Source organism: Coregonus clupeaformis, chromosome 20, assembly GCF_020615455.1.
Source record: "Coregonus clupeaformis isolate EN_2021a chromosome 20, ASM2061545v1, whole genome shotgun sequence".
NCBI lineage: Eukaryota > Metazoa > Chordata > Actinopteri > Salmoniformes > Salmonidae > Coregonus > Coregonus clupeaformis.
Window position 1 is genome coordinate 62,512,142 of NC_059211.1, and position 60,000 is coordinate 62,572,141.

The 60,000-nt window shown below is 44.6% G+C and overlaps 3 protein-coding genes across 8 annotated transcripts; all 3 read right to left on the bottom strand.

The window, feature by feature from the left end:
* Window positions 1–4,896: 4,896 nt before the first annotated feature.
* Window positions 4,897–20,548, bottom strand: LOC121543142 (threonine--tRNA ligase 1, cytoplasmic). 3 transcript variants are annotated; one of them, XM_045205670.1, is made up of 18 exons: window positions 20,351–20,548; window positions 19,642–19,817; window positions 18,905–19,019; window positions 18,630–18,751; window positions 14,363–14,471; window positions 13,977–14,041; window positions 13,756–13,834; window positions 10,619–10,765; window positions 10,240–10,338; window positions 8,834–9,000; window positions 8,585–8,747; window positions 7,901–8,038; window positions 7,400–7,477; window positions 7,200–7,300; window positions 6,402–6,503; window positions 6,187–6,259; window positions 5,243–5,357; window positions 4,897–5,113 (listed from the first exon to the last, which is right to left on the bottom strand). In XM_045205670.1, exons 1-18 carry the CDS (start codon window positions 20,432–20,434, stop codon window positions 4,971–4,973), a joined length of 2,076 nt encoding a protein of 691 aa, XP_045061605.1. In that variant the 5' UTR covers window positions 20,435–20,548; the 3' UTR covers window positions 4,897–4,970. The 3 variants fall into 3 exon arrangements, with proteins under 3 accessions (XP_045061605.1, XP_041708781.2, XP_045061606.1); XM_041852847.2 differs by having other exon boundaries at window positions 19,642–19,823; XM_045205671.1 differs by having other exon boundaries at window positions 20,501–20,530.
* A 2,739-nt stretch (window positions 20,549–23,287) lies between these two features.
* LOC121543158 (regulation of nuclear pre-mRNA domain-containing protein 2) lies at window positions 23,288–49,624 on the bottom strand. 3 transcript variants are annotated; one of them, XR_006657133.1, is made up of 11 exons: window positions 49,425–49,624; window positions 41,475–41,604; window positions 41,098–41,261; window positions 40,863–40,915; window positions 40,238–40,364; window positions 28,883–29,058; window positions 28,488–28,791; window positions 28,109–28,387; window positions 27,794–27,973; window positions 25,359–27,521; window positions 23,288–25,167 (listed from the first exon to the last, which is right to left on the bottom strand). XR_006657133.1 is itself a non-coding variant. In XM_045205668.1 (10 exons), exons 1-10 carry the CDS (start codon window positions 49,609–49,611, stop codon window positions 25,444–25,446), a joined length of 3,675 nt encoding a protein of 1,224 aa, XP_045061603.1. In that variant the 5' UTR covers window positions 49,612–49,624; the 3' UTR covers window positions 23,288–25,443. The 3 variants fall into 3 exon arrangements, 2 of the variants coding, with proteins under 2 accessions (XP_045061603.1, XP_041708797.2); XM_045205668.1 differs by having other exon boundaries at window positions 23,288–27,521; window positions 27,794–27,970; XM_041852863.2 differs by having other exon boundaries at window positions 23,288–27,521.
* Window positions 49,625–49,925: 301 nt separating this feature from the next.
* Window positions 49,926–57,836, bottom strand: LOC121543141 (U4/U6 small nuclear ribonucleoprotein Prp3). 2 transcript variants are annotated; one of them, XM_041852846.2, is made up of 17 exons: window positions 57,749–57,836; window positions 57,091–57,238; window positions 56,762–56,892; window positions 55,379–55,546; window positions 55,157–55,240; window positions 54,715–54,998; window positions 54,479–54,600; window positions 54,194–54,381; window positions 53,892–54,058; window positions 53,657–53,739; window positions 53,031–53,177; window positions 52,762–52,861; window positions 52,421–52,534; window positions 52,146–52,264; window positions 51,835–51,912; window positions 51,304–51,359; window positions 49,926–51,065 (listed from the first exon to the last, which is right to left on the bottom strand). In XM_041852846.2, exons 1-17 carry the CDS (start codon window positions 57,812–57,814, stop codon window positions 50,916–50,918), a joined length of 2,205 nt encoding a protein of 734 aa, XP_041708780.2. In that variant the 5' UTR covers window positions 57,815–57,836; the 3' UTR covers window positions 49,926–50,915. The 2 variants fall into 2 exon arrangements, with proteins under 2 accessions (XP_041708780.2, XP_045061604.1); XM_045205669.1 differs by having other exon boundaries at window positions 57,631–57,790.
* Window positions 57,837–60,000: the final 2,164 nt, after the last annotated feature.

Below are 60,000 nucleotides of genomic sequence, written 5' to 3' on the forward strand. Positions count from 1 at the left end.
TGTCTGCTCCACATTAACTCTCACACACACCAAGTTGAGTTTCATGGGAAGACTCAGAACACAGCTACAGGTGTAGGATCTTAATTTGACCTATATTGTCACAGCAAAATAATCCTGCAGCAACAGGATTTGAATGTTTAGTGCATAATGTTGCTTGATCGGTGGTTAGGCTATTAGCTGGCCAAAAGTTGACTACATGAAAAGTGCAATACTGATAAATAACCGTGTGTTAGTGTGGGTTTTCAGTGAATTTATGTAAATCACAAAGCTCATCTGCATTTTACTGCGGTGCAGGAAAATTCTCAGCAACAAAAGAGTGATCAAATTAAACTCATATTGCTGTATCATCTTGGCCTAATGGTCAAGTGATAAACATGATGCACCAACACTTTCTTTGACACTTTACTGTACCGAGTCATCCCAACCTCAACAATAAAGCTTTTCAGTACAGTTTGTGAAAATGCAATGTGGTCTCAAACAATTCATATTGTTCTGTATGTAAGCCTGTGACACTTAATTTAGTATGATATGTTACATTATGTTAGGTTACATTATGAATGGAATTGCGGTTGTTCATTATCATAACATTTTGAGGACATATAGTATCATACGTTTTAACCAGTCATACAATAGCATACGAAGCATAGAAGGACATTCTGTTGTGGTTTGGTTGGGCTAGGACATTCTGTTGTGGTTTGGTTGGCTAGAAGGACATAGTGGGAAGTTCACTGGGAAGCTTTGACAGACCACTAGTCAGAACAGTCTCCAAAACTGTTTCCCACTTTCTCTCTTTCTCTGCTCTGTCACCCTCCCTCCCGCCCCTTCTCAAAAATGTCCCCCTTTTGGTCGATGTCACACATTTCCATCTAATATTTTCTGTAGCATTCATACAAGCGTTTGCACACACACTGATCACTTTCTCCTGTTTTGAAAAAAAAAAGTAGTTATGTCATGTCAAAGGTTAAATATGCAGGTGCAAGTGTGTGCAGGTGTGTGATTTGTGCAGGTCTGTGTTATTTTGTCTTCTCTCAATATTCTGTCCCTCTAATCGCCACATAAATCTCCAGTGTCTCCATTCATGAGTGTGATTTGGATAGCGACATGAGAAATATCGGATGTCAGAACACGAGGGCTTTCCACACAGGTTGGCACCAGCTCACACAGCCAAATTCAAAACCGATGGTCTCTCTTTTCTCTCATTCTCCACTCTCCATCTCTCATTCTCTCGCTCTATAACCCTCCACTTCCATCTTTCTGTCTCTTTCATTAAGCTGAAATTGATCTCCAGCTAGTTGCTGGGAGAGGAGTCATACAGTAAATATTTATAAAGAGGCAGAAAGCAGGTTTATTCTCCATGTCTCCTAACCTAGTCCAAGCCTCCTCGCCTCCTCACCTCCCTGTGAACTGAGAAGAGAACTCGCTCTCCCTCCTGGCATCATCTCACCACGCTGGGGAGAGAAAATAAACCAAATGCCTCTCTCACAGGGTGGTTAGAAAGAAGAGTCAGACGGGCTGACGGACACACACGCACGCACACACTCTCTCTTTATGACTTCGATCCTTGCTCCTGTCAAATCACTATTTCTTTCCATCTCTCTCTCTCTGCTGAGAAGAGGATATGAAATCAGGTCAGCTGTGTGTTGTTGAACATAGCAGACATATTTGAGAGCAAAGTGAAGCCAGAGCTAGAACTGTACCTCACTGTACCGAGGTGTGTGTGTGTTTTGCCTCTCCAGACCTGGCACTTTCATTGGGTGAGTGTGTGTGCAAGTGTAAATATGTGTGTGTGTGTATGCATGTGTGTGTGTGTGTGTCTGTGTATGTGTATGCTTCCACGGGTATGAAACCTTCACAGGCCATGTGTGTGTGTGTGTTTGTGTGTGAGAGTGAGAGTGAGAGTGTGTGAGGGTGCATCCATTACTGGCTATATGCAGGGCCAGATGTAAAGCAAACAGCTCCAGGGAAAGGTGTTTAGTACACACTGGAGGATTAGAGGCCCGACCGGCTGACTGGGAGAGAAGGACAGATCAAATAAAGACTTTAGAGAAAACCTCCTCGGCAACTAGATCAGGACAGAAGTTGGGAAATATTTATTGGAGTTGGAGAAAGAGAGAGAAAGATAACTTTTGGAACTGAATGTAATATTTACAGTTCATCCATTTCACTTGCTTTGGCAATGTAAACATATGTTTCCCATGCCAATAAAGCCCCTTGAATTGAATTGAGAGAGAGAGAGAGCGAGAGGTGTGTGTGGAGGGGAGTGGGCTTCTATGTATGTGTGTGTGTGGATGTGTGTGTGTGGGGGCCCATGGTTTGGCATGTCTCCAGTAGAATCCTTACAGCTGATTTATTCCCCCAGTCTGTTTCTCAATAAGGAATTCATTTCATGGGACTGAAGATGGGCAACTGGAGCGTGTAACAGTGAGCTATACCTCTCCAACTAAGTGTGTGTGTGTGTGTGTGTGTGTGTGTGTGTGTGTGTGTGTGTGTGTGTGTGTGTGTGTGTGTGTGTGTGTGTGTGTCTTCCCTACACCACACACACCCATCAGAAATAATAATAACATTCCCTTCACTAATTGGCTTGCCCCTATCCAAACATTCCCAGCAAACCTACATGCCCACCCACACGAGAGAGAGAAGAGAGCGAGAGAGAGAGGTCTCTTGACTGCTAGGTCATTGTCACTGTTTGCTGCAGAGGCCAACAGACCTCCTGTTGTTGTTTTCAGGCCACTTGGCAGCAAACCCTCTCTCTCCCGCTCTCTCTCACACACACACACTTTTGTATTGCTATCCTTGTGGGGACCAAAGTATTGATTCCCATCCAAGTTCCTATTTTCCCTAATTCTTAACCTTAAATCTAACCCAAACCTTAATTCTAACCCTAATTGTATCCCTAAACCTAACCCCTAAGCCTAAAATAGTATTTGTCCTTGTGGGGACCAGCAAAATGGGGACCGGCAAATTGTCCCCACCGAATGTTCCTTGTTTTACTATCGTTGTGAGGACTTCTGGTGCTCACAAAGATAGTTAAACAAACACACACACACACACACACACACAGGGAGGTTATTTTTACAGAGGTGGACGGGAAAGGGAGTCCAAGCACAGGGGTCTATTTCAGAAGGTCAGCGTCCCACCAATCATTGTCTGACAGGTTCTCAGTGATACCAGCAGAAGAGAACAAGAGGACGTCACACCACCATTCTGTTTTTATCTTCCTCTGGTCACGGTCACCCTGCCACCCTGCCTGCCTCCCACAGAAATGATATGAATGACCTGAAACTGGATTGTGTCCCAAATGGGACCCTATTCCCTTTATAGTGTACTACTTTTGACCAGAACTCATAGGGCTCTGGTCAAAAGTAGTGAACTACATAGGGAATATGGTGCCATTTGGGACGCATGTCATTTATGTACCTCCACGACTTGTAGGCTACCAACTATATTTATAAACAACCCCCTAAGCAAATTCATATTTCATTTCATCCTCCTATAGCCCTATTGACATTTTACATTATAGCCTATAGGCGGTCCTTTGACTGGAGACAGTGATCTTTACCTCCCTCAGCGGGTCCCTTTGTTATGGTCTTTCTTTAACGTCACCCACCCACCTCTCTCTCAACCCCCTGGCTAAAAATAATTTCAGAATGAACTCAGTGCGACTCGAACTGTAAAATGAAGGATTGCTTTGTGTGTTCAGAGAAAGCAACTAGAGAGAGTACAGTGAGATAGAGAGAGTAGGGAGGATGCGAGAGAGTAGGGAGGATGCGAGAGAGTAGGGAGAAGAGAGGGAGAAAGAGAGAGTAGAGCGAGAGAGAGAGGGGGAAGGAACGCTGTAAGGAGAGGAGTGTGACTGACTGTTAGGCTTGTAGTTATCAGTAACTAATGGTTTTGGGAGTGTTCACTGATACTAATGGTCTATGTCACCACTGTGGAACACTTATCGCACCAAACAACTCCCCAACTTTAAACATTTCAGAGAAAGAAAGTCAATCAAGAGAGTGGGTACAAGGAATTTGAGGCGTTTATCCTGCGTACTGGAAATAAGCTTCATTCTTTGGTCTATTTTAATCGAGTGACCGGTAATCTGTGTGATTGGAACGTGGGGCCAAGTCCAGCCTCTCTTCCTCTGGGAATGCTCACGGTCTGGTCACCCACTTACAGTGTCTGGCTCTGGGGACCGATACACACCAAAAGCCCCCTGGCCTGAACCCAATTCACCTCCTCTCGGCCTCCCTCTCTTTCTGTCTCGGCAGTGAAGTGCTCGCGTAGAACTAAGCACACAAAACCGCCGCCTTTGGCCAATAGCCGTTTTGTTGAAGAGGTTCTTTGTCCAGTCTAGTCCGTGTTTGATCTGTGACCCCCCCCCCACCCACTCACTCTCCGGGTTATAATGACCCCCCTCCTCCCCGTCTCCCCTAGCTGTTCTGTCACTGTTGTGACTCATGTCCTTTCCGTTCCGTCGCTCCCCCTCTCAATTAAAAAAGAGGGAAAACTTCAAACCTTCCGACCTTCGTTCTGCCTTTCCTGTTTCCACTAAACACACACAGCTCCCTCTCCTATTTTAGTCAAATCCCCCCACGCTCCCTGCGTATCCTGCCTGTCTTCTTCCAGTCTTTTAAAGGTATGGAGGGGTTTCTATTCTGATAGTGATAACACAGTCTTACATAACAGGGGTGCGTTGATTTAAGGAGTATTAACAACCAATCACAACTGTTGCCTGAAAACCCTGATAAGACTCCTAAAATGGATGTCTCTCCAACCAGTGCTACACAATGAAACACTTACATACACAACAGCCCCATTAATATGACCATGTCCATAATGATAGTTACACACACACGCATGCAAGCACAGAGAAAGAGTGTGTTCAAAAGACATCCAGAAGAGTTTTATAAATTAAGATATTATATTTTATTACAAAAGTACAGTGAGCAATTCTTCATCCACAACAGGTGTGTGTGTGTGTGTTAGAAGTCATACAGGTTGCTCCGTGTGTCTCGTAGGTGTGTGAGTGATGCCAGGACCTCTTCTGTCGGTCTCCTCCCTAGCTGCTTCCCCCCTCTGGTCCTCACACTTACTGTCCCACTCACACACTCCTTCTCTCCTACCACTGGACACACACACAGAACACACACAGAAAGAGAGAAATAAACAATTCTTGAATTAACATGTTTACAAGCTGTGTGAGTTAATTTAGAATCTACAGTAATCTCATCCGTGATCACCCACGCACTCTTACCAAATATGTAGTTGTATTGGGCCAGCTGTGCAGAGCGGATCTTCTTATTTAAGGTGGCACCTGGGTCATCATCCACGTCAGCCATGAAGCCGGCCTCGCGGAACTGTCTGACCACCTTAACAAGAGCAAAACACACATCACTCGCAGTGGTGGTAGAGTAGATAGGAACCAGGCTACGGTAGAATTACAGTAAGGACGGCACCTTTTAAATTCCACCCTGAGGGCCGAGACTCTGGTGGCTGTATTACCTGTCTATGTATCATCATGACAAACCCCAGATCACCAGTGTTGATAGACTCTCCTCCCCTGGGGCTACATATACATTACATACAGGAGGATGTATTGTCAATGTTGTGACTGCCAGGCTATTTACAAGACAAGTCTAGAGAGAAACAGGATCCGTGTCCTGATAAAGGCCTCTGAGGCCTTGTCTATATGACATGTCATCTGCTGGGTCTGGTCTTAGCTGCTGCTGGCTCATTAATCATGGGACAGATGTAACTTGCAGAAAATATTGATATGTGAGTAGTGGCATGTACGTACCTAGCTGTGTTTCATTGTTGGTTCCTATGTGTTAAATAAACTAAAACCTGGTTACAAAATTACCCTCAAATCAAGTCCTTCACAGAGTCTTGATGAATGGTGTGTGGGTACAGTGTTTGGATTATCCTTTGATCTTTGGAGTCACTGAGGGGTACAGCTTTTGATGTGTGCTGAGTGATGTTGTGTTTGGTCGCGTGTATGGGGGTTTGATTTCAGCCTGCAGTACAGGGGCCATGTGTATCATGTGTCTGAGAGCAGGAGTGCTGATCTAGGACCAGGTTCCTCCTGTCCATGTAATCTTAAGTATTAAGATCCAAAAGGCAAAACTGACCCTAGATCAGCACTCCTACTCTGAGATGCTTGATACATACGGCCCCAGATCTGATATGATGAGTACTGACCTGTTGCGCATACGACTCACTACCTCCCCCTACAGGAATAATCATGACCTGCGCTGGAGACAACCACAGAGGCCTGAGAGAGACAGAAGGGAAAGAGAAACTGAGTGAGTAAGAGGAAGAGAAATGTGGGTAACCAAAACATTGAAACTGTATCATTTTAGATGAATGGGTCATATCAAATCACAGATGTACAAATGGACAGACACTCTTCTCACCATTTCCCCCCAAAATTCTCGGCCAATATAGCGATCATGCGTTCCAGTGATCCCAGAACAGCTCTGTGGACCATCACTGGTCTGTGGGTCTCTCCATCCCCCCTGAGAGAGAGAGCGAGAGAAGGTGAAAGAGAGCGAGGGAGAGGGAAGAGAGAGAGAGAGAGAGAGAGAGAGAGAGAGAGAGAGAGAGAGAGAGAGAGAGAGAGAGAGAGAGAGAGAGAGAGAGAGAGAGAGAGAGAGAGAGAGAGAGAGAGGGGATGGAGAGGAGGGATTTGCATGAAGAAAATAAACTGGTGCAGCATGTGCTTAATAATGAGGCTCACTTCAATCTTTTAAAGCTACAATCTGCAGTTGAAACAATAACAAAGTGGACACCCCGCCTCTGTTTCGGTCAAAAGCTAAGGGATGGAACAGGAGAAATGTAACCACTCTGAAATTCAGAGCTATGGATGCAAGGACCATGATATAAACATTTGTTTTAACCATGTTGTGGCTGTACAGTGTGTTTACTTTTATGTTGTTTACAAACATTGGCGTAAAACAAGCTTCTATTTGGGGTTCTGATGGGGTACGACAGTTGAACTAAGAACATGAGGCATAACATATTCTTCAAGAATCAAATTAGTCCAAAAATTGAAGTAGCAACTAAGGATTCTAGCTTTAAATTCCCCTCAGTCTAATAACAATGTTTCCAACCACATGCAATCCAATTACATGTATCAGTTTGATAAGAGCAGAAGCTGCATCAGGGAACATCCCAGAACACACAGGTTAAACTGACACAGATGACTGACTCACCCCACATACTGAAGGTCAAATCTGATTGGCAGCTGGAAGTCCAATTGGATGGTGGCACACTGGTGCTGTCGACCAATGGCGTCCTTGATCTGGATGTCAATCTAGGACAACAGGAAGATGTGGGAGTGTGTGAGTGTTAATAACAGGGCTCTGTTCAGGGGGGGTGCAGCGTTCAGACAGAAGGGTCTTGTGTAACTGACCTTTGGCCCGTAGAACGCTCCATCTCCTGGGTTGAGCTGCCAGCGCTCTCCAAACTGCTGCAGACTCCTCTCCAACTGCTGCTCAGAGAGAAAGAGACAGAGAGAGGTAGAGAGAGGAGAGCGGGGGGACAAGAGGGAGGGGTGGGGAGTGAAAGAGGGAAGAGGGGAAGAAAGTGGGAAAGAGAAAAAGGATCTTATTTCTTCATTGAGCTTCTCTTCTCTTTGTTCATTTCCTGAGCTTTTCTCCACACAGGGAGAGGCAGGGAGCATAGACAGCAGCCACAGAACAGACAGGGCTTTGACTTTCTGTCACATCCACATGGCCATATATCAACACTGATTGGATAAGTGTCTCTCATTACGTGATGTCATTATGCTTACAGTAGAGGAGGCTATGTACTGTGATTTATAGACCTCACTTGTGGGCCAGTAAACACCCATTTACACAGCTGGCTCTGTGTACATCTGTCTGTATGGTGTGTGTGTGGTGTCTGTGTGTACCTGCTCAGCGTGGTCCCACAGTGCAGGCTCCCCCAGGCAGGGTGTAGGTCGGGTGGAGAGGAGACAGTGGAAGGAGAATCCAAACACTCGATAAACACTCCTCACAAACTCCAAACACGCTACGATCTCCTCCTCCAACTGACAGAGAGAGAGAGAGAGAGAGAGTGGGGGGGTGGGGGGTAGGGAGAAAGAGAGGCAGAGGAAGGGATTGGGGGGCAGGAGTACAGCCAGATAAGGAGAACAGAGTGGTGGAGACAGAAGAATAGAGAATGTAAATACAATATTGTAAAATACATTATAAATAGACAGATGTGAAACTGGAGAGTCCAGGGGTTAAGGGTTAACTCAGAGATGAGTCCAGGGCTTTAGGGGTTAAGGGTTAACTCCGAGATGAGTGAGGAGGAACAGTTGATTTATTGACTGTTCCAGTGAAGTGTTCCAGTGATTGGATTAGCCAGAGTGGAAAACAAACCTCACAATATCATGTGAATCAGTGTGTGTATAAGCACAAGTGTGTGTGTGTGTATGTGGTTTAATGGGATAAGGGGGATCATTGGGGGAGTCAGGGATACAATCCCACTTTCTCCCACTGTCTGCTGTCCTAGGACTTTCCGGGGTGGAAAATGTGAGACAAATATCCAAAAAGGTTAAAATGACAGGAATTGTCTTTGTGTGTGTGTGTACCTGTTCAGGAGTGCAGAAGATGTGTGCGTCGTCCTGGCAGAACCTGCGGACCCGGGTGAGACCACCCAGAGCGCCGGACAGTTCGTTCCGATGCAGAGCCCCGAAATCGGCCCAACGCAACGGGAGCTCCCTCCATGACCTTACACGCTGCTCAAACATCAGACTGAAACAGAGAGAGGTGTTCGTGAGACGTCCTGACCAACGTGTGGGGCTGAGAATGAGAGAGAACGTAAGTGTGTGTGTTCTCACCAGTGTGCAGGGCAGTTCATGGGTTTGAGTGCGTAGGTCTGTGTGTCACCGGTCACAGTGAACATGTTTTCACTGTAGTGTTCCCAGTGACCCGAACGCTCCCACAATGCAGTGCTGTATAGAGTAGGGGTCACGACCTCATTGAAGCCACGCCTCCTGTACTCAGTCTGGGTGGGGGCGTGGGGTCATGGAGAAGGGGGGAGAGAAAGGGAGGAAGAGAGAGATGTAACAACTTAATTATTACAGACAGATTTATTCTATGTGTGTGTGTGCTTGTGTGTCATCCATGGTTATTTGGAGAACAGACAGTCACAGTGTAGTAATTGGGGTGATTTCCTGACTACTGACCACAACAGGAGTGTCCTGAGGTTACTGTCAGGGTAAAGATGTCTGAATGAGCGGCTGTGTGTGTGTGTACGCGCAAGCGTACTTTGCTGATTGTCGTGGCCATTCTATTCTAAAATCATAAAAAAATACTAAGGGTTTGTTTGTAAATTCACTTGAGTGCCAGAGCGCGCTCTGGGCGTTCGTAAATTCAGAGCGTTGTCAGATTGTCCGTTCGTAAATTCAGAGCATCTCGCTCTTGGAGCGTTCAGAGCGCACAATGGACGCTCTGGCCGAGGAGTAGGGTTGATCCGAGCGTTCTGACCACACAACGGCAGTCAAGCACCCAAGCTAACTGGCTAACGTTGGCTAGCTTGCTAGCTACTTCCAGACACAAATGAGAGAACACTCACTCTGACCATTTCACTCACCCTAGCAGAGCTGGTTAGGTTGTTTTCATGTTATCAAGAGCGTTGGTGACTGTAACTGTGCTGCTGGCAACAATTTACTTACGCTTTTTTTGCCGACGCTTACTGACACAGATCATATTCGACGGGTGTTGAGCGTTCGTAAATTTATCAGTTATTCTGTGCTCTGGCACACTCAGACGAGTGCTCTGAAATCGGAGTAGATAGCCAGAGTGAATTTACGAACTAAGGGTCAACCAAAGCGAAGTTGGTAGAATGTTTGAATTTAGAATGTTTGGTTGATAAGAGTAACGGGACTCCTAATTCAAGTGAATGATTTCACCGTTCTATTCACTATTTCTATGCATTTAACACTATCCGATAGGCAAAATACAGATAGATAACCTTTGAAAACTGGGCCCAGGAGACCAGTGGCTTTTTTCTGATGAAGAGATGGGAAAAACTACAAGCCATTCCGGGGGTGTTGGAGTTGGCTGCAGAGATGGGCTTCCTGTGAATCTCGGATGTATTTTGTAGAAGTAGTAGCTAGTAAGGATTGGTAAGTATAGTACGTTTGTGTGTATGTTCCTGTCCATTTTATATTTTATAGCAATAAAAATAAATAATAATTCCAGCATAAAAATTGTGATGCGTCTTTGTGTGTGCGTGTGTTACCTTGATAAAGTCAGTGAGTGTGTTGTAGATGTGAGCTCCTTTAGGCAGGAAGAAGCAGCTTCCAGGACTGACGTCATTAAAGAAGAACAGCTCCTGGTCCTGGAGGCAACACACACACACACACACACACGTTACCATATCAGTATACGCTCCATTTTGGAGACACTGTAGCACATGCCTCACAGTTAGCCAAGATGCTTAGCTAGCCTCCTAAAATAGTTTAGTTCGCTAGTTAGCAATAGCTTCTACACTATTCTGCTAGCTACAGTAGCGCTGCCGTGCCAATAATAACCAGTCTCCAAAAAGGACGGGTGTCTCTAGTTGTTTATATTTCTATGCGTATTGGACCTAGATCTTTTTTCTTCCCTCTCCACCTCACCTTGCCGATGCGTCTGTGGTCTCTCTTCCGTGCCTCCTCCTGTTCCCTCTCCCACTCCTCCCTCTCCCTCTCTCCTGGGAAGGCCACACCCATCACACGCATCACACCTGACGAGCCAACAGGATTGGTCAACGTTACGGGAGACACCTGAACAGCGAGAGGGGGGGGGACAGAGAAGAAAGAGTGAGTAGCAGAAAAGAGAAATATACTGAACAAAAATATAAACGCAACATGTAAAGTGTTGGTCCCATGTTTCACGAGCTGAAATAAAAGATCCCAGAAATGTTCCGTACGCACAAAAAGCTTATTTCTCTCAAATTTTGTGCACAAATTTGTTTACACCCGTTAGTGAGCATTTCTCCTTTGCCAAGATCATCCATCCACCTGACAGGTGCAGCATACCACAAAGCTGATTAAACAGAATGATCATTACACAGGTGCACCTTGTGCTTGGGACAATAAAAGGCCACCCTCAAATGTGCAGTTGTGTCACAACGCCACAGACGTATCAAGTTTTATAGGGAGCGTGCAATTGGCATGCTGACTGCAGGAATGTCCACCAGAGCTGTTGCCAGAGGATTGAATGTTCATTTCTCTACCATAAGCAGTCTTTTTAGAGAATATGGCAGTACGTTCACCCAGTCTCACAACCGCAGATCACGTGTATGGTGTTGATTGGGTGAGTGGTTTGCTGATGTCAACATTGTGAACAGAGTGCCCCATGGGGGCGGTAGGGTTATGGTACGGGCAGGCATAAGCTAAGGATGGACAACGAACACAACTGCATTTTATCGATGGCAATTATAATGCACAGAGATACCGTGATGAGATCAACTCTATGCGAAGGAGATGTGTCGTGCTGCATGAGGCAAATGGTGGTCACACCAGATACTGACTGGTTTTCTGATCCACGGCCCTACCTTTTTTTTTTAAGGTATCTGTGACCAACAGATGAATATCTGTATTCCCAGTCATGTGAAATCCATACATTTGGGCCTAATGAATGTATTTCAATTGACTGACTTCCTTATATGAACTGTAACTTTGAAATTGTTACATGCTGCATTTATATTTTTGTTCAGTACATATACGGTATGTCCCGGCCATCTTTGTTCCATAGCCGCCATTTTGGAACCACTGCTCTACAGATAATGGGTAGGGGCTGCGTTTCCCCTTGGGACAATAGAGATCGACAGGATTTAACTTGGCGGGGGCAGGAAACTGGCCACTACAATCACAACATCCTGCTTCTGGTATTGTTTCAATGGCTATTGCTCTCCCAGCATGGAGAGTGGAAATTCCATTCTGACCAGTACAACACCAGTATGGAAATTCCACTTTCCCCAGCACAACACAACAGCATGAAAGCAAATAGTAGTGCTGAGCGATTAACCAAACAGCTAATTGACCAACGTCGGTTCAATTATTTGAATTTCATTTAGTTCATAATTTATTCTGTGAGCTCAATGCAGTTTCTCTAGAGATAAATCAGATCATGCCTGAACTGTGCGATGTAGTAGGGAGATGTAGTTTCCAACAGGCCAATATTCTACATAGTTTAGTGCAGAAAACATGGTAATTAACTAAAATGACCATAATCCATTGCACACCCGCCTACTTGTCCGGTTTGTGTGGAGCAGACATATAGAAAAGAGAGAACGGGCGATCGAGAGTGATAGAAAGCAGTTGCTTCGCCAGGTATCTCTACCTGAAAATACATGATCTAAGTGATTGATAGTTGGTATTCAGCAGTCATAAAAGCACACCTTATTTACTTTGAAGAACTACTAAAATAGTGATTTAGTCACACAGCATAGGCAGCAGCTCTATAGAGATGAGATGATGACTTGGAATGAAATAATAAAGTCATCAAATAAAACAAATATTTTATTAAAGTAATGTGAATAAATGATGGTTAATAGGTGATAAGCAGTAATGGGCATTCACTACCATCATAGGAATTGTATTGTGTGTTGTTACAGCATTCAACCCACATAATGCAGTGCATTTAATATCAAAAAAATAATAATGAAACCGAAAAGCGCAATTATTTTTGTAGAATCAAACTGAAACCGAACAGACCTCAAGCACTAATTGCTCAGCGCTAGCAAATAGGTCATGGTTGGCATCACGGGTTAGCACGCTACAGCTCTAATGCTTCTAGGAAAAAAACAAGCAGCGTTTTGTTCCGCTTGTCTTCAGTGTGTCATGTTGTTCTGACTTGTTAGTCTCCAGTGCATCATTTAACTGGCCAGTGACTGCCAAGTGACTGTCAATTACCAGTAAGGAATTTCCAGTGTGACCAGCGCAGTCCCACTATACATTAATATCAGGAAGAGGTCAGAGTTAATGGCTATATTGCATGGTAATGTCACAGCCCATGTTACGAGTTAAACAGTAACCAGGTTTCCATTCAACCTTTTTATGCGAGTAAAGTACATATTGGATAATAAATGTCATGACAGGCCAGACAGAAACAGCACATTTCTCTGTAAACTTTCCAAATGTAGACAAAACAAAATACACTAGACAAGGTGGGATCTTTTTGTGTCTGTAAAATGAATTATGCGATAAAATTAAATGGCGGTGGAAATGCTTTTATGCGCAAATATTTATATAACAACCATCATATCGAAGTAAACTTGGAGTCACGTGATGACAAGTCTGTGTGGTCCTCCCACTACGACACGTCGGGAAAGCATGCAGTTTATTAGAGTACAGATGAAATAAGTTCTAATGAACTTCAGATGGTGGTGAATGCAAGGTGATGAGCTTGATGCTCCTTTCAAATTGTATCAAGGGTCTGATGCTTGGCTGCCGTTTACAAATAAAAATAACCTCGCTCTTTTGTTCATAATAATCTCATCATGTAAGCTATACCCGCACTGTATCTGCCAGCTGTTGGCTACAGCACACGTGCCAATACCAGAGAGGGCACATTCGCTACATTGTTTGTGACAAAACCATCAGTAGAGATGAAAATGCGATGGAAACCCATTTAACTTGTGCTTTCTTTAACCCTGTACATTCAGTTTTACGTCCAGCGTAGTTTAGATGTCATGAGGAGAAGACAAGAACTGTATATTCCTCACTGAACTGATATACAGGCAGGGAGGCTGACACACACACACACGTACCTGCAGCATCTTGAAGACCTTGAGGAGACCAGTGTGAGGGAGGAGAGGACCATTGCAGACTCCTATGCTGTCGCCACACCTGACCCACACACGGAACAGGAAGAGATGGATATGTCATCCTAGCGTACAGTAATTTCTCTTTAAAAACACAGACCATGACTGTAGCGTTACCATGTGGTGAGTATGTGTTGTATCAGGCTGTGAAATGTTGAGCAACAAACCTGTACACTGTGACAGTAGGACCACTCATCTGTTCTTCAATCAACTGGAGTCTCAGAGCTCTGTCCTAGATGACAGAACACACTCAGTTAGTACACACACACACACACACACACTATTGTATCACGGCCACACCCCTTGAATTAGAGACATTCCTAGATGATGACCATTACAGGCAGTGGTTAAAGACAACACATGTAAACAGTCAATTCCAGAAGCTGCTATAGGTAGGAGCCGAGCAACACACCTACATTCTAGAATACTGTGGGCCATAACTGTAATGCCAGCTAATGTCTCATCTAAATGGCACCCTATTCCCTATATAGGGAAACAGGATGCCATTTCAGATGCAGCCAATGACAGACAAACAGAGCCAGTGACCTCTGACCTGGAAGAGCTCTGTAACTTCCTGTGTGTTCAGCTCCAGTCTGGAGAGAGGAAGCTTCTGGCCAGCGGCCTCCTTGCATCTCTCCTCCAGCTCAGCTAGGGACAGGGCACTGGGAGAGAGACCAGGGGTTAGTACTGCTTCTCTCTGTGTGTGTGTGTGTGTGTGTGTATCCATTTAAATTACAGGTTGTAATGCAACAAAATAGGAAAAACACCAAGGGGGATGAATACTTTTGCAAGGCACTAATATTTTTTTTACATAAAAAAAAAAAAAATAAATATATATATATATATATATATTTTATATATTAATATATATATATATAATATATATATATTAGTGCCTTGCAAAAGTATTCACCCCCCTTGGCGTTATATACATATATATACACACACAGTTGAAGTCGGAAGTTTACATAAACCTTAGCCAAATACATTTAAACTCAGTTTTTCACAATTCCTGACATTTAATCCCAGTAAAAATTCCCTATTTTAGGTCAGTTAGGATCACCACTTTATTTTAAGAATGTGAAATGTCAGAATAATAGTAGAGAGAACGATTTATTTAATCACATTCCCAGTGGGTCAGAAGTTTACATACACTCAATTAGTATTTGGTAGCATCGCCTTTAAATTGTTTAACTTGGGTTCCCACAATATGTTGGGTGAATTTTGGCCCATTCCTCCTGACAGAGCTGGTGTAACTGAGTCAAGTTTGTAGGCCTCCTTGCTCGCACACGCCTTTTCAGTTCTGCTCACACATTTTCTATAGGATTGAGGTCAGGGCTTTGTGATGGCCACTCCAATACCTTGACTTTGTTGTCCTTAAGCCATTTTGCCACAACTTTGGAAGTATGCTTGGGGCCATTGTCCATTTGGAAGACCCATTTGCGACCAAGCTTTAACTTCCTGACTGATATCTTGAGATGTTGCTTCAATATATCCACATAATTTTCCTTCCTCATGATGCCATCTATTTTGTGAAGTGCACCAGTCCCTCCTGCAGCAAAGCACCCCCACAGCATGATGCTGCCACCCCCGTGCTTCACGGTTGGGATGGTGTTCTTCGGCTTGCAAGCACCCCCTTTTTCCTCCAAACATAACAATGGCCAAACAGTTCTATTTTTGTTTCATCAGACCAGAGGACATTTCTCCAAAAAGTACGATCTTTGTCCCCATGTGCAGTTGCAAACCGTAGTCTGGCTTTTTTATGGCGGTTTTGGAGCAGTGGCTTCTTCCTTGCTGAGCGGCCTTTCAGGTTATGTCGATATAGGACTAGTTTTACTGTGGATATAGATACTTTTGTACCTGTTTCCTCCAGCATCTTCACAAGGTGCTTTGCTGTGGTTCTGGGATTGATTTGCACTTTTCGCACCAAAGTTCATTCATCTCTAGGAGACAGAACGAGTCTCCTTCCTGAGCGGTATGACCACTGCGTGGTCCCATGGTGTTTATACTTGCGTACTATTGTTTGTACAGATGAACATGGTACCTTCAGGCGTTTGGAAATTGCGCCCAAGGAGGAACCAGACTTGTGGAGGTCTACCATTTTTTTTCTGAGGTCTTGGCTGATTTCTTTTGATTTTCCCATGATGTCAAGCAAAGAGGCACTGAGTTTGAAGGTAGGCCTTGAAATATATCCACAGGTACACCTCCAATTGACTCAAATTATGTCAATTAGCCTATCAGAAGCTTCTAATGCCATGACATCATTTTCTGGAATTTTCCAAGCTGTTTAAAGGCACAGTGAACTTAGTGTATGTAAACTCCTGACCCACTGGAATTGTGATACAGTGAATTATAAGTGAAATAATCTGTCTGTAAACAATTGTTGGAAAAATTACTTGTGTCATGCACAAAGTAGATGTCCTAACCGACTTGCCAAAACTATAGTTTGTTAACAACACATTTCTGGAGTGGTTGAAAAACGAGTTTTAATGACTCCAACCTAAGTGTATGTAAACTTCAGACTTCAACTGTATGTACAGTTAACACCTGTTAATTGAAATGCATTCCAGGTGACTACCTCATGAAGCTAGTTGAGAGAATGCCAAGAGTGTGCAAAGCTGTCATCAAGGCAAAGGGTGGCTTCTTTGAAGAATCTCAAATATAAAATATAATTAGATTTGTTTAACACTTTTTTGGTTACTACTTTATTGCATATGAGTTATTTCATAGTTTTGATGTCTTCACTATTATTCTACAATGTAGAAAATAGTAAAAATAACGAAAAACCCTGGAATGAGTAGGTGTGTCCAAACTTTTGACTGGTACTGTATGTATGTACAGTGGGGGAAAAAAGTATTTAGTCAGCCACCAATTGTGCAAGTTCTCCCACTTAAAAAGATGAGAGAGGCCTGTAATTTTCATCATAGGTACACGTCAACTATGACAGACAAATTGAGGAAAAAATTCCAGAAAATCACATTGTAGGATTTTTAATGAATTTATTTGCAAATTATGGTGGAAAATAAGTATTTGGTCACCTACAAACAAGCAAGATTTCTGGCTCTCACAGACCTGCAACTTCTTCTTTAAGAGGCTCCTCTGTCCTCCACTCGTTACCTGTATTAATGGCACCTGTTTGAACTTGTTATCAGTATAAAAGACACCTGTCCACAACCTCAAACAGTCACACTCCAAACTCCACTATGGCCAAGACCAAAGAGCTGTCAAAGGACACCAGAAACAAAATTGTAGACCTGCACCAGGCTGGGAAGACTGAATCTGCAATAGGTAAGCAGCTTGGTTTGAATAAATCAACTGTGGGAGCAAATATTAGGAAATGGAAGACATACAAGACCACTGATAATCTCCCTCGATCTGGGGCTCCACGCAAGATCTCACCCCGTGGGGTCAAAATGATCACAAGAACGGTGAGCAAAAATCCCAGAACCACACGGGGGGACCTAGTGATTGACCTGCAGAGAGCTGGGACCAAAGTAACAAAGCCTACCATCAGTAACACACTACGGCGCCAGGGACTCAAATCCTGCAGTGCCAGACGTGTCCCCCTGCTTAAGCCAGTACATGTCCAGGCCCGTCTGAAGTTTGCTAGAGTGCATTTGGATGATCCAGAAGAGGATTGGGAGAATGTCATATGGTCAGATGAAACCAAAATAAAACTTTTTGGTAAAAACTCAACTCGTCGTGTTTGGAGGACAAAGAATGCTGAGTTGCATCCAGAGAACACCATACCTACTGTGAAGCATGGGGGTGGAAACATCATGCTTTGGGGCTGTTTTTCTGCAAAGGGACCAGGACGACTGATCCGTGTAAAGGAAAGAATGAATGGGGCCATGTATCGTGAGATTTTGAGTGAAAACCTCCTTCCATCAGCAAGGGCATTGAAGATGAAACGTGGCTGGGTCTTTCAGCATGACAATGATCCCAAACACACCGCCCGGGCAACGAAGGAGTGGCTTCGTAAGAAGCATTTCAAGGTCATGGAGTGGCCTAGCCAGTCTCCAGATCTCAACCCCATAGAAAATCTTTGGAGGGAGTTGAAAGTCCGTGTTGCCCAGCGACAGCCCCAAAACATCACTTCTCTAGAGGAGATCTGCATGGAGGAATGGGCCAAAATACCAGCAACAGTGTGTGAAAACCTTGTGAAGACTTACAGAAAACGTTTGACCTGTGTCATTGCCAACAAAGGGTATTTAACAAAGTATTGAGAAACTTTTGTTATTGACCAAATACTTATTTTCCACCATAATTTGCAAATAAATTCATAAAAAATCCTACAATGTGATTTTCTGGAAAAAAAATTCTCATTTTGTCTGTCATAGTTGACGTGTACCTATGATGAAAATTACAGGCCTCTCTCATCTTCTTAAGTGGGAGAACTTGCACAATTGGTGGCTGACTAAATACTTTTTTTCCCCACTGTATATATGTGTATCCTCATTCAGACAGGTGAAAAACGTGGTGGGCGTGGGAGAGTCAGAAAGTAGGTGAGACTGTGGCCTCCTTTCAGCTCTCCTCTACCTAGCTCAGGGGAACCTACTGAGCACTAGGAGACTGGGTCAGAGGTCAAAGGTGAAGAATGAGAGGTCAGGGTCCCTGTTAGAAAACAAATGCATCCCTCCTTCCTTCCTTCCCTCCCTCCCTCAAAGTAGCTGTTCTGGCTTAAAGGGGCGCCACACGATGAGGAGATGGTTAGTGGGGTAAAATGTATGCACGCATGACTAAGTCGCTTTGGATAAAAGCATCTGCAAAATGACATATATTATTATAAATTATATTATAAAGAGAGGGAAATGTCTTACCTGTTCTCCAGGAGGTGGTCACAGTAGAGGCCAGACTCTGACACGCCCTCTCTGCACACCTCTGCCCCAAACACCCCCTCTAACACCCCCCCCACTACACACGCTCCTGTCCTCCACACCGCCTGGGGGAGAGAGGGAGGCAGAAAGGGAAAAGATGAAAGAGATGAGCGAGAGGGGATGAGAGAGAGAAGAGGTCAACCTCTGCATCTTTGACTGCTCCACATGTAAGATCTTCTATCGGGTTAGATGATTGCGGGAATGTTCTTAGTAAGTACCTGTTTGCCCTCTGTGGTGTCGAAGCCCAGCAGCTGTAGTTCACAGTCAGCCTCCAGGGGGCGAAGCAGCTCCCACAGCTCTCCATTCACCCTGCTCACTAGAGCACCTTTCACACTGCACAGACATGGAGAGTTAGAGGGTTAGAGATAATGTCAATGTACGTTTGCTTACACCTATCCAATTTGACCAAACTCCAATCTGAAAGCAAACACAGATGGGACACATAGGTGTGTTTGCTTTCAGATTGGAGTTACTAAGGCTGCGTTTAGACAGGCAGCCCAATTCTGATATTTGTTTCACTAATTGGTCTTTTGACCAATCAGATCAGCTCTGAAAAAGATCTGATGTGCAAAGATCTGATGTGATTGGTCAAAAGACCAATTAGTGGAAAAAATATCAGAATTGGGCTGCCTGTTTAAACGCAGCACATGTGTTCTGAGGGATAACATTTTGGATAACTAGTGCTTGACCTGGAAAGGAGCTCACTGGAGCAGAGTACCGGCCCCTCAACATTTCTGCTGCTTGAGTTCCTGCACCTCTTATTGAATATTAGCTCAAAAGTATTGCAGAGTTCCTTCACCGAAATATAAACAGTACTCAAAATAAGTACCAGCAACTATTTCATTCCAAGTCAAGCACTGGGGATAACCCTTCCCTGACTTTTAGGATTCTGAATCAAACACACACACACACACACACACACACACACACACACACACACGTCTGAGAGGCTAACCGTGCGTTCTGGGCGATGAGTGAGGGTGTGGTCACTCCTGTGGTGCCCTTCACCGTCCTGCCATCAGCCAATCGGACGCTGAGGGCCTGTTCTGTGGCGCCGCTTGTCCTCGGCTGGCCCCGTCTCTCTCTGAGAGACTCAAATACCCGCACACGCTCAGACAGAGCAGGGGACGCCTGTATCTAGAGGCAAAGGGTAGGAGAAAGTAGGAAACAAGGGAATAGGAAAGAAGAGAGAACAGGGGTCAATGTGAACAACAACAATACAGACAACGGGATTATATATTATTACCATGTAATCATTATAGATCAAATCTTCACACAATATGGAATTCATAACAAAACGTATGGTATTATGATCAAACATACATTAGTAGTTGCATATTTCAGAGAGAGAGAGGACCCAATAATAAGCTTAATTGAGAACTGTCCCTTCCCACCAAACACCCCTCAAAAAACCCTTGTGGTCACACAGAGAGACACAAATTACATGACAGATTATCGTGCAGTCTTGTTTGGCCGTCAGAACACCTTCTGGGCTATTCATAGATCCATCCAATGGTTTGTCAGAGGACACGCCCACACCTGTCATAGGAAAATGTTACGCCACTGATTTGGAGAAGGCTAGCTACACAACCCAATGATACTGTACTCAGTTGGTCAGTACAGCTACATTTCATAACAGATCACGGTTTGATAAGGTTGCACACCTTGCTATAACGCCTCTGAGAGCGAAGCACTGCCCGAACTGACGGCCGACAGACGGGAAACCGTAACAGCACAGTCACGAGCATCCTTAATTCACCGGTTTCACCGACAAATTTCCATAATCATAACATTTCACACTCGTTGTCTCTTACGCTGCAAGCGGCCATAACACCGGAAGAATGAAGTTGATGGGGAAGAAAGGTGATTGGCGAGCAAGGGAAGAGGGCGGAAACTTGTGATGTAGTAGCAAGTGCGCGCACGTTGGTGAGCGTCAACAAAAAAAAGGCGCGCTCACCGTTAATTTATACATCTCAGTGGCGCCCGCTAATCTGTACTTTACATTCGGATGGATCCATTTCAGGCACACGAGACTAACTTCACAGCATCCATCTAAAACCGGCTTGCCATGAAAATGACCTGAATCTATTTAACACAGGCATGCTCAATTCCTAAATTTAGTCAAATTACGCCCAAGATCAAAAGAGTGGAGCGTTCAATAAATCCATCCCAACGTGAGTAGATCACTGCATCTGTGCAGCGCCTGAACAGAATTGATCAACGGTGTGGATCCCTGTGAGAGCCAGCAACACATATCCATTCATTGCTTGGCTGCATGAAGAGAGAGGAAAAAGCAGAGAATATTGTAGCTCAGAGCACCATTATTAGGTTATTACATGCACATAGCTCAAATGTACTCGCCTGTAACGTGAGGCAGAAATTAGGCTACTTTGAACAGACTTCTGGAAGGAATAGTATGAATAGCCTATTTCGTTTACATTGTTTTAATATAAAGTAGCCTATAACTAGGATTAGTTTGAGAGACTATGTAAGAGACTAGTTGACAGTTGAGCAACATTACTGAAGTCTACTTTGAGAAGCTTTGACACTGCCATCTCATTTCGTACGTTCAAGACACCACTAAGGAGCGCATGGTTAAATGATCAATAGGGTTTCGTTATTTCATTCCACGTAACATTGGTTCCAAGCTCATAGTGTTTGTAGACGTCTTTGTGTATAATAGTTTAAATAATTTATAGTTAACTTGTAGGTAATTTTATTTTACCGATATACAAGTAAATATAGTTTCATTTATTCTACATAAATGTAAATAACTGAAGTAAAATATACTTCAAAGAGTTTCATAGTGGTGATGTACTAACATAAACGTCAATATGAGTTTAGAGAGAAGGGGATCTGCAAGTGACGCAGACTGGCTCGTATAAGAGAGAACATTGAAAGAACGCTTGGTGGCGCTAGAGTAATTTAACTAGGGACTTAGGACCACCTGTGCAGTGTCACTGAAAACACACTGAAATGGGTACAGTCCATGGGTAGAATGCCCTTAGGGACCTTCTCCTCCAATACATTTGAGGACGGGGTGAGGAGATAGGACACGAGGAATCACAGAAAGACACATTGAGTTAGAGCCCTAGAATCAGGTTGCCCTAAAATCCTCAGGTTACCCAAAATACTGATGACAAAATCTCATTAGGGGTAAAACTCAAAACTGATATTAGATCAGTGTCTAGGGGAAATGTCATTCTCCTTGGCTACTACATGAAATATGGGACATTATCAAGCACAATTAAATACTTGTTCACCGTCAGTATCTCATACTTGGAACCCCACCACCACACAGCTAAGAGACTTGTGTATTCTCATAGGGTGAAACCTATTTATGTTTGTATAAAGAGCATCTCAATGTCTCTCATCACATCTTTTCCTTCATCTACACTGATCTGAATGAAGTAAACCGGTGAACGCAAATACGTTTAGCACACTTTCCCCACATTGCTTTCACCTATCAGGTCTTCTCAGAACAGTATATGTGGTAATATTACAATATTATCTCAACTAACTTTCATTAACAGGACAGGGGTAATACATTTAAAGTACTGTGCAGTGACTTTGCACTGAATACGGGGGGTGGGTAGGTTACAGACTTCAATGCTTTCAACGGCTCTGTGCCAGACAGTGAAATCAGAGTCAAGGTGCGTCATTCATGCAGTGGACTGGTTTGGGAGGAACTATGGATGTGACAGCAAAGACATGTGGACTAGAGCTCTGTGCAAGGATGTGAGCTGCACAACCAAGAAAATCAGTGTCAATCGAAAAGGTTGAATGCAGATGGGTATGGTAGATACTGTAGGATGGAATCACTTCTGTGTGCACACGTGTGTGTGGGTGTGTGTGGAAAACAATAAATGGTAACCCACTTCTGGGTTAGGATCTTCAGACAGTCAATAATAGAACTAAACCCACAATGGGTGTAATAGCATGGCAGTGACTACCTCAGTCTTAACCAGAGGAGGCTGGTGAGGGGAGGACAGCTCATAATAATGGATGGAATGGTATCAAACACATGGAAAACCAGGTGTTTGATACCATTCAATTTATTCCGTTCCAGCCATTACTATGAGCCCGTCCTCCCCATTTAATGTGCCACCAGCCACCACTGGTATTAACCCATATGGTACAGTACGGTCTTCATGTCAGTGCTCTGTGGTCAATGGGAGTGGTTACTCTGCCTGTTCCGGTCACTAAATCAACCCCTAGTCCCTACTACGCACTTCACGTATATGAAAGGATTGGATAGGTGTAATACGGTAATAGCAGCACCTTGACTCTGATAGGTGTAAGCCACCTCTAGCCAATGTAATCCTCCCAGATCGACAAGTGCCTAAAAGGTAAGGCCAAGGGGTTGATTATGTATTGAATATTCATAATTGCAGAGGCTGTCTTTAAAATAAAAACACATGCAGTAGGACTCCATGGAGAGTGGTTTAAACTGTAAAGAATTCATATGAAGTAAATGCCTGGCTGTATGTCTAAATTGTGACAGTCATTGGTAAACATAGTAAATCACTGAACTACAGGAAGGACCAGTGGTAGAGAGAGAGGAGAGCAGTAGCATCGGAAAGGATTGGACACTCAAAAGATTAATGATAGAACATCATTGATGATCATAACAAAAATAATAGCAATGCATCTAATCAAGAAGAGAAAAACATAACACAGCCACCCCCTTCATGACTGAATCATTACATAGTTAATGCAGACTATACACACACCATTAGATTCCTCAAATCTTAAGCATTTTCACGCAAAGGTTATTCAAACAAACATATTTCAAACTCAAGAGTACATTGAATGACAATATTATTTAAACAAACTATTCAAAGAAAATGATGAATTCTCTGAATCCATCCTGGTGGCTAGCGGTCTGTCTAACTGAGGAGAAGTCATTTAGTCTACTGCACAAACCAAACTGACTGAGTTGATCTGGTCATTATCAGCAGTGACATAGAGAAGCATCACGTCAAAGCGAGAGTTGTAGCTTCGATTCAGACTTTATAGCAGAACACTATAAACTGATAAACTAACACTTATAGGAAATCTAGATGAGCATTTACATTGTTTCCCATTATCTTAATGAGTAATGAATGTTTGCAGATAATTCACTCATCACTTCTTCATTGGTGTTATTTGGTATTCTACAGTTCTAAATGTTGATCCAGGAAGTACAGCGTCAGAGGAAGGAAAGGAGGAAAAACAAGAGACTAAATCTAGGAAAGGTAACGAAGGGAAAAGGTAAGAAGTAACAAACAAAAAAACGTCAGGACTGGATAGATAGTGCGCTGCACGTGCATAGGCAAGTATAGATATTTTACATCTGACGTGAAGTTAGACACACAACAAAAATCTCAGCAAGAAATCCAAAACTACTCAGAACAAATGAGTAGTTGGAGAAAAAAAATGACATTGTTTGTACTGTTATAAGTAATGTTTCAGCATTTCAATTCAGCTTTGAATAACTAGACAAAAAATATCTATCATACAACAGCAGCCATGATAACTGCTGCGACTGGTCTTACCGGTATCCATGACTGTGACTGTATCAAAGAAAGTAGTACCCTCCCCTTGGTTGGGTTGAAACTGTATTTTATTAAAGACAATACAGGTAGAGATGGCCTAGCAGAGAGACACAGCGGGTTCATAGTTCAAACTTCTAAAGCACCCGCCTCAACTACTGTGAGTCTCCACAACTCATCATTATCAGCTAAATGTGTCTTTACACTGGACGATTCTTCACTCTCCTCCCCTCTCTCTGCCTCAAATTGGAGAGATGGAGATGGACAGAGTGGTGTTTTGTTGGAGCAGCGAGAAGCATGAACATCTGCCTCATGTGTCACTAAAGCTAAGGCTTCTTCACAATCTTGTCAATCACAAGTTAGTGAATAGCGATGCTTGTCCTCTTTACACAAACAACCAAGGTTTAATAGTCTTAACATGGCCAACTCATTCAGTCTATACATTTAAAAGCTGAGAAATATACAGAGGGAAGAGAGACTAAAGCATGAAACCTCTAGAAGGAGAGAAACAAGGTTATTATTTACAATATGATACACTGGGAGCACGCTGGGGTTATCGTCGAGAAACTCCACAACAGCACACTGATCATAAAGTGAACACTCATTTGGATAACCACTTCCTGTTGAGAAAAATTGTTGTATTTAGGACACACTCTCAGGGAGCAACTTTCTTCCTCAAACCCCCCTCCCTCCCTCCATCCATCCATCCCATCCCTCCCTCCATCCATCCCATCCCTCCTCCCTCCCTCCTTCTCTCTCTCTCTCTGAAAGTGTTGATATCAGCTTAATCACACAATACCGGAGGGAAGTAGAATTTTAGTGAAATAGAATAACCACCTGATGTTTCTTTTTCTATTAGATCTGTTTGCTTGTTGTCTTCCTTCTAGTTCACACCTCCATTATTCCCACACTGCTTTAGTGAGGGGAAGCAGAGAACACTGTCGCTCCTGGGGATTGGAGGAGGGGGGGGGCAGATTTGGTTTGGTTACCTATTTCATCCATAACACTGCATAATTGCTAAACTGGTACTGTATTGTGGTGGTGACGAGCTAGCTTGTGTGAAGGTGCGATCAGCTAAATGTAGTAAGATGAATGACTCCAGTAGGATTAACATAGTGAGGACAGACTGGGCTCATACCAGAAGGGTTCTACACATCTTCTCCCTGCGTCGGGTAGCTAGGTGTGTGGGTTGCTTACAATTCAGCTTATCGTGGGTTAACACTTCAATAGCGTGGGGGTAAGAAAGGTCTTTTGGGGGGGTAGAAGGGACCTCCTCGGCCCCCGCCGAACGGAGGGCCAGGACGCTTGCCCCCACGGAACATGGGTGGCTCTCGGTTGAGGTGCGGGTGGGCAGGGGGGCCGCGAGGGTGGAGTAGAGGTCTCTGGGGGATGGAGTTGATGGGGGGGCGGGGGTTGGGGGAGGGTAGGCGCAGGAGGGATGGCGAGGGACGGCGGGGATGGTTGGGGTTGGGGTGTCGGGGCTGGGCAGGGGGGCTAGCTGGAGGGTGCTGGAGCGGAGGAGCTTGGGGACGAGGAGGCAGGGGGTCACCTGAGGGAGAGGGAGGGGAGGAGGGAGAGGGAGAGGGAGGAGGGAGGTTGAGGCCATCCTTGACACGGCCCAGTAAGGGAGGCGGGGCACCGGGGGTGCCAGGGCGGTGGAGAGGGGGTGCGTGGCGGGGGGTGAAATGCTCTTTGACTGTGCCGGGACGAGGCATCTTAGGGGGCTCCCCTAACAGAGAGGACATGAGGGGAGTGGGGCCACCTTTACCCCCCCTGGGTCCCCCTCCCATCCCCCCTCGGTCTCCTCCTCCATCTGGACGGACCTGGGGAGGGAGGGGCAGCTGGCGGTCGATGGGGACTAGAACCCCGCCTACCATGACTGCCGAGGGGGGAAGGAAGTTGCGCGGGGGTGGAGGGAGCTGGGGCATGGGAGGGGGTGGAGGGCGTGGGATGGGTGGAGGAGGGGAGTTGAAGAAGGGAGGAGGGGCGTGATGGTGGAGGTGTGAGGGGGGAGGACCCTGGGGGTTCTCCCCATGGTAGGGGGGCATCTGGAACTGGGGTGGGGGGCCGTGCGAATGAGGGTGGGGGTGAGGAGGTTGATTAGAATGAGGAGGAAGGTGGTGGTGTGGGGGCGGGGGAGGCATGGTGGGGGAAGTCATGTCGTCAGAGCCGCCCTGACGGGAAGGTGAGGGGGGCTGCGCATCCAGGTACCCTTCCTCCTCGTACCACATCCCTCCGCCTGGCCTTCCCCCTTCCCCTCCACCCCCGCGACGCAGCCCTTGGCCAATCACGCGGATGCTCTCCACCGTCTGGATGCGCTCTCCGGTTGGCTGGCGGTTTGAGAAGCCCCCCAGTGATTGGAAAGGTGCTCCCTCGGTGCAAGGCGACACCAGCGTCTCGATACGGTGGTACTGCCCTCCCTCCCCGTCAGATGAGCCCCCACCATCCTCTCCTCCCCTCTTTCCCTTTTCATCCCTCGTTCCACTCATTCCTCCCTCCTCTGACCCGCTGCTGGTCTTGCGGGAACCTACGGACACTCTCCTCTCTCCGCCGACTGATCTGTCATTCCCGTGACTCTTCCCCTGACTGTTCTGACCATCCTTCTTGACCTTGCTGCTTCCCAGTGATGAAGAGCTAATCTTCCTCTTCAAATCTTCCTCCTTCAGCTTGGCGGGCTTCTTCCCCACTCCGTAACCTTGGAAACGAGAAGAGGAAGAGAGGAAGTCCCTGTCGCTGCTGCTTCCTGTTGGGGTGATGACGGCGTCCCAAGGGTCACTGCGGTAGGCTGTGGGTGAAAGATTGTGACCTACGGATGACCCTAAGCTCTTGGGGTCACTGTTGAGGCCAAGGGGGTCGGAGGAGACACCCCCTGGCGTGTCCATGATTTCGTCCTGGGTGGGGGTGCCCCCGCTCTCATCCCTGACAGGGGTCCCGTCTACCCCGTCTCCCCCCAGCAGAGGGCTCCCATCCCCCAGGCCCAGACTGAACCCTGGGTTCCCCTGGAGGAAACGGTTGATCTTAGACTCTAGGCTGGGAGGAGAAACAGAGCGGCTAGGGAGAGTGGGAGGAGGAGGGGGAGGGGGAGGAGGAGGGGGAGGAGAGGCCTCTCGGTTTTTCTCCCAGTCCCTGGCTCCTCTGCTCTTCTCAGGTGTGTCTCGTTTGAGGCTGTTGGTCAGGGGGGGTTTGATGTTGCTGGGAGTGGTGGGTGTGGGGGGGCCCTTGGCTGCTGAGGAGTCTGGGGAGGCATGGGAGGAGGGGGCAGAGGAGGAGGAGCTACCAGACCTCAGCAGAGAGGACAGACCTGAGGAGAGAGAAGAAGAGAAGATGGAGGGAAACAAAGATATGTGGGGAGAGAGAGAGAGAGAGAGAGAAAGAGAGTGGGTGGTTGGAGATAATTACACCAGCAGATACAAAAATTACACAACATAACAAGTGCCCCCCAAAATGAACTGAAACAGTTCCAACAGAAGCCTTGCATTTCCCATCTCAAAGTCTGTCTATAAATGTGCCTGTCTGCTTGACTATCTATCCATCTATCTTATCTGTTTGTTTGTTTGTTTGTTTGTGTCTCACCCTGTGTGTGGGTCTTTGACAGGGCGTTGAGGATGCCTTCAGGGGTGACGTTCACTCTGGACAGGATGCTGGCCAGGGCTGGGCTAGGAGGGGTGGGGCCAACTGGGGTTTTAGAGGAAGATGATTGGGCAGAGGGGGTGGTGGGAGTTCCAGGGGAGGGGCGAGACACGGGGCTGGCTGCTGAGAGAGAAAATGTAGAGAGAGAGAGAGAGAGAGAGAGAGAGAGAGGGAACAATCTTATAATTTCTGTACCAGCGTGTCACAGTATCCATATATTAATTCAGCTTATCTTTCCAAGTACAGACACACACACACCTGTGTTCTTCATGGCTGATGTGATACTGCTCAGTATGGAGCTGATCTTGCCCAGGTCCACGTTGGCCAGGTTCATTCCCAGAGGAGCGGTCGGACCGCTAGGGCCACTCACGCCCGCGCTCGTAGGGGTGCTGGGGGTCACCGGGGTGGGGGTAGAGGGGGCTGCTTTTTTGAGAGGGGAGTCGGTGGAGGTTCGAATGGGTGTGACAGGGGCGGGTTTCGCTGCGGTCTTTGAGCTGGTCGCCTTGGAAACGGTGGCTGATGATGACTGCTTCTCAGCTGATTGAAACACAGGGGGTTAAAGTGTTAGTTCATTTTTATTTTGACAAGGTTTAGTCTAATTGAGATTTCCCTACTGGCTCTACTACCATCTCCTCACCTGTGTTGGCTGTCTCCATCTCCTCCTCAGACAGATCCATGTCCTCCACATCTCTGTTGTCCCCCGCTCTCACCACTCCCATGTCCCTCTCGTCCATGGCACTCCCATCTAGGTCCGGGTCAAAGCCCAGCCTCCCCCCTCGGCCTCCCCCAAGCCCCAGGAAGGGAGAGTCAGAGCCGGTGGGTGAGGGAGCGTCCTCAGAGGGGGAGGGGATGGGGGAGTCCTCTGGACCGGGTAGGGAGGACTTGAGGGCGTCCAGTTTACGTTTGAGGTTGACCACGCGGTTGGCAAAGGTTTTGTAGGCCTTGAAAATTAGAACGATTTATTATATTTTTATTAGATTGTTTATTTGATTGATGATGATCAGATTAACTGAATGACTGGTTGATACTCACGCTGGCCACGATCTTGACTTCCTTGTACTGCATCTCATAGAAGACGTCTGCGTTTCCCAGAGCCTCCAGCAGAGGGGGCCCTACAGGCATCTGGTTCTCCAGGAAACTGACAAACTCCTGCAGCTTCTGGCTGCCCTCTTCAAAGTCCTTGGCAAACTTGTTCCCTCCGGCCTTGTCTGGGGTAGAAATGGATGGAGGACAAGAGTTAAATAAGTAATTTAAACAAGAGGACACAGGACATGGTATGACTATCATTTACATTTACATTTTAGTCATTTAGCAGACGCTCTTATCCAGAGCGACTTACAGTTAGTGAATACATTTTTTTTTTTTTATACTGGCCCCCCGTGGGAATCGAACCCACAAGCCATGCTCTATCAACTGAGCTACATCCCTGCCGGCCATTCCCTCCCCTACCCTGGACGACGCTGGGCCAATTGTGCGCCGCCCATGAGTCTCCCGGTCGCGGCCGGCTGCGACAGAGCCTGGATTCGAACCAGGATCTCTAGTGGCACAGGATTTATTAGACTTTAAAATCTAGATGTTCCAAAGGTCTGCATCAGTGGCTTGTAGGCTATGCGTGGAAGCCCGGAGATGCTAAATGTGTTTGTTAATTAACTATCAATTACTGTGAGACCAGCTGCGCCACTCAGGAGACAAGGTTTAGTCTATGGCTGTCATTACATTTTGTCAGCCATTAACGGTCATGCAAATAACTGCTGGTCTCACAGTAATTGATAGTTAATTAACAAACACATTTAGCATCTCCGGGCTTCCACGCATAGCCTACAAGCCACTGATGCAGACCTTTGGAACATCTAGATTTTAAAGTCTAATAAATCCATTTCATACTGTATAGCAGGGGTGTCAAACGTCCGGCCCGCGGGCCGGATCAGGCCCGCAAATGGGTTTAATCCGGCCCGCGAGATGATTTCGGAAAAAAAAGATAAAAAGAAGAAAAAAATGGTAAAGTATAAAAATGCGCTGCAATTTTTCAATAAAATAAACTGCTGTTCCAATTGCGTCCACTGGATGGCGCAATAGCAATTGTGTTAAGCAAGCAAACTGTTTATACCGGGGCAGAGCAAGTAGGTCAAGCACGTGCAGCCAATGAGCTACTTTGTTTTGCCCGCGATATTTATTACAGCTTCTACTTTTAACATTATGTGCTTTGGCACCCTCTAACCCTATTCATGGAATTGAATGGGAAAGCTGTATGTTTGGTGTGTTCAGAGCATGTTGCAGTGCTGAAAGAATATAACCTTCGTCGCCACTATGTGAGTCTTCATGCCGACAAATATGACAACTTTCAAGGACAGCAGAGATGAGAGAAGGTGAATGAACTGTTGGCGGGTCTGAAGAAACAGCAGTCTGTGTTTACTCACAGCCGAGACATCAGTGACGCTGCAGTGAAAGCTAGCTACCTCATTGCTAATGAAATCGCAGTGGCTTCAAAACCATTTAGTGAGGGTGAATTTGTAAAAACATGCATGATGAAGGCAGCGGAGATTGTGTGCCCTGAAAAGCGGCAGGCTTTTGCAAATATCAGCCTGACAAGAAACACAGTTGCAGACAGGATTTCCGATCTTTCAGTGGATTTGGACAGCCAGTTGAAGCAAAAAGTAAAGTCATTTATTGCGTTTTCGGTTGCAATTGATGAAAGCACGGACATTACAGATGTTGCACAACTGGCAATTTTCATCCGCGGAGTTGATGACACATTGACCGTCACCGAGGAGTTCGTGGAGTTGGTGCCGATGACAGATACAACGACAGCAGCTGATATTTTTACCGCACTCGTCGGCGCGCTGGACAGGGTCGGAGTGGACTGGTCCCGCGCTGTCAGCCTGGCTACAGATGGTGCAGAGCACCTGAATAACTTGAACAAACAGCTGCAAGGGCGCAACAAAGTTGTCACGCAGTATTATGACAGCATACGTTCTTTCAAGTTGAAGCTGTCATTGTGGGAGAAGCAACTTGCCGGTGGTGATGCAGCTCACTTCCCCTGTCTGAAAAATGTGTGCGCGACCCAACATGTGGCAGACATGAAGCGGTTCAAAGATAAAATAACGGGACTGTTACGGGAGTTTGAGCAACGCTTTCAGATTTAGGTTTTTATGTTGATGTGCTATTGTTTTTATTTTATTTGTATATTTAACCTATTCTTGACTGTGGTTCTTGCACTTGTTTGGGGAACAGGATTTCATTATTTTTTATCTACATTTCTGCCTGAGAAATGACACCCTGATATAGTTCTGTGATCTGTGATATACTTCTGTGAATCACTGAGGCATTGTGTGTTTGTGTGTTCTTTGTCCTCAGAACTTTCAAATAACTTGAGGTGTTTTATGATTAATAGTGATGTTGTGCTTTTGGACACTGTCCTCAGGCTCCAGCTTTATGTTTATATGTTTTTATGTTGATGTGCTATTGTTTTTAATTGATTTTATTTTATTTGTATATTTAACCTATTCTTGACTCTGTGGTTCTTGCACTTGTTTGGGGAACAGGATTTCATTATTTTTATCTACATTTCTGCCTGAGAAATGACACCCTGATATAGTTCTGTGATCTGTGAAACAGTTCTGTTAATCACTGAGGCATTGTGTGTTTGTGTGTTCTTTTTCTTTAGAATTTTCAAATAAACTTGACGTGTTTTATGATCAATAGTGATGTTGTGCTTGTCCTATTTTGGACACACTGTCCTCAAGCTCCAGCTTTATGTTGTATTTTGATCGTATTAAAACAAAGAAAACAATCTGAAGTTGTTGTTTTTAAGTTATATTTACCATGATTTTTCCGGTCCGGCCCACTTGGGAATAGATTTTCCTCCATGTGGCCCCTGAGCTAAAATGAGTTTGACACCCCTGCTGTATAGCCTACACCATCACAAATTCATTAGGCTATTTACAGTATTTTAATAATAATATAATAATATGCCATTTAGCAGACGCTTTTATCCAGTCATGTGTGCATACATTTTTACGTATGGGTGGTCCCGGGGATCGAACCCACTACCCTGGCGTTACAAGCGCCATGCTCTACCAATTGAGCTACAGAGGACATTTTAGGCAGGTCTAAAGAAACATTATGATATGAAGAAAATGTAGCCTATTTCAGAAGAACAGAATACATATTCTGAGTCATCCTTATGTTAGGCCCTGATCCGGCTATGCCATATGGCTGTGGGCTACACTAGTTAATTTGGAAGACAATTTGCTTATAATTCCTGTGGCATTCTTTAATAGTAAGAAGCAGTGGTTGGAACCTGTTCAGGGAATAGAACCAAAAAATAACAAAACATTTAACGAAACAGAAACGGAACCTGGAACGAAAGTGATCCATACTGTTCCGGAACAGAACTGTCATTTTAAAAGCATGGGAACCTGTTAATAATGTTATTTTACGTTCCAGGCATTTTTATTCTAGTCCACAACAAGGCGCCTATGCAAAGCCCTCACTCTGTCACTCAGAAACGTATTCATGGCTGCCTGCAAACTGAAAATCTTTGCCTGTGCGTGTTTAGGCTACCTGCCCCTCCCCCCTCCGAAGCATAGGCTACTGTACTGACATTACAAGCTTGATTCAGAAGATAGGGAGAGAGATTTTTAATTAGCTAGAGAAGAATGGATTAACTTTTTCAATGCTAGTTAAGGATACATAAGGCCTAGTTATAACGTTTCACAATTTGATTTATTAACTACAAAAAGGTAAGACGTGTTTTTAATTCTGGTGCCGCTCTGCACACACAAGCTTGTTAGCTAGCTAGCTCAAGCTTGTTAGTTAGCTTACTCGCTCAAAGGACATTCAAAGTTCCTCCATAGAAGCCGCTCCTCCTACGCATAATTCTGTGGACCTAATTCAGATAATGCATGTCAAAAGGCCCAGCGCTTCAAGCCTCCTCCTCAACCCTCTCGCTCTCTCCCTACCAACAACATTTTACTCACATATTGCGCCATAATTTAGGCTACACTTGTCTGTCCATCAAACATGTAAACAACTAGCTCGCCTGTTCTATCTGCACTGATGGGTGAAGTCATTTCATCAGCTAAATGTAAAAAACGGTTGATTTCACAGGTAAAAAAAGGAACAAAAAAGGAACGATATAAACCAGTATTTTTTGGGTTCGACCCGGTTCAGAACTTTATTTTGCTGGTCGAAAAAGAGCGGAATGAAACAAAAAAATTCAGTTCAGAACGAAACGATTGGAAAATAATTTTGGTTCCAACCCCTGGTAAGAAGAATAAAACTGAACATAACTGAAAAATAGAAAGGATATTTTCCCCAAACTATTTGAAACAGGTCCTCCTATATGTTTAATTCAGAGTTAGTTATGCAACTTTAGTTGTGATACAAACGTTTGCTATAAGTTTTGATTTCTAATACATTTTAAGGCTGCATGATGAGACTAATGACGATTTGGGAAAAAAGTCACATGAAAGAGTCTCTCATTCACAATTTGACAAGCACTTGATAATATTCTCACCCATCAGACTATTCTCAATTTAATCTGGTCTTTACATTTAGCCTACTAATACGTGTGGAATTATTTTTTATTTAGAATGGCCCACACAAAAAAAAAAAACGTAGCCTGCAATTGAATTGCGAATGGAGGAAGAGCGTCCCGCGGTTACGTTTTTAATATGCCAGGTAGGCTACACCTGTTGTAAAGCGGAGTAATGTACTTCATTCTTCTTTTTTTAAAGTAATAAATATAGCAGCACAAAAAAGCTAGGATCCTCGTTTAAATATTGGTCAGTCAAAACTCTGTTTTCACACGCGATTGGGCAATGACTGGGCTTATAAGAACACGTTTCACTAGGCTCTGTAGGCTATGGGCTATCCAACCCTGTTCCAGGGGTCCTAGGCTCTGTAGGCTATGGGCTATCTGTTAGATTAATTTGGATTTTAAGAATAATGACTAAAGGATTTTACCCCAAATACAGTATAAATGTTAGAATTATCATGTAGTGTCAACCCACTAACAGAGGGGCGGTACTAAACATTCAAGGGGGAAGGCGGAAACTGTTTAGAAAAGTCACCTAAAGGTGGGAGGAGTCAAGTCCAGGAGGTATAAAATCGTATGTTTGGGTCTTTGGCCCCAGAGCTCCCATGAATAAATATACAGATAATCCTTGTTGGTTGTGGACCTTGAATCATTGATGATTAAAACCAGAGCCTTACAACCTCTGGTAATGATTCAAGCTTAGGGGTGAATTAGAGATAGAAATTCACATGACAGATTGGTCCTTCTGAGCGGAGCTTAATACATCTTTATCGTTCTAAGGACACCGAAACCCGTGCACGGGCGGGTGATAGCATCCGTGAGAGAGTCCTGGCCTTCGACGTTAAGGTTATAAATCAGGCCGGTGATTACTCTTTATGAACGATAAAGACGTTAACGAGTTTGAAAAATTATTTAAATCCAAACTGCAAAGAAAAGGTCAGTAATTTTATTCATGGATTTTGGTGAAATGATTTGAACTTGTATAAGAATAGGAATTATTGTAGGGGGCAGACAGGTTACCAAAATCTTAGAGAAGGTAATAATTATTACGACTGGGGAGGGTCCGAAAATGACCCTAAGTAAATAGCTATTACAAAAATAAACTAGTCCGAAATGACATGGAGTGAATTGCAATCACAAATGTAAACTAGTTAATATTGTCATTGTACGAATTGCAGTGTAACAGTATAAACAGGGAAATAATTATAATCGTGTGAGATAGATGAGTCGGGAGTAGCGTATACGACTGGGGATTTGCTAGAACTTTGCAAACAAGTTTAGCAAATGATTGTATAAGGTCGTATATGTGTGAGACTTAATCCATCGGGACGACGTGATCATTATTTCAAGGAAGGAGCAAAAAATAAGTCGCGTGAGAAAAATTGGGTAACTTACTCTTTTCATGAAACCGGAGTTTTAAATAAAAACTCTGGGTTAGGGGTTAAAGAATTTTAAATGGTTAATTACAAAAGCAAGAGGCGCACTAAGATATTAGCTCCTACGAAAATAATTTGGGAGTGAATTATTTAAAAAACAAAAAGGGGGGGGGGGGATTTCTTATTGTTCCACCATGGGAAAGACATCTTCTAAAGAAGTCCGAGAATTAACGGGGGATGAAAGATATATGTTAGGAAGAGATCGAAGAAATATGTTTTATGGATCCATTTGGGAGAAGAGGTATGAATTTATTGGGCATCTCGAAGTAAAAAAGTTAGTAGGCAGATGCATATAATATGAATTTGAAAAAACAGCGAAAGGAGGGGCTGGAGACAGCGAGTGTGTTTTTTTAAGCGCGAAAGTGCTTTAACGGTAACAAAGGAATATTTAACCATCGTGACTGCATGGGTAAAGAAAAGGAGGAGGACAGTCAATTTTTTGGTTCAACGGGTAAATGTTTGAAAAAATGATTCGTGTCAATTAAGAATTGGCTAAAAACACCACAAAGCGATTATTTGAGAGGTACCTATAAAGTCCAACGATGCATATGTATGAACTTTCGCACTCAAACGTAGACGTACGTAATGAGTGAGAAGGTAGAGAAATGTACATTTGCATTTTTGGTCATTTGGCAGACGCTCTGGTCCGGAGCGACTTGTAAGAACCAATAGAGGGTTGCACTGAACTATTCTGTTGTGTTGGGCATTTGAATGGCATAAGGTGAAATATGTGTGTATGAGGGAATTCAATGGCGGGTATGAATGATAACCGGATACTACTTAGTATTTGGTTGGTTAAATGCTGAATAAGAGATTTGAGGCGTGGTTATGGGGTAACTAGGAAGACGCACTTATTCAATGGGGAATGGGTGTAGGAAGAGAGAGTTTTTTTACGTGTATTAAAAGTTGCATTAGATAGCTTTAGTAATTTCTAAATAGGTCTATGAAAATATGTTACAAGTACGAATGACATTATTTCCTAAGAAGGTAGATTGTAGGGAAGTTTCCCGCGCCTCCCCCATAATGTAGGATGGAGAGGGGGAGGAGGTGAGACAGTACATAGTTCAAATGGTAGGAATGTCATTAAGTGTATGCTGATAAACGATATCAAGTGTTTGTTTTATTGATTAGGGCCGAATCAGAGAGAACAGTTGAAGAAATTGGATGGCGAACTGAAGTAGCGATAGAGCTGTGAGGGTTGAGTTGAGGACAAGGAGAATGGTTTGTGGCTCTGGTTGGCGGGAAAAAGGAGAGGCAGAGACAGACTTAGAGAGACAGAGGAAGTTAGAGAGGGAGAGAATAAAAGAAATAGAGAGAATGAAACTGTTTAGGGTTGAAAAACAAGCAGGCTGAGAGACAGAGACAACAGTTTCTGGAGCTTGAAAAGCAGAGACTAACAGAGTAAGAAAAGGAACAGACGAGAGCAGAGTATTTAATGGCCACTAGGGGAAATAGCTGGTAGAGGTAGACCTCCAGAATAGAAGGGGAGAGAGATTTTACTAGGGGGTGGATCAAATAATTGATAATGGATCATTTGAAATGAGATCACATGTAGCAGATTTAGAGTAATCAATTAAATAATCATTGTATACTCGAGGAATTTTGAGGGATTTTATGAAGTTAGGCAGTATTTAGGTCATAAGAGGGAGCTACCAAATTAAGTTTGATTGTTATTTTTCAATTGGGTTTTTCAAATATCAATTCGACTAACCTGTCCACTATGAAAGATTTTCTCCTCCAAGAATGGAACCAAGGGGAAGTGGAGGGGGTCCCTGATGAGAATCTCTGGTTAAAGGGGATGAAATACACCGCTAGGGCCTTGGGGGAGTCCAATTGTTATGCATGCTCCATTGGGCGACCGACAATGTTGACCGCCCCAATGCCAAGGGCAATGTTTCCCTGTGTATTAGACCTGGGGTCCAATCAAAAAGAGCCAAATTGCACAGGGATTGGGCTGGCAAAATTGACATACTGGGCCAGCCCACCTAGATTCACTTTAACTCCTGGCGAATAACAGTGTTACAGACATAGAAATGGCACCCGTAACTTGGGTGATTTTGATGGCTGTAAGGAGATAATTAATGTGACTGATTTAGATAAGGAAGGGAGGAAAAAAAAATTAGAAGCCTAACCATCCCTCTGACTGATGTGTGGTGGGCATGCACTAACAAAGGGAGCATTCGGCAGACATTACCAGAGGGATGGGTGGGTACTTGTGCACCAGTATTGTTGGTCCAACCTGTAAGAATTGGTCATCAAAGACCAGTGACAGGAAGAATAATTAGGAGAAAAAGAAATAAGTCAGGAAGGAAATAGCCCAATTTGGATAGATGGTATAGGCATCCCCAGGGGTGTTCCAGACGAATACAAAGCTATAAATCAAATATGGGAGAGTTTTACTACAACATTTTTCTGGTGGGTGACAATAAACAAAAATATGGATTGGATAAATTATATCTATTACAACCAACAACGATTTATTGACCAGACTAGAGATGCAGTAAAGGGGATCTCTGAGCGATTATCCGCCATCCCGCTCATAACTTAGTAGAGGTTGGTTCTAGATCAGGCAGAAAGGGCCGGTGTCTATAGAAAGATAAGCCATTGTTGCATATTCATCCCTAACAACACCACACTGGATGGGACAGTCACCAGAGCTCTTACAGAATTAACTGCACTAAGTGAAGGATGAACTGAACTCAGAAGTTAGTACATTGTGGATAGGGTGGTTTGATGATATATTTGGTAAATGGAAAACCCTAGCAGCCACCATCTTAGGAGCGATCAGTGTTTGTATGGGTATTCTTGTATTATGTGGTTGTTGTCTTGTTCCCTGTGTCCGAGGATTGGTGAGTCAGGCGTTGGTGAAATGCAGTATCTAAACAATGATGAGAGATGGACTGACTCCGGACTCTGACCAGGGGAATGTGAAAAACGATCCTCCAGGCTTGGTGGATGACGAGGATTTGGACCCTGAAAGACCGCAATTGGATGAAATGTTTATTAGTTCTGATGTGATCTCTGAGATTAATCATGCTTGTAAAATACATTTATCCTGAATGTGGGAATATTTAGTCAAAGGGGTGGATTGTTAGATTAATTTGGATTTTAAGAATAATGACTAAAGGATTTTACCCCAAATACAGTATAAATGTTAGAATTATCATGTAGTGTCAACCCACTAACAGAGGGGGCGGTACTAAACATTCAAGGGGGAAGGCGGAAACTGTTTAGAAAAGTCACCTAAAGGTGGGAGGAGTCAAGTCCAGGAGGTATAAAATCGTATGTTTGGGTCTTTGGCCCCAGAGCTCTCCATGAATAAATATACAGATAATCCTTGTTGGTTGTGGACCTTGAATCATTGATGATTAAAACCAGAGCCTTACAACCTCTGGTAATGATTCAAGCTTAGGGGTGAATTAGAGATAGAAATTCACATGACACTATCCAACCCTGTTCCAGGGGTCCTAGGCTCTGTAGGCTATGGGCTATCCAACCCTGTTCCAGGGGTCCTAGGCTCTGTAGGCTATGGGCTATCCAACCCTGTTCCAGGGGTCCTAGGCTCTGGGCTATCCAACCCTGTTCCAGGGTTCCTAGGCTCTGTAGGCTATCCAACCCTGTTCCAGGGGTCCTAGGCTCTGTAGGCTATGGGCTATCCAACCCTGTTCCAGGGGTCCTAGGCTCTGTAGGCTATGGGCTATCCAACCCTGTTCCAGGGGTCCTAGGCCTACAGTGCCTTCAGAAAGTATTTATACCCCTTGACTTATCCCGCATGTTGTTGTGGTACTGCCTGAATTCAAAATGGATTAAATACTTTTTTTTCCACCCATCTACACAATACACCATAATGACAAAGTGAAAACCTGTTTAGACATTTTTGCAAATGTTGTGAAAATGAAATACAGAACTATCTAATTTACATAAGTATTCACACCCCTGAGTCAATACATGTTAGAATCACCTTTGGCAGCGATTACAGCTGTGAGTCTTTCTGGGTAAGTCTCTAAAAGCTTTGCACACCTGGATTGAACAATACTTGACCATTATTCTTTCAAAAATTATTGAAGCTGTGTCAAGTTGGTTGTTGATCATTGCAAGACAGCCATTTTCAAGTCTTTCCATAGACTTTCAAGCCAATTTAAGTCAAAACTGTAACTAGGCCACTCAGGAACATTCAATGTCATCTTGGTAAGCAACTCCAGTGTATATTTGGCCTTGTGTTTTAGGTAATTGTCCTGCTGAAAGGTGAATTTGTCTCCAGTGTCTGTTGGAAAGCAGACTGAACCGGGTTTTCACCTGTGCTTAGCTCTATTCACTAATGGCTTGCCATAACAAAGGGGTTGAATACTTATTGACTCAAGACATTTCAGCTTTTCATTAATTTATAAACATTTCTAAAAGCAGTATTCCACTTTGACATTATGGGGTATTGTTTGTAGGCCAGTGACACATCTCAATTTAACCCATTTTAAATTCAGGCTGTAACACTACAAAATGTGGAAAAGGTCAAGGGTGTGAATACTTTCTAAAGGCACTGTATAGGCTACGCTTAAAGTTATTTGGCCACTTTAGTTTTGATACAAACCTTATCAAAACATATAGCCCTATGGGCTAGGCTACATGATGCATGGGACTATGAAAAATGCATACGCTGTTTCTTGCCTTGGACTGCACATGCTGGGCATCATTCACAAGTGATAATATTCTCACTGTAATCTTGTTTTTACATATACTGAATAATACATGTGTGAAATTAGTTTTGATTTAGAATGGGCCATTATCATGCACGGGGGGGGCATGTCATTTATGCACTTAAATAGCGAATGGAGGACGCTTTTCCCGCAGTTCATTTTCATGCCAGCCAGGTAGGCAAAGCAATGTGCTCAATATTAGGAAAGTTGAGAAATAAATATAGTAGGCCTAGCCTATAGAAAGTTGATTTAACAGAGGCCATCAAAACTGTTTTCTCACGCAATTGCATAGCATAGCCTATAGAAATGTTGTGCAACAGGGGCTTATAGGAACACTTATTTCATTCCATGTATCAACCAGCTATGTGGACCTGGCTCTCGCTGCGCAACAGGTGAATCCATTCCGCTCAAACTCTGAATGCCAGGGCTCTCATGAAGTGTTTGATTTGATTTTCGATTGCATTGATGTCAGAGTGATTAGAGGGACAATAGAGCGCTGAGTACCAGGCCATTAGCGACTACCTGTTATGACGTTTGGTAGGCTACTAATGACCATCGGCGACATCAGAGCACAGTTTTGGAGAAGCTTAGCTACCGTGACTTAACGGTCACGTGGAATTTGACTGCAGTCATGACTCGTGACTGCCGGTGTGGCGGTAATATCGTCACCGTAACAGCCCTAGGTATGACCCCTGCCCATGACCCTGTTTTGACCTCTGACCTTTGAGTCTCTTGAGGGCCTCCGTGCTGCAGACGTCCACTCTGAGAGCTGTCAGCTGGGTCTCCCTCAGCTCCTCCTCCTCCGCCACCCGCTTATAGCCCGCAAGCTGCTCGATGAACGACTGGGGCTGGAGAGAGGGGGAGGGAGGGAGAGGGGGAACGAAAGAGGGAGGGGGAAGGAGGGAAATAGTATTTTTGTGTGCATCTCCTTTAAGGGCCAATCATCAGTTGAAACATTAAAGCGTTTTCCCCGCCGCTATTTTGGTAAAAAGCTGAGTGATGGGGCTGGAGAAACGTAACCACTAAAATTCATAGACAGAGCTATGGACGCAAGGACTGACCATCCATGGTATCAAAATTATAGTTTTAATGTTTTGAGGGTATACCATGTTTGCTTACATTTACTTTGTTTACAAACATTGGAGTAAAACAAGCTTATATTTTGGGTTCTGATGGGTTGTGACATTTGAACTAAGCTCATGAGGCATTTATAAGTTATATTCTTCAAGAATCAATAGGTACATATCATTAATTTATAAAAACCAAAAATGTATGTAGCAACTGCTGATTACCCCTTTAAAAAGGGTGAACGCAATTTAGCAGAGGACAGAAAAAAATACACTTACTATGAAATCAGCCACGATCTTGGACTTCAGGGCAGCTTTGGGGTTGACTGGGGCTGCAGGGCAAAACCACAACACATGAGCAACACAACACACTGACCTGTACATGACTGTTGACTCATACAGATCCAGAGGTTACAGAAACTGAAGGGGGGGGAAGAGAGAGAGAAAGAAAGAGAAGGCAAAAGGAAAATATGGTGACAGAGGAGAGAAAGAAATAGGAGCATAGGAGACTGACCTGGCGGAGGAGGAGTCTCTTTAGCCTTCTCTTTCTCCCTCTCTCTCTCTCTCTCCTTCCTGGCCAGGTTGGCTTTGAGCTGGGTGATGAGTTCCTCAGGATAGACGTTCCTCTCCTCCCAGATAGTGAAGATCCGCTCCACTGACTTACGCACCTTCGGGTCTCTGGCAAGACAACAGGTCAAAGGGCAAGAGGTTAGAAGGGCACAGAGTCAGTCAGCAACAGATTGGTGGTCAATTTCCTCATACATGGGCTATTCCTAATTTCCACCTAAATCAGATGTTCACTTAGTCTCCCCATTGACAATTAAAATGAGCCTCAAATGGAAGTTAGGATGTGCCTCACAATATTCATATCACCCAGCGCAGTTCACTCACTTGACCATTAGGGCGGCATTGGGGAGCACCTCAGCGAAGGCTGAGCGGTAGACGATGGCGTTCTTTCTCTTGCAGTTCTGGATGACATCATTGGCCAGGTAGAACAGATTCAGACGGTGGTTGGTGTCCGCTGATGGAGAGAAGGAGGAGAGGAAGACAGGGAAGAAGAAAAATAGGTGGAGGAGGAAGAGGGTTAGTGAGTCCTCAGAATCCTGATGTTTAACCACAAATCAAATGTGATGGTGACCACTAAAACCTTGACCAGCCTAAGCCTAGATCACCCTAGTCTAGTGGATGACCTTGCCTAAGCCTAGACCACCCTAGCCCAGTGGATGACCTTGCCTAAGCCTAGACCACCCTAGCCCAGTGGATGACCTGCCTAAACCTAGACCACCCTGGCCCAGTGGATGACCTGCCTAAACCTAGACCACCCTGGCCCAGTGGATGACCTGCCTAAACCTAGACCACCCAGTGGATGACCTGCCTAAGCCTAGACCACCCTAGCCCAGTGGATAACCTGCCTAAGCCTAGACCACCCAGTGGATGACCTGCCTAAGCCTAGACCACCCTATCCCAGTGGATGACCTGCCTAAACCTAGACCACCCAGTGGATGACCTGCCTAAACCTAGACCCCCCTAGCCCAGTGGATGACCTGCCTAAACCTAGACCACCCAGTGGATGACCTGCCTAAACCTAGACCCCCCCTCTAGCTCAGTGGATGACCTGCCTAAGCCTAGACCAACCTAGCCCAGTGGATGACCTGCCTAAGCCTAGACCACCCTAGCCCAGTGGATGACCGGCCTAAGCCTAGACCACCCTAGCCCAGTGGATGACCGGCCTAAGCCTAGACCACCCTAGCCCAGTGGATGACCGGCCTAAGCCTAGACCACCCTAGCCCAGTGGATGACCTGCCTAAGCCTAGACCACCCTAGCCCAGTGGATGACCTGCCTAAGCCTAGACCACCCTAGCCCAGTGGATGACCGGCCTAAGCCTAGACCACCCTAGCCCAGTGGATGACCTGCCTAAGCCTAGACCACCCTAGCCCAGTGGATGACCGGCCTAAGCCTAGACCACCCTAGCCCAGTGGATGACCTTGCCTAAGCCTAGACCACCCTAGACCAGTGGATGACCTGCCTAAGCCTAGACCACCCTAGCCCAGTGGATGACCTATTAGCTCATGCATGCATTTGCTAATCAATTCTGGCAATATAGCAAAACCAACCATAGATCAGTGTCTATGGGAAACTTCACTGAAATGACAAACAATGCAGTGCTTTTACTAAGTGACAGTCAGAGGTAGACCACTTGGGATACGGAGTCATGATAAGTTGATATTCACTTTTCTATCTAAAGCATAATTAACACACAGACACAAAACGTCATCACTGCAGCGCACATTTTTTTCAACTGACAACTTCTCCAACTGAAGCCCTGTGTTACAGGGAAGGCTAAGTCATGGAAAACCAAGTAAGCTTGTCATGCAGCTAAATGGAGTCCAACATGAATCAATGACCTAGAAAATAAAGCCTGGTTGTTGGGAAAGAAACACAGCTTGAAATGTCACCTAATTTACTCATGAACGGCAATATAAAGGCTCTAACATCTACCACCCTGAATATATGAAGATCCAGTTCAACATTTTCCAAGATGTGGCAGGCAACAAGGTAATCACAACAATGTCAATAATAATGTTCAGCACCGCGGCCTGTTAATTCATGACACATTGTTTTCAGACAGATGGAATTCTAACGCCACCACGGTGCCAAGAACAGCGAAGACATCGTCGTAGCGTAAGACAATGTTCACGACATTCATGTAATAAATGTTTTTATTATTAGACCAAGAAGACAAAGCTGGAGAATGCCATACATTCAAAAGCCTGCCCACCCAGAGTTAAGCTATTTCAAAGTGATCAGGTGATGGAGTAGGGAAAAGGGACACAAATCAAACACAGATCAGGTTCTGATCCAGACAAGACTAGAAACGGTATGTACGAGTCCCACAATATCAATTAGGGTCATTGAAGCCATATTGATAAACTGAAAGGGATATTAGCCTATGCCCTATAGCCTCAGCATATTGTGCAGGACAGCTGGGATGACCAGTGGAAACCAACTGATTAGGGTAAGTCTTAGTAAATGGTAACAAATCAAACACAGAGAAACATTTCCACTTTGTAACATAAAATAACAATGCAGAAGCCTTTCATACATCACAGTTGATTCCAGTGGGGAACGGTTGGCAAGTCAAAGGAGAGAGAAACGTCCCCACGGAAAGATGCATTCAGGGAGGACGAGTTGGAAAGTATACAACCAGGGGAGGAAGAGATGATGACTGAGCACAGAACAGAAAACAACAAGCTCTATGCCGTCTCCAGTACGCAAACCAAACAACATGTTTCCCCTACAACACTAAGGGCTCGATTCAGTCCGTATCGCAGTTCAGCGCTATAGTGTGCTTGAAATTGAAAGGTAATTTCCGAATCAGCCGACTAATGCAGCACATACCATGAATAAAGTCTCCGCGAACGCAGAAACATTGCCTTTCGATTTCTACTGTGCTGTAGTGCAGGTCTTCAGCACTACGGATTGAATCGAGCCCTAAGATATCAAACAAATGTATTAGTTCATTACATGAAACGGCTCAAAAAAGAGAACTTGCTGAAGTCTAGGCCTAACTAAGTCTCAGTTGCACAGGAGCGGTGGGGAAGGGGAAACGGTTCAAAATATCAAATAAACAATCGCTTTCAATAGCAACAGGGTCCCAGCTTCCTTCCCTGGTCTAAGCTATATTGTAAAGAGGAATCCTTGCAAATCTTCAGTTGAGAATATTGCAGAATGATTATGGACTAGGACATGTTATTGGGTGTAGATGTAAGGCCTGGGATGGAACATCTGCTGCACACACAGGAGTGACTGAGAATCACTATCCTACTACAGCAGACGCCGTAGTCTAGGTGGACACGGGCTCATTTCAACAGACCTACAAACACAGTCAGACACACTCAGGGCCACCCGATCTCTAGCCAGGGCTACCCGATCTCTAGTCAGGGCCACCCGATCTCTAGTCAGGGCCACCCGATCTCTGGTCAGAGCTACCCGATCTCTGGTCAGGGCCACCCGATCTCTAGTCAGGGCCACCCGATCTCTAGTCAGGGCCACCCGTTCTCTGGTCAGAGCTACCCGATCTCTGGTCAGGGCCACCCGATCTCTAGTCAGGGCCACCCGATCTCTGGTCAGGGCCACCCGATCTCTAGCCAGGGCTACCCGATCTCTAGTCAGGGCCACCCGTTCTCTGGTCAGAGCTACCCGATCTCTGGTCAGGGCCACCCGATCTCTGGTCAAACAGTCCAAGTCTGGGGGATTTACGTTTCAACCTCCAACGCAATAGAATAGTGATGGGGTCGATACAGTTACATATCGGGATATTATTTTTTGTGATATTTCTTATAATTTTGACAATGTCGCAATATTATTTTTGCGCTAGTTGGATGTACCTGCACCAAAACTCCAGTATTTTTCCTTCATAGCTTGTTCTCCATCTTTTTAAATAGGGAGCCAATTTGTTTTCAGCACAAATGTGTTTTCTCATGGCTCGCTCTTGTCCCTCTGCAGCAGACATTTGGTGAGCAATATGTTTGGAACATCCAATCGCAATAAAATCACAGTATCAAAATCACAACACATACAGAAATCGTGAGAATCGCAATACATAGTATGGCACCAAAGTAGGGCGATAATATCGTATTGTGAGGTCCCTGGCCATTCCCAGATCTACAAAGCAATAGACTGACTGCTTGACCAGGCAGACTGCGATGCCACGTGAACCATCAGATAGCAATCAAGGGCAAACGATGCACAACATGTCAACTGGTATTACAACAGCATTAGGCTAAGCATACCTCTAGGAAGGACAGCCCAGTTTGCAGAAATTGGTTCCGAAACCTTTTCTGTTCCGTGACCCACATAAAAGCTTTTCAGTACCACCACCAGGGGGACCAGGGGTTCCTCCTGACCCAACACGGAAAACACTGACCTAGTACAAGCGAGCCAGTACCCAACATTTTGGGGTAGCAAATTAGCACGCTTTTAGCCTTCCAAACCGAAATGAACTCAAATTGTAGTGGTAGAGGTCGCGGGGAGGGTAATTTTTATGCAGAAGGACTGAGAAGCTCAGCTCTGGTGACTTTTTTTAAAAAAGGACATTCTACTCCAAAATGAATGAAAATAAAATGACACCATCTAAAATATAATTTCCACCTCCAGAACTGAGCCCCAATAACATAGTTACAATTATTTTAACATATTGGACCATGCATATAGCCTATGCATGGTCCATATTATCAGGTATGCTTCTAGCAATAAGCAGTATCATCTGTAGCCCAACTGATGCAGCATAGTGGCTATAAATAAATAGGCTGAAGCATGGGGTTGCCTATCTGCATTTACCCTATTGGGCTTATCATTAGCTAGATCCCAAATGTAATATTTTAACTAGTTAGCATCCTATTGATTACTTTTATGTCCCAGAAAACTTGCATAAACACAGTGAATATAATGTAGCCCTGCCTACACGTTAGGGTAACTTGGGGTAAATGCCCCCCCCCTGTACTTCTCACTGAAACCACTTCATGTCACCATTTCCCCCCCAACACTTTCACTAGTTGCCACTACTCTTGCTCGACTAAAAATGTCATCTGTTTCATCACAATTTTTTACCTCATTCCCCCCCAAACAAATTTGAGGTAGGGTGGCGTTTCACCCCAAGTTACCTTACAATTGACCATGTTACATTTAGCCCCACTCCCCCTATGCAAATTGCAGTGGTAATGTGCTTAACCATGATGCTGCTAAAACCTCTGTGGTGCAGTTCTCGCATTTTTAGAAGTTGAGAAATAAATAAAGTAGGAATGGAAAGCTGGGAACCTCCTCTTTTTAACAAAGGCCATTAAAATTGCTGTTTTCCCCACGATTGCAAGAATTGTTGTGCATTGACTGTTTGTCAGAATGCAGGTTTCCCTCCCTATGGCACTCATACCTTGAAAGCACCTCAAGAGGGAAATAGGTAAATAGATAAACTATTCTACTATGCGGTTATCTGATTTTTCTAGTCATTACATTTTGTTTGCAGAGGAAAAGTAAATGTGGACTGGACTGTTCTAGCATCTTCAAAGTGTGCCTCGACATATATATTTATGTTTCATATTTTTGGGGCGTGGCGGCAATGATTTTGCCGTGGCGCAGCGCCACAGTTAAATGAGTGCAGCAGAAACACTGCATTACAATACAACCCTAGGAGCGGAACTGTTGAAACGGCCATCCACCATTCCGTGAAAATTAAAACATTTTTGTTGAAAACAAGTTTAGCCTTGACAATGAAGCCTACAATTCATCAAGTTTATCTTTGGTTAAGAGAGTTCAAAAGCTAGTTTGAATGTTTGAGGACATCATACATAAAGCACCATAAACAACAGATATACATGTGGTTGAGCCAATGACAGCGACAGAGAGAGATAGGAACACATGCAACTTTGCAAATGTTAACACTGCAGTGCAATTCATTTTAAATGAATGAAAACTGCTCAGGGCAATGGAAGTGTTGAAAACCAGCTAAACCTTTATAGCTGGAGGCAAGAGAAGTGGACAACATCAGTTTCCATAAACAACAAAACACTGGCATCTATTTCCATGGCATATCCATATCACAACATGCACTTCATAAAATGACCCATCAAAACACTATGAATGACATTGTCAAAGTTTAGGTCTAGACCTACTCTAGCTATTTAAGATTTTAACTCCAGTGTTCGACAAACATAGATAGCTATGCCAAACACTGGAGTTAAAATCTTAGCTAGGCCTACCCCAGGGGCATTGCGAGGGGTGGCACAAGCCACCCCTGAAATATGATTGGCCACCCTTAGTGTCCCGCCATTCTCATTGGGTCAGAGCGCTGTCAATCGGTCTCAGATTGGAGAGAAAGAGCAGTGGGTTTGTTCTGGCTGGAAGGCTGTTTGATTGGCTGGCTGTCTTTTTTGGGGACTACGGAGAGCCCAGCTGCAGTGAGAGAACAGCATGACTTCTCTCTCAGTTGAGTTGACGAAAGCAGTGCAGAGATGGAAGATGGCTAGGTAACTGCTGTTTGAGTTGACAGTTAACTAAACTAGAGTTTCCCGATGCAGAGCTAGTGTAGTCGTTTATTGCTGTAGGCTATGGCATGTGTTTGTTCTAGAATGTTATGCATGTCCCTTATTGACTGAGGTGAATGAAGCTACAGCAGCCAAAGTGATAATGGCTGGAGTTATTTTTGCTGTTCTCCAAATAGCATTTTAGAGCTTTTAAATTGTGTAGAAATGCAGTAAATCTTAAACTTTCAAAAAATTACTTGGATGGAGAGTTACCACTGAACATGTACAGTATCTAACTTGAATATGGATCACTTCTAATTGATTTATTTGAATAAATTAGGGCAGATACAAATTAACAGTTGAAACAGCAGAGGTGGCAACACAGGTCTCAGAGTGGTAGGGCAACATTTTTCAACTGGGCCCGGAGTTCTTCCTGATCTGGTAACCTAACCAGGTAAAACGCTGGACCTTATGACAGTGATTAATCAGTTTTATATGGGCTATAATGGGACCAGTTTTTCTAAATCATGTCAGATGGTTTAAAAAACTCCTGGCCCTGGGCAGCATGAAAACCATGTCAGACTGCAGCAACTTTGTACTTGTTGATATTAATTATGTTTTAAAACACAGACATAGAGACAACTACGCTTTATACAGGTTTGCGTCATGTAGACCTATGATAAAAAATGAAATCACTATTGTGTTGACTAATTATTTCCAGTTAATAATTTGAATAAAAAGGTCTAGGTAGCCTTGCCAGAGAGACAGGGCGCATAGTAGGCTGTGTGTCAGTAGCCTCCAGATTATCAGACTGAGAAATCGTCTCGTGTTCATCGCATACAGCATACCAGATCGCTAATGTTTAGGTGTAGGCTGCTGCAACATTCATGTAAAGAGTTTTTGCTCGTGTCTGTCGGGGCTGATGTGTTATCACATTTGCTAAATAAATAGGCCTATGCAGGAAAGTGGTGAGAGCGCTTTGCTAGATTTGCCTTGTGCCCGGCCTGTGATCTCCCTAAACTGATTGGTCAAGACACACACACAACATGATGTGCAGGACATAAAGTGTGTGTTAATAGTTCACAAATCATGAGGCTAATAACCCCCCCCAAAAATTATTTGGTCAATATTTTGTACTAAACTCAATCAGCTCGCAACCGTTTGCCGGCGGCTCTGAAACAGTTATTCAATGCAACGCATCATATTTTATGCCAATTTAACGCTATTTGTGATAGAATTTGCTCATTTCCCATTGCCACCCCGTTAAAACAACCATACAATCGACCCTGGGCCTAACCCAGATTTCTTCCTAAAGGCAGGTTTTTCAGCCCACTTGCTTACACAGCAACCTGGATCACCTGTGCTCTGTCAACACCACCCCCATTTTAACTCTAGTTCAAAAACATTTGATAGTTTGGCTAGCTAGCTACGTTAATTACCTGGCTCGAGCTGGCTACTCTATCCTCTGCAGTTCTGCAAAAACATAGTGCATGCGATGCGCAAATAACAGGTGCAATATCGAACCATATGTCCAGACAGGCCAGGTTCGATTAAACTAAATTGATCACACGTAGCTAGCTAATATGCATGACGATGTTCTGAACTGCAGCTACTGGTAACGTTATGTACTAACTACCTTAGTACAACTAGTTAGTTACATTAGCTTGCACGCTAACTAGAAGTACAAAGCGCAAGTTATTACCTAGCTTACTTTAGCTATTGCATTAACTTTATGGAGTCAACATATTCCCGTAACACATGAGGGGCATCATTGATTAGCTAGTGTGTAGCAGGGAAAGCTAGCTAACGTTAGCTACTCACATTTCTTGAGCCACTTCATCCAGTACCGAACAATAAGGCTGTGATACTTTTTATTTTCAATGCACCAGGTCGACAGTCCCTGTATGGACTCCATAGTGTTGGATACTCCTTGAAATCGGCGGTCCAGGGTGGCCTCCAAAGCGCCGCGGCCACCATGGCCGCTAACAGCTCCAGAACCCGCCGCCATTTTTCCAGTTCTCTCTGCTACTGCAGACAACGCGATGAGTCATGAAGGTAGCAAAAGGCTGACAGACAGGCGAAAGAAGACACGCCCCCTACAGATCTAGAGTTAGATTCTGAAAACTGACCTTATAACAGTTGAGGGCCAGGCAACTTCAACAGTTTGACCAATATTTACAACATGAAAGGGACCTGTATGTTAAGGGACCTGTATGTTAAAAGTTGGTTGCATGCAATTGCAAGCATTATAAAATGGCATCTCTCAATGTGTCACAAATCCAATGAAGCAGCTGAAAATAATGAAAAAAGTGCACAATGGTATAAAGCTTTCCATTAAAAGTGTATTGTATTGTCCTGCATGTGTTTATTGGCAACATATGTAAATTAACAGGTTCAAACATAAGGGGAAGACACTTTCTCCAAATCAAACATCTCTAAAGTAAAGAAAACACAACTTTGGGTCAGTTAATACTTGACTAAATCTGTGCAGTCCTTCTGCAAAAAAATAACCACAGTGGCAATTTTAAATAATAATCAAATAAAAAAAAAAGAGGCCAAAACATAAAACCCTAGTCAAAAGTATGAGCTCATACGTTTCAAAGTCTTTAGTTACTTCTACATTGATAGGTTGGTTTTCGTTTATTCGAAACAGGGCTTTTGTAAAGTACATTGCGGCAATATTTCAATATTACAGAACTGTATTTGGACTACAGCTGGGCTTACACTCAGGAACTGTAGTCAGGTAGAGAAGCCAAGAGCAAGCTATAGAACACTCACACAGTGGAGAGATGTCAGACATAGTATTAAACACTGACACACAGCAACTGACAGACTGAATGACACCTTAACAACTAGAAAGATGGAGGGTCTCACATACACAGTTATCAACTCTCCCACAAAATGTGATTGCAGAACGGTGTACACCTCGCTCAATAATATCTATACACACCATATATCCCTCCTAATCTATGACCTCGCCCTCATCCATTCTCTAACCAGCTCTTCCTTTCATTCATTCACTCCCAATCCATCTCTCTCCCCGTCTTAAATCAAGTCACCACACAATAACAGGCAGGCAGTCAGCCATACAAGGCTGGGTTGGGGTTGTGAATGTGTGTGTAAGAGGGGTAGAAACACCCCTGACCTTTGCATGTCTCTGGTGCTCGAGGTAACGATGCTCTTCACCACTGATCTAAGATCAGATCACTCCCAACCCTATCCCTGACCATTATGAGGATGAACAACTATCGGACCCTGGGCCAGTGGTAAGGGATCCTTCTGCCTCCTCAGCTCTCTAGTGATGCTCTCCCTTCAGTCATCAGTGCTCTCCAGCACACTCTGGCTCAGAGCCAGGTCCCAGTAATGTTCTGTCCCGTGCTTTTTAAAGTGTTCTCTGGCCATGTTCTCTGTAGGACACTGCTTAAACTTCATCTCCCCATAGTTACGCTCCTTAGCTGTGCCCTGGGAGGAGGGAGGATGGAGTGAGGGAGAAGGATGAGGAGGAGAGGGAACAGATGGAGGTAGAAGAGAGAGAACAGCAGGGGAAGAAAGAAAGATACGTTTAGAGATCAGTCTGTACTGTGTTTACAATCAATCCATTATAAAGAAGCCAGTTATCCAAGATGAACATTATTATTATATGAAGCATGCATTGCACTCAGAGCTTTAGTGAAATAAGATGTAATGGTTAATCACTCACCTCCCAGACCAGGCTGCATCTGTTGTTCTTCTTGGTCTCATCGTCTGCATCTGGATCTGACAGGCAGAGGAGAGGAGAAGGGATTCAGAACCACAACAACTACAGTGAAGTATTATGTAATAAACAGTAAGGGATACAGCGGGGATCATCAACTAGATTCAGCTACGGGCCCATTTTCTCTTGAGTGGATGGTCAGGGGACGGAACATAATTACATATAATTTGCAACTTGACCGGAAGAAGCCCAAACAGATAACATTTAAAACCTTGCTTTTTCTCCCCTTTAAACGATTACATATCTCTTGTGTGGGAATACTTTGGAACAGATTTCCAAAACTTAAAAATCACTTGGAGCTGATTTGTTGCCGTTTTTACAGTCTTTTATGTCCAACAATTTAAAAAATAAAATAACTCAGAAAACGTGGGGGGCCAGATTAAATCACGTCATTTGGGGAACCCTGGCATATTTGGTCTGAGCCCAACATATTTCTGCACACACACACACATATATATATATTAATTAAATTCTCACCATCTCTCTTGGAGTTGTGTTCTTCCCATTTGATTCTGCTCAACATGAGCCTCTTGAACTTCTTCTGGGCTTTGGGACCTGAGAGAACAGTACATGCATGCTCAGTCATGTAGTTAACTCTGGGGTACAGAAGAACCCATTTACAGCAACAAGTCATAACAAGAAACGTTATGAGATTTTCATGAGACGTTATGGTAATTAAAGGCTTGTTACTTGAAAGGTTCAGAATCAGAGTGAAAATAGACCCATTTAAAGAGACTAATATGTTCTCTCTCCTCTCACCCCCTTCCTTCCATCCACCCCTCTCTCACCTCCCTCCACCACCACCATGTTGACGTCTCGGTGTAGCACCACGGTGCCCGTCAGGTACAGCTGGTTGGCGTTGGCTTCCACCTTAAACTTCTTAGCCGGGTTGTGGAGGTTACGGATCCTGAGGAAAAGAGAGGGGGTGAGCGAGCAAGTACGTACGAATGAGTAGGAAAGGCACACGGACACACTCAGCCGTAAACAGTTACATGTGCACCGAGACTTACCTAAACACTATAACATACACACAAAATGTGCAGAGACACAAACCCAAACTCACCTATAGACTGCGATGTGAACTCCAAGACTCAGGTCCTCTTTGAGTTTCTTCACCTTCTTCTCTTTCCTCTGCTCGGTTGTGAGCTTCCGGGCTGCATTGGCCTCCTCATGGGCCCTGAGGACAAACACACAGACAGCTGGTTATGTAGTGAGGGAGAGAGAAATGGTGAGTCAGGAAGAGGGTGAAATAGGAGCAGTGATAGATGGGAGGTAGAAAAGAGAGCGATGAGGGGGGAAGTGAGAGATATGAGTGAGAGCGAGGAGAAGTAGGTTAATAGATGAGGGAGGGGTAAGAGAAAGAGGGTAAAATATATACGAGAAATGTGTAGTGGTTTGACTTACTTCTGTCTCTTGGCCATCTGAGCTCTGACGTGGGCCTCTACCTTAGTGGGATCCTGTACTGCCTCCGTACCCAGCACTCTCATCAGGTTAGAGATACGCACTGAGGAGACAAACACTCAAGGTTAGAGATATGCACTGAAACGGGGAGGAGAGGAACACAGGGCCTCAAACAGGACTACCACTCAGTAAATACACTTCAAATTAAAGAGAAAAGAACACCAGCATTACTTCAACTGTTGAGAATTGAACAGCCCTGGTCTCTGTCCTACCTTTAGGTTCTGGTGGGGGCATGAGCCCCAGTCGGACCTTTTCCTGTAGCTCTTTCTGTCCCTCCCTGCGAGTCTGTCTCCTCAACTTTTTCTGTTCCTTCTTAGTCAGGTACACTCCCAGAGTCACTCCTGGCTTGTCTGTGTCGACTGGAGAGAGGGCGGGAGACCAACAGACTTAGATCGGCCGTCTCAAATGAACGGTTGTCTGCGCCACTCGGTCATGTTGTCAACAAGGCAGCATGGCGCATCGTCCAGAAACATACATCTCTTTTCCATAAAATATATGTTTGAATTTTCAAACTAGTTTTCATTGGGAAGGCAGATAAAGGGTTTCTATCAAAAGCAATCACTTTTGCATGTGAAAACAGAATCCTACCCATTACTCCACATGCTTAATTACATCACTTTTGTTTTGAGTTGACTTCGCCATGAGCTTTGAACAGGTCCCCTGGGTCACGCCTGGGAGGCAGCCCAGTTCCAAATCGAATACATTCAACTTTCAGCCGATGCAAAACACGCCTACACGGGCTCCCGGGTGAGATTAATCTAACCCCCTGACTAATATCCAGGAGCCCTTCTTGAGCCCTTGACAAAGGTAACGTCAAAGAAGGGATGTGTGTGGTTACCTGGGGGGCTGATCTGGGCAGGGTGCTCCACCAGGTTTGTGACTCCAAACAACTCCATCGCCGCAAAATTGGTCTCTGTGGATCTGAGAGAGAGCGAGAAGAGATGTGATCAGCACAACAAGAAATCAGGAAAATGGTAGAGAAGACTTTCACGAGAATTCTTCAAAAGGTATATAACTTCGATATAGGTGTATATTGAACTAGTAAAGTAGTGAGTAAATGTGTAAAGACTCACAGGTCAATGTTGGAGGGGAGGATGTATGAGTCCCACCATTCAATGATGGGCACCTGCCCGTCTCCCAGCATCTTCTTGGGGGCGAAGAGGGCCAGCTTGGTGGAGGCCTGGATCCCTGTCTTCTTGGCTGCCTGGGCGATCTCTGTCTGCAGCTTCTCCAACTGGGCCTGGACAGGGGACGAAGGTGGTTTTGATTGTTACATTTTCTCTCTGTGATCAATTGTTGCTAAAAGTTTTTTTATTTTATTATAAAAAGCTTTGTGAGGGGTGGAAGGTGACGGGTCAGGGGTCAGATTTGGTACCTTAGTTCTGATCCTCTGGGCGATCTTCTCGAAGCGTCCCTGCTCGTGGAACTTGAAGCCCTTCTTGACTCGCTGGGCGGGTGCTATGTTAACACGCCCGTCAAAGTAGATAGTAGACTCCAGGTCCTCACCAGGCTTCTCCTTCAACTGCTGACGGAACTGCTCTCTCTTCACCGCACGGATATTAGCTATGGACGGAGGAGAAGATTAATGAACAGTCAGATATGTGACTGAAAATCAGGGAAAAGCACATTCTGATTGTGACAACAGAGAAGTGTGTTGTACCTTTGAGCGTGGGCATGCGGTGTGTTAGCTCCACCTCGTTGCCGCTGGCGTCCACAGTCCGACCCATATCATCCAGAATCAGAGGGGCGGGCTTGTTTGACTCACGGGCCTCCGCCACCTTCCTACACTCAACACACAAATACAAACTCTGATTAAAAACACACACATGTTAAGCCTCCATGTATTATGACATGTATCTGTGGAAGTGTCTAAAGTCTTGTGTCTCCTATACTCACGGTGGTGCTATCCCCATGGCATGTAGGTTGGCCAGAGCCACCAGGTTATGTGGTCCTCCAGTGTTCCCAATGGCTCCCAGTATACCAGGCTTCATGGCTAACTGCGACTGGATGCGGGCCTGCAGCTCTGCAGCCTTCCTAGCCTTCTCGATGGCATCGTTCATGAAAGTAGCTGCCTGGGAGGGAGCGATGGACTGGGCCGAGCCCGAGGAGAGGGCAGAGGGAGTGGGGAGAAGACGAGAGGCAAAAGGCTGGTCTGGCTGGGGAGTGGGCAGGGGCAGCCTCTGGAGGGGGACAGGAGATAAAGTGATAAGATGGTGTAACAACACATAAGTCCACAATATCTGTCAGACAGTTACACTTTTCATTTATGGAGGAGGAGAAAAGGCAGCCAATCCTTCAAGATCTAAAGAGGGAGAGAGTAGAGGAAGATGAGTCTCACCTGCTGGGAAGACACTGGGACGAAGCTCAGCTGTTTCTTCCTCTCCTCTATTTGTCTGGTGGCAGCCTCCATCATCTGTTTGATCTGAGGATAGAGAGAGGGAGAATGAACACGATTTACTTCACAAGGATCTTGATATGTCTGTATGTGAAGCAGGATCTTGGTACATGTGTGTTTTATATGGGAGACTGTATGTGGATCTTTATGTGTGTGTATGGCTACCTGTATCTTAGTGAGCATGGCAGGGCTCTCAGTAGGGGGTGCAGGTAGGACCTCTGGTTCCTCCACCTCCTCAAAGCGGGGGACACGTTTCCTCTTCACCGGTACACCGTCTCCTGCCTCTGGGACGTCCCGCCCCGCACCCACCTCCACCTCATCACCAAACACATCCTGGGGGAACATCAGTCTCATTGGCCTGAGGTTTAGCCAGAGGCACAGCCAAGCCATCTAACCAATGCAAGGAGTCATTTAAACAATCTCTTGGTGAATATCACTCACTGTTTCCTGCTCCCAGGGGAGATATGCATGACATTAACATAAAGATCAAGCCTAGTGACAATGACTTTCTGCCAGTTACTGACAGTTGAAATCTCTGATATGGTAGAAACTCACCTAGCCTATTGTTGACACCCATTCAATCCCTTCCGATATGTGTTCCACCTCTATGGTCTAACCATGTAGGTAGCTACTAGTGACAGCCTACTTTACTGATTACTCAAAGCCAGTGGTATGTCAAGCCAGTGTGTCTATGTACGCGGATGACTCAACACTATACACGTCAGCTACTACGAGTGAAATCACTGCAATACTTAACAAAGAGCTGCAGTTAGTTTCAGAATGGGTGGCAAGGAATAAGTTAGTCCTAAATATTTCATAAACTAAAAGCGTTGTATTTGGGACAAATCATTCACTAAACCCTAAACCTCAACTAAATCTTGTAATGAATAATGTGGAAATAGAGCAAGTTGAGGTGACTAAACTGCTTGGAGTAACCCTGGAATGTAAACTGTCATGGTCAAAACATGTTGATACAACAGTAGCTAAGATGGGGAGAAGTATGTCCATAATAAAGTGCTGCTCTGCCTTAACAACACTATCAACAAGGCAGGTTTTGTCCAGTTTTGTCGCACCTGGACTACTGTTCAGTCGTGTGGTCAGGTGCCACAAAGAGGGACCTCGGAAAATTACAGTTGGCTCAGAAAAGGGCAGCACGGCTGGCCCTTAAATGTACACGGAGAGCTAACATTAATAATATGCATGTAAATCTCTCATTGCTGAAAGTGGAGGAGAGATTGACTTCATCACTACTTGTTTTTGTAAGAAGTGTTGACATGCGGAACGCACCGAGGTGTCTGTTTAAACTACTAGCACACAGCTCGGACACCCATGCATAGCCTACAAGACATGCCACCAGATGTTTCTTCACAATACAATCCCCAAGTCAAGAACAGACTATGGGAGGCGCACAGTACTACATAGAGCCATGACTACATGGAACTCTATTCCACATCAGGTAACTGATGCAAGCAGTAGAATCAAATTTAAAAAACATAACAAGACACCGTGGAACGTGTGGTACAACAACAGCAGCAGCGTGAGGTCTACCTTCAGGTCTCTCTTGCGGTTCCTCTCCCCAGCACCCTTGTTGCCACGGGAACTGCGGCTCTCCTCCAGGGCCTCAAATAGTCTCTCCACAAACCCTCCGGCCGATTCATCCAGGAATGGACGCAGCTGGTCTGATGGGTCAAAGGTTAGGAGTCAAGGGTCCAAGACCACATTTAAAGACTGCTGAACAGTCAGACACACAAAAACAGACGTTCTGGAAAAATTGGGTAACAGAGACAGAAAAACAACATACAACAAACCTCTGCCATAATTTCAGTGTAACATGTCACACACGTCAACTGCCCTCATTCTCCCCCTCTCACACACACCTGTGGTCTTTCTCTTGTCCAGGCCCTTGCCCACACAGTGCAGGGCCGCAGTGACGACAGTAGGCTCTGAGAAACCCAGCACCTTCTTCACGGTCCGCTCCACCCAGGGCCGCAGCTCCTCCACCTCCCGTTTAGGAAGAGACATCGTCTACAACACAATAGTAGTCGGTAAACAAACAAACAGAAACATACCAACTTCTTAGCTAGCCAAGTAGCTAACGTTAACCAGAGTGGCACGGATAGGTGATCAGCAAAGTTGACAAACAGACCAACGTCACGTGTATCTGCCTAGCTAACGTTATCTAGCTAAGTTAACTATTAATGTTATGATGGTTAGTTAGCAAACACTTGCTGTTTTTGTTTCCCTTGCCTGTTGACATTTCAGTTGTCCACACAGATTTTTGCCAGTGTTGGCTAGCTAACTATTTAGTTAGCTAGTAGTTGAAACCTAACTAGCTATGTCTCAACTACTAGCATTGAACTCTTGTAGCTAGCTAGCAAGCTACAACTGAGTCCCCCCGTGCGGCGATATCAACTTACCAAGCAGACAATTACGTCCTTAACAGGTAAATATATCCTCTTATCTACCACTTATATTCTAAAACATTAAGATTAAAATATTAAAATACATAATAAATCTAAGCCGCTGTGAACAAACTTTGTTAGCGCGGCGTTCACACGACGTTTGGAATTCAGAACCCGGAAGCGGAAACACCAGAGGCATCTTCTTCTACTGTTAGTACTTGCTCATTGTTGCCGCCTATCGTAAATCAACATGTGAATAAAAATAGCCTATGCTGCAGGCAGAGTCCTTTCATCAAAATACAGATTTTCCAGAGGTAATCTACAATTTTACCACTCACAGTGCATTTGGCACAGATGATTGTCTTGTTGCAGCAGTTTGTCACTTGAGTACAGGGGTGTTGTCAGTTCGATTGAACCTTTGCTACGTTGCGGATAGGTTTATACTGAACGGCACGTTCCCCCAAAAACGTTCAAATCAAATGTGTCACATGCTTCGTAAACAACGGGTGTGGACTAACAGTAAAATTCTTACTTACGGGCCCTTCCCAACAATGCAGAGAGAAATAATAGAAAAGTAAAACAAGTAATAATAAAAGGTACAATAGATACTCTATGAGTAATGATAACTTGTAGATATGTACATACTGTATAATAGGAATAAAGTGACAGATAGTAAACAGTGGCAGCAGCGTAGGCTATGTGAAGGTGCAAAAAGGGTCAATGCAGATAGTCCGGGTAGCTATTTGATGAACTATTTAGCAGTCTTATGGCTTGGGGGTAGAAGTTATTGACTTGGGTGGATGGAGTCTTTGACAATTTTTATTGAACAGACTTTGAGGTACGTTTGCTCCGTTTTGGTGGGTGTGGCTTAAAGCAATGAGTGACGTATTTAAAAAGAAGCTGTGCATTTTCACCCACAACCCCTCCCCGTATTTCAATTGGTCGTTCAGTACCACCGTTTCCGTTTAATTGAACGTGCCACTACTTTTGTCGTACTGAACGCAGCCCAGAAGTAGGCAAAGCTACTTTATTGCAGTTTGGAGTGTCGGCCAGCAGTCGGGAGTAGAGTAACGTTAGAGGCTACAGCCTAGTTCGGCCTAGCCCTAGCCCTTGAATTTCGAATAGAATAAATAAAAGAAAATACTAAGCCATAGAGATAACCCCGGTTATACACTGTCAGACATAGATAAAACTGCGTTAATGCGTTTTCTCAATCACAACGTGATGCGTAAACAAACTGACATGCATTAATAGAATTGGTCGAAACCACTGGATGATGTTGCAGATGCTGCCTTGTTTATTTGGTTATTTCCTTTCCACGCCCACTTTTCCTCTTTCTCTCCTTTTCCTCCCGGCGCGTGATATAGGTCATCTGAGTGCAGTAGTAGTAGTTTGAGCACGCGAGCAAAGTGTGAGCCGGAGGCTACCCCCCGTCTGCAGGATTACATGCGGTGCTCTCCCGCCTCTCTCCACCCTCTAGTCTACCCCCCACCCTTCCCTCTCCACCTCCCCTCCCTAGTACTACTACTGCAGTAGTGTTTTATAACCCATGCACTGCTGTTTTATAATGATCTAGGTTTACTACTGTAACTGTAGGCTACTGCGCTGTTCAGCCCAAGAGTACAAACACCACTCTTCTGTGGAATTCTGTTTTTCATTATTTACTCTCTCTTTCATTGTCATTCCACATCTCTTTATATCTCCTTCTTTCTCTCACTTTCACATGGTCTCTCACACACAAAACACACAAATCTTTCTAATTCCTCCTCCTCTCATGCCGGGATGGACTGACTGACTGCATTGGCAAGCGTTTGGTAAAAGATTACAAGTCCTACACGCTACCTCACCCCCAGCTCTCCCTCATACTCCATTCTCAGCCCCCACCTACCATGTACTGTGACATTCACCTAACATGTACTGTGTGCTCGCCTCACCGCTAGCCAGCCCCATCATGTAACAGCACCATGGCACAATGTGACTGCACCGCACACAGACCCCTCAACCCATCTCCTCACACACACTCACTCACGCACACAATATCACAAGTACCCTCACCCCATACCCACATCGACCTGACCCTCAACCCATCCAAACACACACACACACACACACACACACACACACACACACAGACTATTTTGTGGTCGCTGGTTGAATGGTGGGGCTGTGTATGAATGCAACCTCTATCCTCTGGTCTGGGAAAAGCTTCATCCTTATTCATCAGATAACGTTACTGTCAGTGTTTTATTCGACAATGTTTTAATTTGAAGGGCACATAAACTGAGTATACCAAACATTAGGAACACCTACCTTTTTACATTTTACATTTTTAGTCATTTAGCAGACGCTCTTATCCAGAGCGACTTACAGTTAATGAATACATAT

Bases quoted from the DNA above. Each gene is read 5' to 3' on its own strand.
- LOC121543142 (XM_041852847.2), bottom strand. From the start codon at position 20,434: ATGCTCGTGACTGTGCTGTTACGGTTTCCCGTCTGTCGGCCGTCAGTT. The intron at 19,020-19,641 runs GTTAGCCTCTCA...ATGTCTGTGCAG, and splicing joins CTCATCGCCCAGAACGCACG to TGTGAAAGGTGCTCTAGTGA. The intron at 7,301-7,399 runs GTCAGTTACACA...CTGTTGTCCTAG, and splicing joins GAGCGTTCTACGGGCCAAAG to ATTGACATCCAGATCAAGGA.
- LOC121543158 (XM_041852863.2), bottom strand. From the start codon at position 49,611: ATGGCGGCGGGTTCTGGAGCTGTTAGCGGCCATGGTGGCCGCGGCGCT. The intron at 41,262-41,474 runs GTGAGTGAACTG...TTGTCTTGCCAG, and splicing joins AATGCCGCCCTAATGGTCAA to AGACCCGAAGGTGCGTAAGT. The intron at 40,916-41,097 runs GTCAGTCTCCTA...TTTGCCCTGCAG, and splicing joins AGAGACTCCTCCTCCGCCAG to CCCCAGTCAACCCCAAAGCT.
- LOC121543141 (XM_041852846.2), bottom strand. From the start codon at position 57,814: ATGCCTCTGGTGTTTCCGCTTCCGGGTTCTGAATTCCAAACGTCGTGT. The intron at 51,913-52,145 runs GTGAGAGAGGGG...CTGTTCTCTCAG, and splicing joins CATGGTGGTGGTGGAGGGAG to GTCCCAAAGCCCAGAAGAAG. The intron at 51,360-51,834 runs GTGAGAATTTAA...TCTGCCTGTCAG, and splicing joins ACACAACTCCAAGAGAGATG to ATCCAGATGCAGACGATGAG.